This window comes from Glycine max, chromosome 18 (assembly GCF_000004515.6).
Source record: "Glycine max cultivar Williams 82 chromosome 18, Glycine_max_v4.0, whole genome shotgun sequence".
In the NCBI taxonomy this organism is placed as follows: domain Eukaryota; kingdom Viridiplantae; phylum Streptophyta; class Magnoliopsida; order Fabales; family Fabaceae; genus Glycine; species Glycine max.
Window position 1 is genome coordinate 13,206,961 of NC_038254.2, and position 72,089 is coordinate 13,279,049.

Genomic DNA, 72,089 nt, shown 5'->3' on the forward strand with positions numbered 1-72,089 from the left:
CAGTTTTTTTTTTTAATTATACAGAGATTTAATTTTTAATTAAAATATAATTTTGTAATTATAAATTCAGGTAAAGGTCTAGAAAGTTAATAATATACTATCAAATAATAGGCTTCTTGGTGTGGTACGCATGTTAATTAGGCACTACAACAATTTAATAAATTATAAAATTTCATTATATTACAGACTCTAAAATTTAGTTATTTCTTAATTAAAATATAAATTCTCTTGGGGTGATTTAAATTTTTAAGTATATGCGAATATTAGATTAATTTTACATTGCATATTTTAGTCACGTCATATCTTATCGTTTTTAATGGATTTAAAAAATATTTTCTACACCGGTGATATCTTTATTTATATATTGTATTGTATCAGTATCTTGAAATATATTCATATTTTTTAAGTTGAAATTTATCTACTTTCGATACTTCTCTGGCACATATTTCAGATCTATCTATATATTATGGAGGGTGTGAAGAATTTTTATATGAATTGAGTCTACTAGCATAATTAGCTTTCTAGTATTTAATTCGGTATTTCCACAGACATATATAACTTATTCTTTTTCTTTAGAGATTTCAGGTGTTTCTCACGGGAAGGAATTTTGTTTAAGTATGCTGATTATAAGTGATAAAATTTTCACTCTCAATATTTAATACTATTATACAGTAGTAACCAAGATTTTAAAGTTAAGATGTTTTTATTTCGACCGTACAATCTTTATATAAAAATCGATCTCTATATAAAAAATATCTCACACACGGGGGAATCTTATGCACAATGATTGAGAAAGTACCCCATAAAGTATGGGAAACAATTACAAATTAAGTTTAGGAGGATATGTTCGCCACTCCTACATCTATATAATGTTTATTCTTTCCATTAAATGAAAAAAAAATGGACTAGATGAACCAACATTGACTCCAATTAAAAATATAAGACCTATAGAACTAATAAAAAAACATTGGCTCCAATTAAAGACACCTGTACCATCCCACTAAGCTTATAAATACATAAGACCTATAGAACTAGTACTGCGAGGCCAATCAATTAACTTGGAAATTAATCAAACACTCTTAATCACATCTTACCCCTAAAATATTCTTATCCAAAATGGGTGTTGAGAATGGAGATTTCTCCGTGAATGTGACCAATGAAGAAGTGGTGGCAGCAGTGGTACCAATGCAAGAACATTGGCTCCCACTCTCTAACCTTGACCTACTCCTACCTCCAGTTGATGTAGGAGTCTTCTTTTGCTACAAAAACCCCATATCCACAACCTTAGGGGATAATGGCAACAAAATGACCTTTGGATCCATGGTGGGGACTCTAAAAAAAGCCTTAGCACGAGCTCTAATCTCTTATTATGTATTTGCAGGAGAAGTTGTGCCTAACAATATGGGTGAACCCGAAGTGCTTTGTAATAATCGTGGGGTTGATTTTGTTGAAGCTGTGGCAGATGTTGAGCTAAAGTGCCTCAACTTTTACAACCCGGATGACACCATTGAGGGCAGGTTTGTTCCAAAGAAGAAGAATGGTGTGCTTGCTGTCCAGGTACTATATATATAGATAGTACTATATGTTAACAATAATTACTAACAGGGCATAATGCCATTATTCATTAAAAACATCAAAATATGCATGGGATCTATATATGGTCATAAGAAGTAGGGTCATCCTCCTGATGTATATTTTATGGGTCCATGATGAAATAATATATAAAGATTTTTTATTTATTTATAAGAATCGAAGATGCCTATCTTAGACAGAGACTCTTTTGTGTACAAGTATGATAAATATATATTTCATAAAAATTAGACACAAAATTTCATTAAAAATAATAAATTTTATTAAATACAAAATGTTAATTTTCTTTACTCGAATCCATAAAGATATAAGATATCGCATGCAATAAACATTTCTTTTTTAGAATTTCAAATTTTCTTAGCTTTAATACACAAAAAAGTTAAAATTTAGGAATTAAAAGAGTTTTAGACAAGCTAACAAAATGAAGTTGTTATTTAAAGAAATTGAATTTTTTCCCCTCCTCATACTATAGCTGTTTGAAATTTTTTGGACCTCCTTTGATCATGAGTCCTGGGTAGTCGCATCGCAAAACAACCCCTCAAGCCCTGATAAGAAGGAAAATCCTAATTAGCATGAAAACCATTTTTTTTTTTTTATCAAGAGTCATAATATTTGAACTCCTATAATAACACTTAATTGATATTCCTCATTCTTTTTTTTTTTTCTCTATTTTCCTGCCACATCACGTTCTCAATCATATCAATTATTTATTTATTTTTAGGTATACTCTTGGATATTCAAATATCTTTTACACTTTGTCAAAATCATATGAAACGTGTTTATTGTCAAAACTTATTTTATGTTATATTTTTTACATAAATATGTTTCAAGTCTTTGTGATATATTTGTTTTATGTTCTTAGTTCTCATAATTTTTTTATGGTTTTAATTCTTGTAACATTTATTTTATGATTTTCGTCATTGACACTATTCATTGATGATGTGTCAACAATCCATTTGAGAATAGACTTGACATTTCTTAAATAATAGAGACTCAAATAAATATATTCTAATATAAGAGGAACCAATATCAGAAGTTTCCAATTTTATAAGGATTAAAAAAATATATAATAAAAGCATACAAAAAGTATAAAAATTAAAAACAAAAAAAAATTAAATATAATATTATGACTAAAATATATTTAAGTCTATATTTTTTAAGTTTATGTTTGCCTTTAAAATAACATTGGTCCGAGTTGCATTTCATTTAAGAGAAATGTTTTGTGGACACTTCAATCTTATTTTCACCTAGAGAAAGATGTAGAAATAGAAGAAATAGGAAGTGTTTCCTTAACACAGACTTCACAAATGGAAATATTATCTATATTCTTTTTTAAAAAATCAATAATTTCTTATAAAAAGAAGCTGATGGATACTAAGAGATGGAAAAGGTTTGGATTTTTGTTTTCCAACAACCATAACAAACTAGAATTGAATCTTAATCTTCATGTATCTGTTCCAATCCTTCACTACTTCACCGTTAGGTCGATCTTAGAGTGTTGTATTTGGAACATGTTTGGAACACGATTTGTATTTGAAGTAGTTTGGAACACGATTAGTGTTTGATGAATCATATGAAGCTCCTCATTAGTATACTTAATGAAGAGTTTATCTGTTGGTGCCAGTTGTCGCATTAATCCCCGCAGGTAACGGAAACTATATACGTACGTAATATTTCACAATTTTTTTTTAACACGTAACTCGTCCTAAAAAAATTCCATCCGTTTCTCCCCCACTTTATTCGGGTGTGAAATTAAAACATTATTAGGATATTGAATCTTTGTCTGTGACCGTATTGTCAAATCTATCCACAACCAGAAACCTAACTAACTAGCGAACTAATTGAATGAGTAACAGTAGCACTGAATATCACATGATGCTTATCTTATATTCGATAATAGACTTTACATTTCTTAAATTATAAATTTTATATTGAAATATATGTTACAATGTGTGAAATTGATATTCTAGGTGTAAATTAAACAAGCTCTATTGGATCATGAATATAGTTTAATTAAAGAGTATTTATATTAAGTTTTTCAAAAAATTAATATTATGTTAAAATGACATTTTTGAATCAGGAAACAAAATATATATATATATATATATATACACACACTAAATTTCAATATTCAATTTTTTAATAAAGCCCCATTTGAAAGCTTATAAACAACTCACTCAAACTTATTTTGTATGATAAGTTAAGTATCAATGCTGATATTTTGAAATACTCATGATTGTGTATGTGACTTTAAAAGGTCATGTGTGTGTCAGTCACTTTAAAAGGTTATATTTTTTTTTTTATTTTAATGTTGATCATTCAAATAATAGACACATGCACCAAGCATGAACGAAACTAGAAAAATATGTTAAGGGGGCAAAATTTTAACACATAATAAACAAGATTAAAAATAACTAAATTTTAATTATTTATTATCTAAAATTTAGTTTAATAAATATGAAATATTAAATAACATATAAAAGTAACTATAATTACCTTTAATGCAAGATTATAGTGAAATTGTTGAAATTTGTGGTATAGGCACATGGTGGAATAGATCAAAACCATTGTTTTTTTCTAAAATGTGTGTTTGGTTTTACGATGGAGAATTTATTTCCAATTTATATTTAATTTTAGATATATTTTACATGTTTGATTTCATATTAACAAAAAGTTTAATTGGATTCAAAATTTTATATTAAATTTTATTCCTAATTTGATTTTATAGTAAAAATATCCAAACATAAATCAAATCATTTCAAAATCAATTCTATTCAAAATTAATTTCATCAATACTTATTCAAACACACTCGAGTTTTTTTGAGTTGTGATGCTTCAACTTCATATTTGTTATCAATAAAATTATTCATAAGTTATTAAATCTTAAAATAAAAAATAGTTTAAAAGAAAAAAAATTAATACTTGATATACATGCAATACTTATTTATTCCAACAAACATCTAAATATATAGATAAAGGTATAGTATAATCTTAAAGCCTAAACTATATATCAGTAAAAGGGGGAGCGGGAGGTAAGAAATTTAGAAGGAGTCATGAGAAAAAGTAGGGGCAGGGGGAGGGGGCAAAGTATATAACATTTGATGCATGTATTAAGCACACCTTATGCATAGGGCCCCTTATCCTGAACGTGGTTCCGCCCCCTGATACCAAGATATGAGAAGTGTTTCAGTGAGTGAGAACAATTCTCATTTTGAAAATGTGAAAATCTTAAATTTGCATCATACAATTAAACATCAGTATACAGAAAACATAATCACTTTAGAAAGTCACATGCATTTTCCTTTTAAATTTAACCATTCAAATCACACATATACAGGAGTATCAAGTATCAACTAAGAACAGTTTTCAAATTTTTTTGGCAGCAATAACTGAAGTATCCACTAATGATTAAATTTTACTTGGAGTATCTGTTTGATAATTTTTATTGTGATTTTTTCTTTAAATCATATTTTTTTCATTTATAAAACTCAATCTTACTTAAAAATTAAGTTTAATATTACTCCAATTAATAACTTATTGATAAATAATTCTCAATTTAAGAATGTAAGAAACATTAAAAATCTAGGTTATATACACACACACATATATATATATAGACACACACACACGTGAATAATCAAAATTAAAATTTGTTTTACATGACTATTTTAAAAAAATCATATGCATTTTACTTTTAATCTTGAACATTCCTCTTGCGTTTGGATATGCATGTTAATAAGTGTTTATACAATTTTAAAGCATTTGAATGTATTATTATATAAACACTTTATAAAATATTGTCTCATTTAAAAATTAAAAAATTATGAATCAATTAAAAATTTAAAAGTAACTACATAATAATAAAATATTTCTGACAATTATATTTTTATGAATATAATTAGAAGGTACTAATACTGCAAATATTTTTTATGTTGTTAAATTATAAATTAACATGTATGTTAATTATTTTTTACAGTAACTATTTCAAAACTATACATACGATGACTTTTAATTGATCAATGAAAATGAGTTAAACTTATTTTTTATTCTTCTCAAGTATATATTGCTACATCAAGTTCAAATTCAAATTCTAGATTTTTACGTATTTTATCAAACAAATAAATTTAAAAATGATGTACTTTAATTCAAATGATTTATTTTTATAATTTTTTTCTGAAGTTTAAAAGTCCTAATTTCTTTGATCCATTATTATTTAATAAAATATAATTCACGTTATTACATAATTAATTAACTCCTATTTTTCTTTCTTAATTACGATACATTGTTTAAGAATAATTGTATTTTTTTATTATCACTTATATGTTTTTTAACTTAATATTTAAATTTTACTTAAATTTAAAATACACGAAGTAAAAAGTATATAAAAATAAACTTGCTAAGATATTATATTATTATTCAAATATTCTCAAGGAGATAATTGGGAGATGGAATGACTTAATTTGCAGCCACATTTGAAGTTAGAATAATTGAATCTTCCCTCTGTAGGCAACTTCACTCAAGTGTGGCGGAATAATTGTGGCATGCACATTTGACCATCGTGTAGCAGATGCCTATTCAACAAACATGTTCCTTGTTTCATGGGCCGAGATGGCCCAGCCCACCAAGCCCAACAATGCCGTCACCGCCGCCGCCGCAACCGCTTATCGCCACCCATGTTTCCGCCGTTCCCTCCTCAGCCCACGCCGCCCGGGTTCTATCCACCCTTCTCTACACCACATGTACACCCCCATTTCCGAGTTCCCTCCTCCTCCGGCCAGCGCCGCCACCGCTCTCCTCAGCCGCATATACTACGTCAAGGCGGAGCAGCTCCACCGCATGCAGTTTCTCGCCGCCACGCGCACAAAGCTCGAGTGTTTCTCCGCATTCTTATGGAAGATGGTTGCACTTGCGGCTTCAAAAGAGGAAAATGGTAAGAGGGTTGTGGCCAAAATGGGCATTGTGGTTGATGGAAGGAAAAGGCTTGGCAACGGTGACAAAGAGAGTGAAGCAATGATGGAGTGTTATTTTGGGAACGTGCTTTCCATACCCTTTGACGGGAAACCGGTGCAGGAGTTGGTGGAGAAGCCACTAGGCTTTGTGGCGGAGGCGGTTCACGAGTTTTTGATGGCGGCGGCCACCGAGGAGCACTTCTTAGGGCTAATTGATTGGGTGGAGGATCACCGACCGGTCCCTGGAGTTGCTAAAATTTATTATAGCAACACCAAAGAGGGACCAGCCTTTGTGGTGTCTTCCGGACAGAGATTTCCGGAGGACAAAGTGGATTTTGGGTGGGGGAAAGTTGTGTTTGCATCATATCATTTTCCTTGGGCTGGTGAAGCTGGCTATGTTATGCCAATGCCAAGTCCTTTGGAGAATGGTGATTGGGTTGTGTACATGCATCTTGCAAAGAAGCAGTTGGAGATCATAGAATCTGAGGCTGCTCATGTCTTCAAGCCCTTAACGTGGGACTACCTTAACCAGTAATAGTTGATATGGTGTTGAGCGTGTTGTTAATGTACTAGTTATTATGTGTTTGTTTAAACGTTCATTTAGTTGTTGTAACAAAATTATATGTTAGTGGTTGGTCAAGTTTGTAAAGTGTGAATTAAATACGGTATTTGGAAGGGTTTGCGTTTAGTTAATGATGTGATTGTTGGGAATTTAGTTTAATTAATCTAGTGTCTTGGTGAATGTGTTAGAAATTAAAGTGAAAGCAGGCAACATGATAATTAATTTCCTTAATTGGATATGCTGAAAACGTAGAAGCTACATATAATTGAGATGGTGTATGTTGACTTGAAAGTTGAACTAATCCTCTAAATTAACAACGACTTCTAGTTTTTGGAAGAAATAGGTCAATTATACATTTTCACTGTAATTAATTACGTCAAATTCTTATTAGTAAGATTTAAGAGATCGAGTTAATTTTATAATTTTTCTTTTTTACTTTGGGTCAAAATCTGCCAATTTCCTGAACAATGACATAACAGTACTGATATATAGAGTTTCTTTCGGACACTCTTCCTCCATCAGCTTGACAGCGATCTTTAGTACATCTCTATGCGCGCGCTATGTTTTGTAATAAATTTCAATTGATGTCACATGAAGCGAATGAGAAGGCCAAATAATTCAGGCATTAAAGATGGCATACGTCTTCTTAAAGAAACCACATCTTATGAGAGGAAGATTTAAATGATGCTAAAAATAAGCTATATATACAGTACAGTAGACACTGAAAAGTTTGATGCTATACTACTGCCAGCCATATGAGAGGTGAAATTAAATCTCAACTACACCTTTGTTTTCAAATATTTCATACGTCTCAACTTTAATCAAAATTGACTATTAATTGAAATTAAATCCATCTAAAGTCTACTGGATACAAGAGCTAGACTAGGGTCATAATTTACCTAGCAAGATAACAATCACTATTTCAAAAAACAGTTTTAATATCGGTTTTAGACAAAATCGATGTTGTACTTATAATTTAAAATTTGAGAATGCGAGCCCTAGCTACTTTCCTCGCGCTCTATTTTTCTTCTTCTTTCTCGCTTCTTCTTCTTCGTGACCTCATAGTACATGCTTTTGTAATTGCACGTTACCCAAGTACAGCCTCACGATACAGGGTTTTCTTCTTCTTCTTGTTCCTTTTGTTATTTGTTTGTTTGTTTGTTTCTTCTCCTTTTCTTCTTCTTTGTAACTGCACGTTACCCAGGTGGTCACTGCAAGGAGGTTCATGCTTGCAAGGTGCATAAGGTGGCGACTTTCAGTCCGTTGGTGTTCTCAAGGTGCTTCGTGCTCCCAAGGTGCTTTTTTTTTATTTATTTTATAATTTTGGTTATATCTGGTTTATGAGTATGATTATGTAAATATTGTTATTTTGCTAGATGCGTATGAGTATGATTAGAACTTTTTTGGTTTATGAGTATGATTAGAACTTTTTTGTTTGTTTGTTTGTTATCTTGTCTGAATGAGAATTGTGATTTTTGGAGGGGTAGATTGCTATTGGGCTTTGTTTGAGGGGTAGACTTATTAGGTTGCTTTTGTGTTAGAAAATAATAATCACCCCCACTAGAGAATGGCTTGATTGGTACTGGTCTTTGTTTGAGGGGTAGGCACAGACATTGGCTTTGCATGATGAACAAAATTTTAGTTAGGCTTGTTTGTGGTTGGACTTTGGTATTGTTGAGGGTTGAAGTCAGATAAGTTGATGTTTGGTGGTAGTAAGTTCTGGGGTCTGGATTTAGCTTCCAACCAACACACATAAATGGGTTATGTGTAGGCTAAGGTTTTTTTATACTATTTTGAAATTGAAATTGGGTTTGAGATATTGGGAGTAAAAAGGGTGTTTTGGATACTATTTTGAAGGTTTTGTTCTTTGAGTGCAGGCCAAGGTTGATTTTGGTTAACTTATGAAGCAAAGCAATTGCAATTGGGAGATTACCTATAAGAAGAGATTGTGTATGCAATTGGGGTTCCAAATAGTAATTATTTAGGATTTTAGTTTCAGAATCTGAAATGGGGAAAGATGGGAACAATATTCTTTAAAACGTTTGACCCTATAGTAGCCACATGTATAGGCTAGCACTGCTTTCAATTATTTTCAGCTAGCTGGCATAGACTGTTAGTGTAGTGGATGACATTACATTTAAAGGCAACTAAGCTAAAACTCGTTTAAGTTAGTTTCTAAACACTAGCTTCTTTAAAGACAATACATTGGTATGGGAATGGGATATTGGTGAAGCAATGAAGCTATAAATATATATATATATATATATATATATATATATATATATATATATATATATATATATATAAATGCTACCTCTATAGCTCTGAATCTGATAGTCTGAACCAATGTTGAAAACTTCATTCATACAAAGGTAACTACTAGAGTACTTTGTTTTCTTATTTGGATACAGTGAAACTAAAGCAAAACTAAATGGCTAAGTTGGATTTTGATTATAGATGTTAAAAGGCAAATACTTAGAAACATGTTAAATTGTTTGGTTATTATTTGTTCTTTTTTTTTTTTTTCTGGCGTGCCATTACATTGCAATGGCTATATCTTTTTTACAAAGTATAAGCAACTCACCCATATAAGTGTTTGTCTTTGTTAAACCCCAATGGGACAGAAAGGATTAGGCCTAATCCCTAATTTTCCATCCTCTCATTTGTTTGACTTTCCTATCTTCCAAAGGAGATATCTCATTCTCTCAGGGCCTTTCCAAACAAATAAGCATAAGAGATAAGATAATAAGAAAGAAACAGTGGAATTGAATCAATGACTTGGAAGAGAATCAAGTAAAAAAAATCAGAAGAAAGGTTATATATAGAAAGAGACAATGAGGAGAGATTAATCAAAAGAAACAATAGAAAACATTGTAAAGGTGTGAATTAGCTAATACACCAAATCAGACTGTGAAGTAACTAGCTAAACTGACATATTGAATATTATTGGCAACCTAATATAAAGGTACAGTGGTTATCTCTGTTGGAGAACCTGATACACCAAATAAGATTGTCAAGCAACCAGGTAATTGGGTTAAGTCAAAGCAAAATAAGCATAAACTGTATGTAGTCTATTAAGAATCTATATATATAGATGCTCTGAAAAAGCCCTACACCCACAACCAATATCAATCAAGCTATTCCCTCTTAACTCCCTCCAAATTCAACAAGAACCATTCAAGTTTGCTGACACTAACCATTCTAGAGGCCAATCTCTAGATCTTGGGAGAGAAAATACTGCTTCAAGATCTGCCAGAAACTCAGACATTGATCATGCCTTAAGTCAAGTCTCTAGTTGCAAAAGCTTTATTTAAGATACTGAATCTTGGATATATGATCAAAATTCTAGCAAGGATGTGCAACTAGCAACTACACTTCCATCACCTAATAGGCAGGTAATTGAAATTCCTTTCTTATGGTTTGATGAAATGATACTTATTTCATCAGGTGGTGGTACCCTCTTAGAAAAAACAGTCATATATATACCTATGATATGAGTTAACATTGGGGGTAGAGAATTCATATCTTTTTTGGTTTTCATTGTATCATAAATTTGACAAGTCTCCGACAACACAATAAAATTTTCATCTTGACTAGAATCATTGTGTCACTCCTGTTTTATGCAAATGCAAAATTACAACTATGTTTGTCCAAGTATGTTGTGCACAAGCCCTACTTTTGATTAATATGCAATCATTCATAGAAAACTATGTGTAGTTTGTCAGACAACTATTGCTTCAGCAAATTCCGGTTAGATACAACTCCCATTTGCAAGTAAAGTTTCTTTGTGGTTATTTATTTGATCAGGCAAAATATAACCTTGAGTTGGAAAAGTTGAGAATTGAACTAAGACATGCCCATGGACTGCATACAGTAGCTCAAAGTGAGAAAATTGAAGCATCCCGAAAGGAATATCTATTTTCTTTTGGCCAGAAACACTTTCTGCTACCTAATAAGTACAATAATTTTAAGGAACCCCTGCACCCTTATTCCTTGTTAGGTTCTCTTTCCTTTATCTCCAATAAAGATACATTACCTTATGATAGCAATTGGAGGATGAATTCACCTTTCATATGCCTGCATTGTGAAATGGAGTAACATCCTATATTGCTTTGAACAGTTGAATGACCTAAGCATGATTAAAGGAAGAATTATAATTTGGGGTAACATCCTATATTACTCAACAGCTGAATGCCCAACCAATGAGTAAAATAGTATACTATTGTAGAAGCAAAGACTTTGACTTTGATGTTTTGATGATGCCATATGATCATGAAAATGCGTTTCTCAAGTTTAATTCAAGACAAAAATCCAAGAATACAAGATACAACATCAAGAAGATCTCTAGTGATTTAGGAAGGGAATTCCAAATTGAAACAACAAAAGGTTTGGCCAAGAAATTTAAGCTAAAATGTATTTTTCAAGAGATTTACTCTTTGGTAATCGATTACCAGAGGATGTAATCGATTACCAGTGGCCAACATGATTTATAACAGCCATTAGAAAATTTGAATTTAAATTTTGCACTGTGTAATCGATTACACATGGACGATAATCGATTACCAGCAGTTATTGAACGTTTTAATTCAAATTTTAAAGCCTGTAATCGATTACACCAAGTCTTGTAATCGATTACCAGAGGAGATTTTTAGAAAATTATTTCCAAGGGTCACATTTGTTTAAATGATTTTTACATGGCCATCAAAGGTCTATTTATATGTGACTTGGAACACGAATTTGCTCAGAGTTTTTCAGAACAAAAAGGTCTTATCCTCTCAAAAAGCAAAATCATCTTATCCTCTTAAAAATTCCTTGGCCAATATACTTGTAATTCAATACGGAATTATTTGAGTGCTCAAATTGTTCAATCTATCTCTTTCAAGAGAGATTTCTTCTTCTCTTCATCTTATTTCTGAAAAGGGATTAAGAGACCGAGGGTCTCTTGTTGGAAATAAATCTGAACACAAAGGAAGGGTTATCCTTGTGTGGTTCAGAACTGGTAAAAGACTTTTGCAAGATAGTGGAACTCTCAAGCGGGTTGCTTGGGGACTGGACATAGACACAAGGGTGTGACCGAACCAGTATAAATCTGAGTTTGCAATCTTTCTTCCCTTAAACTTTATTATTATTATTATTATTATTATTATTATTATTATTATTATTATTATTATTATTTATGGATAATCATTGTTTGAATTAATAATACGATAAACCAATACTATAAATAAATTAAATTCATTTGGATGTTACTAATCGCGCGAATTTAATTTATGAATTCATGAACATCTCAGTAATTATATGAGTTAAATTAAAAACATTTTTAAAAATGTTAAGAAATTAATTTGAATTTAATTAAAATTAAATTAAATTATGAACGAAAGTTTGAAGTATATAAAATACATATTTACTTTTTTCTTTTATATAGGATTAGAGTGATCAATTAAAACTTGTCTAAGAAATTTAAAATAATTAATTGAGTTTCTATTTAAGAAAAAATATATTTTAAATTAAAATTAATATTTTTAATATAATTACATTATTTGGTTGTTATGAAGATGAAAAAATGCTTATATTTTCTATTATTATTATGGATAATCATTGTATGAATTAATAATAGTAATAAACCAATACTATAAATAATTAAGTTCATTTGGAAGTTACTAATCAAAATCGATTTATGAATTCATGAACATCTCACTAGTTATGTGAATTAAATTAAAAAAAATTAAAATTGCTAGGATATTTATTTGAATTTAATTCACATTCCATTATCAAAAAATTAAATTATGTACGGAAGTTTGAATTATATAAAATACAAAATTATTTTACAAAAATCATTTAATTTATATTAAATGATTTTTTAGATTTGTTTTTCAACATTCATATTTATGTCTTGTATAAAAAAGAGAGGGACCTAATAGAATACATTTGTGTTTATAACAATGTTTTTTTTTTTCTGTTTCAAAACTAATATATTATTATTATTTAAATTAATATTAATATAATTAACAAAGTAAATAATTTATATAACATGATGAAAAGGACTAAGGAAATATAAATAAATATATGCATTTATATGTGATTTTTAAACCCATCATAGATTTATTTCGAAAAAAACAATTCTTCCACCCCACCCATTTCCTTTTATTACTATTTTTTTTTCTTCCAAGACTATCCTCTCACCCGTCTCCTTTTATATATATATATATATATATATATATATATATATAAAGATAAAGATAAAAAAATAATTAATGTTATACTGAAAAATTAAAATAATAATTATTTTAAAAATCTTTTTATACGAAAATTAAAATGAGACGGAACAGAGGAAGTAATGTTTAATATCTCTTGATATCACACGTTGAATATTTTTAAACAAATCAAAACACCATTTAATCAATGTTTTAATTAGGTACGCATGGATAAAATCCGTTATGGCCTAGTTGAAAATTGATAATTAAATGAATACTCTTTCATTAATAGTGCGGAAGCGATTAGTAAGATACTCATACTGCAAGTACCCAAACTATAAAACTATTTAAATAATTTTAATTATGTATAAACTAAATTGTGCCAATTTATTTTTAGTATAATATATATTTTAAAGTTATTCATTTTTAGTATAAATATATGTCATAAAATTGTTTTTTTTTAGTATAAATATATGTTTTAAAATATTTATTTTTAGTTTTAGTTTTTTAATTTTATATTTTAACAAATATCCATAAATAATAACAGATGAATATATATAATTTATAGATAGCCGCTTAACGAATATCCACTAAGTATGAGTGGTTGCGAAGAAACTACTATTATTTGTGCTCACTTCCACCCATTATCATCCCTAATTTTAATAAAGTAATAAAGATTAACACTTAAAAATTAAAACCTTAAATAGTATTGTATCTGATAACTCTAAAGTTGTTTTTTCATAATTAGGTAATAACTAATAAGGTCTAGATGCATCCATTAATTTATTGAATGTTATCGATTTGATGCTTTGTTGTAATTTCTAAATTTATATCTTCTTTTATGGAATCTAAATTTATCTGATAACTCTAAAGTTATTTTTTTGCATAGGGTAGGAGATCCAGTGCATCATCCGTTAATTATTGAAAGTTATTGATTTGTAATTTTTAATTTTATATCATATAATTATAGATGAAGACCATTTGTTTTAATTCTTAAATAAAAAATTTTCTTAAAATAAGAAAATAAATCCTAATATATGTAATGATTATCAGTCATGACAATAAGATAGGACGGGGATTATCAACTGTAATTTTATACGTAGAAATTATACAAGATATGCATGTATTACAATTTTACATGGGTGATAAATGATAATATCCACCCTATTCCACAATCACGTTTAAGCAAAGAGCAAAATATTTTTATTGAAGCGTGGATTCTTATGTAAAACTGAGGATACAGAATATAGAAAAGAAATCCTACCACGTATTGGTGGTCTTATGTAAATAGTACAAATAAAAACACACACAAACAGTTGATTTAACCTCCCAAAATATTATATAAAAATGCCAACTCACATTTGTTTGATTGCTACAGAAACCGTTGGCTCAAAATGGCTAGTGTGGCCATTCCTTGATCCCAACTAGTCTACAAACATATTCACCACAAATTTGGGGAAGAAAAGAGAAAATATTTTAGGATTCGAAAAGTGCACGAAAGCATGTTATTGGACAAGAGGAAGAATTAATAAAACTTGTGACACATACACACATTCAAGTCATGGTCACCTGCATGACACGCCAGTTAAAAAACCTGGCCAACTAGTCTAAATTCCATGCCTCAAATGCTTGGAAGAAGCACGAAAACGTAGAGGAAAACATGCCCTGGAATTCAAATGCACCTGAAGAGTGCTTTGAAAACCTTTATTTAGTCAATAAAATCATTTTAAGAAAACAAATATTTTGTTGATAAATTTTATGTCCTATATCATCGCTTAATGTTTCAACTGTTGTATTATATATTGTTTTAAAAACAAATTGTTGTGACAAAAAAAAATATTGTATACTACAATGCAATAGTCTAAAAGGGGCTCTAAATAGATATAAATAGATAAGATATTTCATGGATATATAATTCAAATCGAATCAATTGGATGTCTAATTTGAAACTTAAATGATATGATCAATTAATAAAAATATTTTAATATTATATCTTTGTCATATATTCCATATATCACATTGGATAGATATATGTATAATACAATTCACTTTCAAGATGCTTTGATGGTGAAATGGTAGACGCAAGACTCAAAATCTCATGCTAAAGAGTGTGACAATTTGAGTCATCTTCAAAACATAATATTGAGATCTCGAAATTATTCGTCCTGGTAGTGAAATGATAGAGACACAGAAACTCAAAATGGATAATTTGTTTTGAAATTGTGTGTCATGCACCCTCCATAAGGAGTCATTTTTGCTTCAAAAAATTAGTTGGTTCGATCAACCGACTTGATTAGGTAATGTCCTTCGTTACAATAGCAACTCATAATAAAAATATACTTTAAAATGCCCGTAAAATAAGAATTTAGAAATTTCAATGGTTCAAAATACTTCAAATATTATAAATAAATGAGTATTTACATAAATAAACAATTTTATTCACAAATATAGGCATCTACAAGGTTGAACTAATAATAAACTAAGTTTTCAATTGTCCCCCGTCTCAAAAGCTTCTTCCCCGAACTTTAAAAACAACACTTTCAATGAGATAGTAATCTCGATGAAGAAAATAAATTTTAAAAGAGTTCGTAAATAGTGTTATTCTCACCCAACGCGATAACCGGAAAATACAACCATAGTATCCGCATAATTAAATTAAATACCTATGTGTGTGTACTTATAAAACAATTATAAATTTACTCACACAACAAAAGAATAACATTCCACTAAATAAATATCAATACTTCACTGCATTCAATTCTTGAATAAACAATTATCACAAACATAACTTAGTGATTCGAATCACTAGGCACAACTCTTTGGTTTCCAAAACCAATGTGGATCTCATATTCTTCAAAGGGTCTATGAGTTCATATTCCATGCAATGACATCTCATTGTCTTTCTCATCATAGATAGAGGTATTCATAATCTCTTCTTCATCCTAAATGAAAGTATCTATAATAATTTCATCATCATCCTAGTAAGAGGTATATGCCATATAATTTAAAAATATCAATTTATGATATGAACAATACAACATTCACGATTATACTTAAACAAACACACAAATATACATATATCAATGTAATCATTCACATGCAAAGCTACAAAAACACGCTCTCAACTAATTCACATATTTGTACATGCAATTAATATATGAATTTCTCCTCTCAATTATGTAGATTACCGTTCAAATATCAGCTTCCTAAAGGTGCACGATTAAAGGAATGTTAATAACTTAATCATTCAAATGTAAGACACGGGAAAAAAAATATTGTAAGGTAATTTCAATTTGAATTAACTTCACATGTATAATTACTCGTACTCGAATTTTTCCTCACTAGTATTATGCACTTTCACTTATAATTATATTATAACATTAGACCAAATGCAACCAAATTTATATTCTTATATGAACAACACACGATTTTAAGGAAAAAGTTATAATACACTTAAGTTTCCAATTGGGGTCCCTTTAGTAATTTAAAATAATTATACCGTGAAATTTTAGAAGAAAGTTTTTTACTCACCTCTTGAAACACAGAATAATTCATGCATCCTTTGCTTATTATTCCTCGTCTTCATTTAGTGGGTCAATAAGATTCTCTTTGTTTCTTCTTTTTTCTCAAACTTATATGATTTACTAATTTTTTATTTCTGAGAGTGACCGCTTATAAAGTTTTAGGAAAAGAGAATTGTCTATTCTTATATAATACAAAAACATATGATTTAAGATTGGGTTACATGAGATATATTCTCAATAGATTTCGATAATCAAATCTTTCTTTATCTTTTATACTCTATTATCTTGATTTATCTAATTATTAACATTATCTAATATTTTATTTTCTTTCAAGATATATTAAGATAAAATATGATAAGATTTAAATCGTTTTCAATGATCCCAAATTCAAATATAATAAATATTTTATCCAAACTAGATATACAATGTTATATTATTACTATAATAATTATATTTATAATAATAATCTTTTAATATATTTAATTAGGATATGAAGTTGTCAGCTTTCTTTTTATAATTATAAAATAATTTCAACAATCTTATATCAATCACCTAATTTTTTTATTGATAAAATAATTATTTAACCTGATCAATTTTAAATAAAGTAATTAAAAGATGCATAATTTTTATTCAATTATTTCAATGATATTTAATATATCATAATTAATACAAGCATTCAAAATATATATATATATATATATATATATATATATATTCATAATCATTTTAATTTAAATAAATTTTTATACTAATCATTTTTATATTAAAGCTAATAACAATTATTATATTAAAATTTTAGGATGTTACTTGTAACATTTGTTCTTTCTTTTACTTGCATAACTGATTCAACACATGGCTTGGACCGGCCGAACCACTAGTTCTTTGTCCCACAAATTGGTTCAAACAGGATTTTAAAACTATGGTGTGACCTAACATGACCAGATCACACCTATTTATTTGGTAAGTCCTCCATAAACCATTATATTGGGCTCAGGGATGAAAGATTCACACATTCTCAATTGGACCATCCTTGACCCAAGAGTTTGAATGACACAAATGCTTACTTGATTAATTGATCTACAATACGGACATTCAGATGATCCACAATCGATGATCTAAGATCAATAGAAACAAAAGATAAAATACTTATGAAAAGTTTCAAAAAAGAATTGAAATATTATTTTTTCTAAAAAAGTTTTGCACTGTTCAATTTACCCTTTTTTTAGCACATAATATCAGGGGTAGAACCAGACCTTAATAGTAGAGGGAGCCAAACATAAAAAACTAAATTTTAAAATGTTACTTACATTAGTAATATTTCAAAAGCTTAATAGAAAATATATCTGCACAAAAAACAAACTTTTTAAGAATACAAATTACAAATATCAATCATTTGTTTCATGATTTTATATAAAAAATGGTATGTATGCATTAATCATATTTTGTTTTTGAAAAAGTGATATTAATTATATTCTAAAAATATACTTAATCAAAATAGATTATTTTGCTCACCATATTATCATATGCAACAGCAGTGAGTATTATGTCATGTTAATTATGTTTTCCCAAAGTCTACAAGACGACTTATTTGAATCCATGTCGAGGCCAGAAATACACTCAAACCTCATAAGCAATGCTCAAAGGAACAAACATGAGATAGAAAAATAAAGAGATTAAAAAATAAATTTTAGAAGAGGGAATATTAGTTGGTGTATCTCAAAACTTAAGTTTTCAATATCATATGCAGTGTTCATAAAGAAATTAGATAACAATTATAATAAAATTAATATAAAGAAAATTTTAATTGCAAATGTTAATAATTTATAATCTTTAAAATAGTAATAACGAGTTATAAAAATAAAAATTATTATGGGAAAAAATGATACTCAAATATTCTGTCTGGAAAATGGAACAATGTAATTATGTTTACAATAAAGATTATAAAAAAGATTTATCCAAAAATAGGAAATAATATATTATTATAATAAAAAAATACAATAAAAGAGAAATAAAATATTTTTTTTTTAAAAATGTCACTTAAGTATTATTATAGTCACAATTAGACTCTAAAATAAAAATAAAAATAAAAACTTTATAAAAATATTATATATTATACATATTATAATTTTTTTTATAAAAAAAGTTAGGGAGACCAAGGCCCCCAAGATCGACCACAAATAGGTGGTCCATCCATGTTCATTACCCATTTTCTCCCACATGGTAGGGATTAAATCTCACATGATTACTTAAAAAAGTCACTAGGGGCGTGTCCAGAGAATTTTAGGACTAAAGAAAAAAAATTTAAATAGACTTATAATAATATCAGTTCTAAATTTTTATATTATTTTTCTAACATTTTGAGCTGAAACATAATTCAACAATTAATATTTTATAATTAATTAATTCTAGCATTTCACTCGATAAGATTTCTAATTTATTTAATCTATCTCATAATATTGTTAATTTTATATAGAATTTAAAAAAATTTAATCTTAAAGATTTTCTTTCAACAATTACAACGGTTACATGTATAATATTAAATAAGTTCACTTAATCTTAAATAATTCAAGATTAATACAATATTTTTCAATTCATCTTCACCTAAAATTTTAATTTATAGATGCAAAATAAAAGGTAAAATAATTCCATATTGTATTTTAAAAAAAATATTATTAGTCTTAATTAAATTATCTTAAAAATCATTATATTCAACTATTAGTTTTAATTACTGGTATTATTCCATAACTTTCATCCAGAGAACAATTGAATAATGAAATTATCAATATTTATTGTAGTCAAATAATCAATAGATACAAACTGCACAAAATTAATGAGTGGTATTCCTAATATTCTAATAAACATGATGTCTCAATTAAAGTAGTAAAAAATTTGAAATACAAGTTTTTATGTTAAATAAAAATATTATAAAATAAACATTTAAATAACTAGAGGCCTATTCACAAAAATAAAATAAAATCAGGGGCCTAAGTCACTTGTCTTAATCGTCTAACGTGTTACATGGCCCTGAAAGTCACATAACTTGTGCATTTTAGTCTTAATCATTTATGATAAAAACTATTGGTCAATATTTATTTATGTCGTTCTCACGTAAAAAGTTTTCCTATTAGATACCCAAAATTAAGAAATGAGATACTTGTCTAGCATAGCCATTCCGATCTAATTTTGTGGGCAATTTACATGTATACCTTTACTTATTAAGCGAATCATTACCGTATGGCCGGTATGGGTGATTAACATGGATAAATTCATACCAAAATGAAGGAAAATTTTGGGTTAGTTTGGACTGGCAGTTTGGCTTGTATTTTAATGTTACAATCACAATGACACTGATTCAAGTATTGGGTTTGAGCACATGGAACTCTATCTGACTCAAATTAACTTGAATCTACCATTTTAAATAACTTTTAATTTTTTATGTTATATGATTCTGCAAGACTATTCAACAACTTTCTTTCATTCTATGATTTCTTTTATCACATTTTTCTCTTATTATTTTATTAATAAGCCTAATTAATCATCCAACCTGAATATTGTCAGCTTGGTTCATTTCAGGTTGTTATTTATTCATTTTGAAAAATCTAAACCGATTTAAATTGATTAATACTGATATATTTGAATTTAAATATCTTATAAACTCGGCCTAACTCAACCCGTTACATAAACATACTCAAAATTTCTAATAATGTTAATATATGCCTAGTCAAATAATTATTTTCACCTCATTTCGTTTCATGCATGGTGTTTAAGAAAATATATAATTGATATATTTTAAGCTTACACGAGCCCCCATTTAAACAAAGTTGGAGTATGAAAATGGATGAACCAACGTGTATTAGTACGAGGCACATGTCCCTACTTTCTAAGGGATATTGTAAGGAAATTTTAATCTCAATATCTAATTTTCCTAAGATCCTATATTAGAATATAATATTGGATCTTTCATGTGGAGATTTAATTTTTGGAGAAGAAGGTCAAGATTTACATCCATTTCGTAAGAATAATTTTTTATTCTCTCTTCATAAAATTAATTTGCATTCATTTCTTATAGGACTTAAAAAAATATTTAAAATCTCAAAATAAGATATATTATTAAAATAAAAAATAAAAGAGATTTTGAGAGTGATATAACACCGCGAGATCTACCAAAAATATAACTAAGATTTTAAAATGAGATCTTTTATTGGAGATATAGTTTTAGGTTTTTATTTAAGTTTCATTATCTTGAATTTTGCCTCTATTAATTTTTATCATATTATATTTTATTTGGAGTAAGAGAAATTCTTTTATCAATAAATATTAATTTATTAATTTTGTTAGAAATATTAGTAAAAAAATTCAACCAACTACTCCTTCTTTCTTCTCCTTTCACTCTTAAGTCTTTCCTTCGTAATCACACTACCAACCTAATTTGGAGTAATTAAGAATTTATTTTCTCTCATTAGCCAAAATCCGAGTCATCACAGTACACCAAAGTGTGGTATAGGTGGGTGGGACATGACTGTGGTTTCATATGGTTAGTTTCAGTTATTGCAATTGCAGAGAGGACAAATTAATTATTAATCCTAATCATATGCACTTGCTCATTGCTGTCTCTCTTTTTTCAAAATAATCTTTATAGATCTAAGATAATAAAAAATCTGCTTAGTATTGATTGCATCTATGTCTTTTCCTTCCAAGTAATAAAAAATTCATGCACATTGGACTGAAGCTTCTCTTATATTATTACAAAATCCACTGTTGTTTCCTAAAAGATTACCAAAATAACAAGGAAATAAGATTAGGCTAGTGGTTAAGAAGGCATGCTTTGATTGTTTTCTATACTCTTCACAACATTTATGGGTCAGTACTTCAAGTTCAAGCTAACGTCAATAATGATTTAGGGATATTTGGAAGAGCTTTTCTAAATTTTAAGTGTTTAATTTGTCTTATCATACAAGTATTTAAAATGAAAACTAAAACTATTTATAAATTTTTAATACATAAACTCTTTTTAAATGATAAATTATGTTTTTAGTTATCGAATTTTTTACATTTTTTATTATGGTCTCTACACTTTAAGTTGAACTTAACTCGTCTTTTAACTTTTTTTCGACTTAATATTTATATTTTTCTGTTTATTTTTAATCTTTAAACGATAACATGACACATAAGTTTATTATTATTTTATTATAATTTGATTTCTAACAACTCAAAACCACCAAAAATTATTTCGTTATGAAAAAATAAACTTAATTTTCCAACATCAAATCCATAAACAACAAATAAAACACCCAAATCCAAATTAGACGCGAATGTAAAATCAAAATCAGTAGACTCAAGTCCATATATCAAAATCAAACACAAATTTAGGAAATAAAATAGTACAGACAAGTCCAGATCAAATGCAAACACAAATTTAAAAAAAATAATAAAAAATTGACATAAAATCATTAATTACCCCAACTCTAACCCTAATTGAATTGAAGCTCCATGCAAATCCAGGACTTCGATTCAAACTCGTTGCATTCTCAATTACCGTCAATTAAAACTTCCACAGTTTTTAATCGATTGAAATCAAATCATAATAAAATAACCATAAATTTATGTGTAACGTCATTATTTAACACAGATATAAGAACTAAAATATTAGATGAAACAAAAGTTAGAGAATTAGTCAAGGTTAACCAAAAAGTGTAGGAATCAAAATAAAAAAATCCAATAACTAAAAACATAATTTATCCCTTTTTAAATATTTTTATGAGAGTAATTTATGACTTTTTTTATAAAATATTTTAACTTAGTTTCATAAGTTCTACGCTAAAGTTTGTCAACTTAAGCTACGTTTGTGTTGCCGTTGAAATCTTGATAGTGTGAATTCTCATGCACTTTAACGCAAAAGTAACAAAGAGAGGCATGCATGTAACATCCCTTTTTAAAAAATAAATTAAAAAGAGTTTTATTTAAAATAAATAGAATTTTAAAAAAATAATGAAATTTTTGTAATTAAATAAATAAGGAGAAATAATTTTATTAATTAAAATAATGATTTAAGGTAAATAAAATAAACATGTGTTTTTAGAAAATAAAAAAAAGATGTTTTATTTATTTATTTAATAAGGAGTTAAATAGAACTCTCTTTTTATGAAAAAATAAAATAAAGAAAAATAAAGTAAATAATAGATTCAGAATATCTTAACTATAAATAGAAACATATTATGTTAGTTTTTACATTTACAATACATTTCTACACTCTCTTCTTCCTTAATTTGTTCTCTCTTCTTCCTCTTGGAAATCACCTTTTATGCTAGGCATTTTAGTATGCAGTTTAGTTAGATGAGAATGACTCTTAGAGTATGCTACATCTAGGTGAGAGATAATTATAGATCCTTCTTGGGTAGAAGTTGCTTTAGGATGAGAGGAGACCTAAGATTAAGATTAGACGCCCCTAAGTAGTAACTGAACCAGGAAGTTGTTCTAGGATTCCCTAAGTTAACCTTAACTTGTGTTAGAGATGACTCAAGAGAGTTGAAACTTTTGTGAGGTCTTTACAGGGAGTAAACTCTGAGTTTCATAGAGAAGTTAGTCACCGTAACCAGTTGAGTGATACCTTAGCCGAGGAAGTCCTTGTTGGAGTAGTAAAATATTCAAAGTAAATTTTAAGTTTAGAGGAGTGCTTGTAGGAGGCCAAGTAGCGGCCTATGTTTTCTCAACAGCTCAAGACTCATGAAAGGATTTATCCTACGTATGATCTAGAGTTGGTAGCCATGGTGTTCGCCTTCACATTTTGAAGGCATTACCGTTAGTCTGTTGCGTTGTGAGAATCTTAGTAGTTGAATTCGAGGTAGAAGATATGGGTAGAATTCTTAAGAATCTTGTTGTGTGTTAACTCATTGGCAAGTATACCAAATATCCAAGTAATAAAGACTTAGAAGTCTGAGTGTCAATTTCCATAGAAACTTTATTTTGTACTTGTGTTGGACAATTTCCAATTTATAAGAGAAAAGATGAGATAAGGTAAAAGAAAAGATGAGTTTAAAAGAAACAATAACTGAAATAATAGATAAAAAGAGACAAAAGATATAAAAGGGAATTCAATGGGATGAGAATGTTAGAACCTAGCATGCCTTATTTGCCTAAGATGTGTTATTTGTGATTTTTCTCTATCAATCATGTGAATTTATTCTACCCACATCTATTAGAATACTTGCCCCTGATGTCTCACAATGACAAGCTCATTTTACCTATCTATCTCCCAAATGTCTTTGCAAAGAGTCAATAGATAAAATGCATGAAATTCTAATTCTAGATGTTTGCTTTGATGCATGGGTATAATGCAATCACTCTATGTCTAGCAATGATTTTATTAAGATACCCCTTCCTTTTAGTTCTATTAGAAATTATCCTCTGTCGTGCGACTAATTCCTAAAACAGATGCTTGCAAAACCTTCATTGTTTTTCTATTAAAGATTGCCCTCTGTCGAGCACCTAACCCCCAAAGATGATGTAATGATGAATGATGCATGAAATTAAAAGTAAGAAAGTATAATAAGAAAGAAAACACCTATTTACATTGATAAATATTAAGTGTACAATACATCTTTTGGCTTTTTAGGCCTGCCAGGCCCTAACTAAGGGTTTAGCCTATCATAGCCATAAGGGGTCTTACACTAGAAAAGGGGTACAATAACTAATGGAGGAGAACGGATGGAAAAAGGGAATAAAAAATGATGAAAGAGAAGAAAGAATTCCCTAAGGGAAAGTTTTCAGGCTTTAAGTGTGTATTAGAGTAGTGCTCTGAGACTCGGTGTGTCTTTTCTCCTTGGCTTGACTCCCTTTTTTATAGTTGTTGGAGTAGACTTGGACTTGACTCCCTTTCTATAGTTGCTGGAGTGGACTTGGACCTGATGCAAAAAAATCTTCCTTATTTATATTTATGATATTTTCTGAATTTTTTTACTTTTAATCCCTCCTTTTCATATTTGTAAGCCATAAATAAGAAAAATATCAATTCTTAATATTTAAGTAAAAAATAATTGCTAAATAAATATTTTTAAAGATATTTTCAATATATTTTTATTATAAAAAATAACTCATATTTAGCAGTTATCATTGTGAGTTTAGTTACAACCGCTAGAGCTAGCTTAATAGTTGGAACTTGAGTAGGAAACCCTTGATTTGACCAGTGTCCTAGTTAGAGAGTTAGACATCGAAAACAACAGTCAAACCCTCAACCTTAAGTGCGAAGTTATATAGTGGCGTGAGTATAGGTGTGTCAAGATTACCTTAAGCTTGAACAAGTTTAGGGAAGTGAGGAGTTGTCTGCTTTGCTTATCCAATTAACACCTAGTTAGTATCAGGTAGGAAACCTTAGATTGAAACCGTTAGAATCCCTTGAACCTAAGTAAGAGTTATGAGTCAAGTATACAAAAGTGAAGAAGATCGTGTTGAGGAAAGAGACCTAGATTCGAAGGTAGGTAAATCATGTATTCTCTAGAGTCGCGTGTGGACTAGGATTGGAAGAGCGTTGAAGTCTCGAAACTTATACCTCTTTTCTTGAATCATCCTATGTTCGAAAAAGAGTCGACCATGTGGTTAATCGTGTTTCCTTGTGTCTGTATGTTCGTTTTAGATTCTCATCAGTGTTTCCTATGATATTACCCAACTTTAAATAGTATGTCATTCACATTCTATTATCATTGAGATATCACTCTCGTGAGAAAACTTGACTTATGAAATACTATTATTGATGAAGCGAGATTCGTTGGGCTTAGTCACTAAGTGAAAAAGAGTCTTGTGGTCGAAGTTGCTGAAAAGCGCTTTGAGCACACCGCCTGGTATTGGGAACCAGATGTGTAATATTTTTATTCTCGATCTTTCAAGGAAGTTTCGGGGACGAAACCTCTTTTAAGGGTGATGGAGTTGTAACACCTTGTTTTTCGTAAAATAAATTAAAAAATATTTTATTAAAAATAAATAGAGTTTTGGAAAAATAATGGGGGTTTTGTAATTAAATAAATAAGGAGAAATAGTTTTATTAATTAAAATAATAGTTTTAAGGTAAATAAAATAAATATGTGTTTTTAGAAAATAAAAAGAATGTTTTATTTATTTATTTAATAAGGAGAAAAATAAAGCTTTCTTTTTATGAAATAATAGACTCAGAATACCTTAGCTATAAATAGAGACATATTAGGTCAATTTTTATATTTACGATACGTTTCTATGTTCTATCTTTCTCCCAAATTTGTTCTCTCTTCTTCCTATCCCAAAACTCTGTCTTTTTTCTCGCATACACCCAAACTTGTTTTAATAAAACTATGATATTGAACTCATTAACCGTTGGATCGTCCTGAAAATTTGGTACTACCTTTGGAACTCATGTTCTCACATTCTCATTGTTGGGATTTGTAAAATAATATCTGTAGAGAGAGAGAGAGAGAGAGAGAGAGATGTCCCTCGAATAGAGACGGTGAATTTGAAGCTCCAATCCCTTCTCCTTTTCTCTAACACTTAAAAACTCTAGCAGAGCGACCGGGGGAGAAGCTTGAAGAATCATAGAAAACTGCTAAAGATGTCATTATCACTATCAGACTACACACGTGAGCCCGCTTAGAGGTAATTGATGAGTTATTCACAATTGAGGAGTAGTGAGAACACGTGTAGGGATCCTTAGACGATCAATAGGGAAGGGTTTTGGGGTACTTCTGCAATTTTGATTCTATCTTTACAATTATAATTGCGAATTATATATGTTTGACGGGCTAATTGATGTACTAATGCAAAATTATTGTGAAATTTATGTGTTCTTGTGTTAAGTGTAAACCCTAGAAATTGGATTTTTTTTCTAATTAGCGTGAATTGATGAAACTGAATGATTAGTATGATGTCTTTACTAGTTAATTTGCATTATGATTTTATATTTGAATCTAGCATACTGTGATAAAGAATAAATAATCAAAAGAAAAAAAAATCTCTCTGTGTTTGTTTTGCATATTGTGGTATATTGAAAAAGGTATCGTAATGTTATATTAAAATAAACTTTCAAATAAACCGAAATCGTATGCAAATTTTTATGTCTTGTACCACTGCACTTTTGATATTTGACACCACACACATCAATTGCACTTTATTAAAGAACGTGAATTATACTCTAAATAATATTCTCTTTAGTTGCTTATTTTATACAAATTATTGCCTTTGTCTTGTATCTTCCCACGATAATGATCAACATGTTATATATACATTGCAATAATAAAAGTAATAAAATAATAAATTAAAGAAATTTGTAAAGTTAATGCTTATTAGTAATTTCTTTTGATACAATTTTAATTTAATTGTTGTAGAAACTCTTTTTAATTGAAAATAATATAATTCGATTTAATATATATATATATATATATATATATATATATATATATATATATATATATATATATATATATATATATATATATTGTGTCATGCAAATATTACTAATGTGTGATGTGTATATGATTCATGAGGCATGATAAAATTGTTATATTGAGATTATGGAATTGTGATTGAGAGTATGTGTAAGTGATAAATTGAGTATGTGTTGAATTATAAGATACATGTGTATTAAGATATTGATGCATTGAGTTGTGAGCTATGAATTGTACAATCACACAACTATAAGACTCTTTAAGGGAGATGAGTTAATGCGCAACGAGTTTTATGATGAGATCCACTGTGAGAACCCGACGAATCTAATCACTTTGAGACACGACGAGTTAAAATGATTTTGAAAACAATTGAGTAGTTGTGTGTATTGCATAGTTCATAGGTAAAATCTGTATTTGTGTCATGTATATATTAATATTGTGTGATGTGTATATGATTCACGAGGATTGATAACATGTTGTTTTGGGATTACAACATTGCGATTGAAATTGTGTGTGTGATAAATTGAGTATGTGTTGAATTGTAAGATACATGTGTATTGAGATATTGTATGCATGGAGGGTGACGAGTTAATGCGCGATGAGTATTGTAATGAAATCCACTATGAGAACCCGACGAGTTTAATCACTTTGAAGTGCGACGAGTTTAAATTATTTTGAGAATAATTGAGGAGTCGTGTGTTTTGTATAGTTCATAGATAGAGCCTATGAGTTAAAATGTTTTCTAAGTTGAACTTGAATCAGGAGGAAGAAACACTAGAGTCTAGGCCTTGGGGGTAAATACACTTGATTTTAGTGTTCCTCTAAGCCTATGTTGATCCCATCTGATTGGAGCATTCTTGCAAAATGAAGTGACCCTAACTGGTCTCCCTATGATTTTACCTAGTGAGAGTGACCTAACTTACCAGTATATAGCTTGTTTTGTCATGTACTCCTAAGCGCTCGACGAGGTTTTTCACTGACATGATACCATATTGCATATAGGATTGAGTCTTAGTATATCTGTTGCATAACGTCGGTGTAATGATCATTATGACTTGTTATGTGATGGTGTGTAATGAATTGTGTAAGTGTGAGATACAAAATTGTATTTGAAATGTGTTGTCTTGAATATGTGATTAATCGTGAAGGCATGAAATGTGATTTGTGATGAAATTCTAGGACAAGTGATGTTACGTGATGAGTGTTGAAATGATGTGAATTGTGCCAAAGTTAAGCCTTGTTATACCTATATTGTTGTTATAATTATATTATTATTATATTTTTATCATACCTATATGCTTTCGTTTATCTCTATTCATGGAGGAATGTGATGACTCATTCCATGTGTTGTTTGGGTTTAGATTTTGTGATGATCTCGAACCTTATGTTTATGAGAGTAGATGACTAAGTGGATTGCTTTAAGGAATCTCGTATTGGAGGATGTTGGGATACAATGCTCTAATAGGATGTAACATTGGGGGCATAAGCTTTTGTTTTAATTGCATAATGTTCCGAACATGTTATTTTACTTTATTTTATTTTGCTGCTTAACTTGAGTTCTTTTGTAAACTTGAACGATCTTGTTGTGAGTCAAACATATTTCTGATAAGTTTTATTTAATAACAATGAAGTGAATGTGGACCTTTTACTCACGTAAATTTATTTATGATTTTATTAAATAAAATTGAATTTTAATTAGATTCCGTATTTTATATTTTTTTTTTCAATTTATATTCATGTTGGAGTAAAAGGTGTAACAATGCACAAACTTACACTTAAACATATTAAATTAAACCCTTGGATTATAAATTCTCATGTAATAACCTTTTTGTCAAATAACAACTTAACTAATTATTTATCGAAACACATGATAATCCTTGATAGATTTAAAAACTATATTAAAAGTATACTTACCGCACGCCATAATAGTTCAGAGAAATAATATTAATGAAAAATTGGCTGTCCAAGTACTGTTACGTATTTAGTAGCCTTTTAGAATTCTAACACATCATTATATGCGTGAAGATGACAATTACATATAGAAAAAAAAAATTACATTGACTATGGTTCTGTAAAAAAAATTACATATAGAAAAAAAAGTGAAAAAAAGAAAAGTTTACAATTCCACATTGACTATGGTTGATTTTCTTTTTAAATCTAGGATATTTATTTATCGGAAGACAAGCATTACTCTTTCGAGATATTGTGATCTAATCAAGGGACTAATATTTTTCTATATACACATACTTATGATCAAACTTTTGATTAAACACTTTTAGAAAACAAAATTATGTGCCAATCATGTGTAGTTGATGCCACACCATGTTAGTACTACTTGAATCATGTTGATGCTAAACAAGTCATTCTCAACCACATTTAACCCACATGCTACTAAAAAAACAAAACCAAAAACATTGGATCACAAATTCACAACCGTTAAAAAGGGGGTAGACAGTGGGGAGGAGTGAGAAGAAACAATCTTGCATTAAAGACAAACAACCTGTTCAAGTTCAAGATTACTACACCACCGTCCATACATTTAACATGTGTCAGCTAAGGTTACAACTGAGCATATTCCTCACAAGAGATTGCCTTTGCATTTAGCCTTCCAATCATATTTCTCTCTATATCCTCACTCAGCATAATAATAAGCAGGTCCTAAAACTTGTACTAGCCTCACAAAAACCAACCATTTTTCCCATCAAAGTTACTTACAACTTCTCAAATTTTTCTAATTTTCTTGCTCCCTTTCTTTTCTGGTGTGTGCACTTCGTCACTTTTTGTGCCATTCAAAGGTGCAGCATAAGAAGTAAGAGGAAGTTGCCTAGTGTTTGAGATGTCTGGTGTTCTTCTTTGGGTGAGTTGTGGACCCAAGGAGAACCCCATCTCCATTGTTGGTCTTGCTGGAAGAGGTGGCAGAAGCCAGAGGAGGTTTGGACTGTGCAATGGGATCAGTTTTGCAAGCTTTTCACCAGCAGTGGCAGACCCTTCAAGATCCTCAGAGGAGAGGGTATATGAGGTGGTGTTGAAGCAAGCAGCACTGGTCAAGGAGAAGAATAAGGGCACCAAGAGAGCACTGAATTTAGACAAACCAACAGTTGAAGGTGATTTAACCCATGGGGATCTGTTGAGTGCTGCTTATGATAGGTGTGGTGAAGTCTGTGCTGAATATGCCAAGACATTTTATCTTGGTACTCTCTCTCTGTCCTGTTTTGGTCCTTTTTGTTTTTCTTAATCATTTTCCCTTGTTCCAATGAGTTTTTGTGCATTTTTTTAAAGTTCATTATAATATCAGTTTCATATTAAGAAAATTCAGTCATTGACTAACTGTTGTGAAGAAGTAACCCCCTTCATGGTTCAAATTTTAAGCTTCTCTCATCCTTCTTGGTTGATTCTAGAGGAATATTCACTTAAGAGAGGGATCTCTATAATTCACTTTTGCCAATTGTACTATGCCTTCACTTTGTTGCAAAATGTTTACTATAATTGAAATGGTTTATTTATTCCCAAGGCAGCGTGGATCAACAGTCCATTCAATGATTTCAAATTTTGGTCACTATTCTTTGTTGGTCTATTTAATGTTTCTTAGTATATGTTGTTGTTGTCAATTTGATTGGTTAATTGTGAACTGCAAATCTCAGGCACACAATTGATGACCCAAGAGCGCAGAAAAGCCATCTGGGCCATATACGGTATGTGTGCTTATCCTAATTGGCATTCTACAAAAGCTTATCCAATGAGGCTTGGGTCCATTTTTATTTATTTTGAAATTGACTACACTTTGTGCATGCAGTGTGGTGCAGAAGAACCGATGAACTAGTGGATGGACCTAATGCTTCTCACATCACACCAAAGGCCTTGGACAGGTGGGAGCAAAGACTATACGATGTTTTTGAAGGCCGGCCTTATGATATGTATGATGCTGCCCTCTCAGATACAGTTTCAAAGTACCCAGTTGATATACAGGTAGACCAAAAGCCCAAAAACTTCACTCTGAAATTGAACCTTTTAGTTACCTTTCCTAGTTTGTGGGGAAAATAAATCTTCATTTACATCAGAATTCAAACTAGTCAACAAGTATTCATATCCCACATCAATTTTAGATATGGCCAAAATAGAGCTTATAAAGGCTTGGATAATCCTTACTGATGAGCTAGCTTTGAGCTAAACTCGGCTCATCTTCAAGATGGTATCAAAGAATCGGGTAGATTAATATTGAGTCACCCTCAACTGTTTAAACATCTACCTGCCCTTGCAACTTTCCCAAAGACGTGCTATTCTAAGTTTGAAGAGGTTGTGTTGGAGTTGGACAATCTTTTCAGGTTGAGTTAGCCTAGTTCAAATTCAAGAACAAGGAAAATGGTGGTGCTCGATTAAAGCCGCAAAACATGTGAGGATAATGTACTTGCTTGGTTCAGCTTATTTTGAGAAAAATGATTCCTTTTTTTTCCTCTTTAAAACTTTCCGAGAAAGCTTAAAACCAGAAACAATTATTTTTCCTGGAATGGGCATTACCAAACATGCCAATTGTCTTAAGATACAAGCCCCTAAAAAAACATGATGGAATCTGGTCGTTAGCTGATGGCTGAATTGTTGTGACTTGTAGTTGGTAATGAGTAAGGAACTTGTGTTCTACAAGATAAGTGTTGAATTGTATAATTTAGAGTATCTAGTGTTCAGTTATGTATAAATTACTTAGCATTTAACAACAATAGGGGGTACTACTTATTTTTATGTGCTAAAAACTAATCCAAGTTCCAATGAATTGTCTGTTTGAATAGCCATTTAAGGACATGATTGAAGGGATGAGGCTGGATCTGAGAAAGTCAAGATACAATAACTTTGATGAACTCTACCTTTACTGCTACTATGTAGCTGGGACAGTGGGACTCATGAGTGTTCCAGTAATGGGGATAGCACCAGAATCAAAGGCTTCGACAGAGAGTGTCTATAATGCTGCATTGGCACTTGGCATTGCTAATCAACTTACCAACATTCTCAGAGACGTTGGAGAAGAGTAAGGATCTTTAAATACAACAATATCTTGTAGTTTTAGTATGACTGACATTCATACATAAAAACCTCAATTCCAAGAAAGTATATCTCAACAATAAAGAAGTGAAATTCTGCAATTCAACTTAATTTAGAATAGCATTTAATTTCAATTATCAATATAATTTGAGGTAGAATAAGGAGGGAAGGAAATCTTCAAATCAAAATGATATTTTTTCTATTAAACCAAAGAAGTGATGTACTTTTCCTTTCCCAATGAGATTGCTATAGTAGCCGTGTAAAACTATGATTTATGTTAAAAAAAAAATCAGTGTAATAAAAATGATTTGTTAGACTTTTCATTAAAAAAAAAAAGGAGCTGTTATTTCTTAGCCGTTCTGACCCTTAAGCAGCCAACAAAATTATGTATCTAATTATTACTTGTTTTCTTGATCATTATAGTGCAAGAAGAGGAAGAGTATATCTTCCACAAGATGAATTGGCACAAGCTGGCCTATCAGATGATGACATTTTTAGAGGGAAAGTTACCGACAAGTGGCGCAATTTCATGAAGGGCCAAATACAGAGAGCAAGGATGTTTTTTGATGAGGCAGAGAAGGGAGTTTCAGAGCTCAACTCTGCAAGCAGGTGGCCAGTATGGGCATCTTTGTTGTTGTATAGGCAAATCTTAGATTCTATTGAAGCCAATGACTACAATAACTTCACTAAAAGAGCTTATGTAGGTAAAGTTAAGAAGCTGCTATCACTACCTGCTGCATATGGAAGAGCACTTCTAGGTCCCCAAAAGTTGACCAAAATGGTTACGAGAAGTATGTAAAAGTTGTTCCAATGAGCATCAAATTGTTTGAGCTTGTAAATTCTGTTCACTAGAAATCAGAAAGCTATAAAGTGTATATTTTTTTTCAAGTTTTAATAGTATACATCTCAAGTAAAAAATATTCAACAGAAATCCATTTAATATTCAGTTTGGAAGTAAATATTTTGTTCTTGGCCAAGCAACATTTAGCAATTGACTGTTATTTGGTTCACTTGTAAAAAAAAAGGGTTCTAATTTATTTAACATTCCAAAACTTCCATATCATATTTGGCGATTGACTGATTCTACTATAACAAGATATACTTGTTATTTGTTAACAATGACAAAGTTATGGGTTAACAAAAGTATTAGTTAGTTTCGGACACAGGAATGATAACTAATCTATACTAGAAGTTAATAAATAATTTACACATTAACAAGTTTATGAGATGGGTAGAATCTTAAAGTGTTGGAATATTTGAACTGCAAGTGGATGAGAGACTCGGTGGTAACTAATCAACTTTAGGGAGAGAAGAAGAAAAAGGTATGCATGAGACAAAGTTATCTGTTTTTTTTTTTAAGGGATTCAAAGTTAGTTCACAGCAAATAATTCACAATTTATGTATACTATTGACCTAATGAAATTAAACCCTCTTGATAAAGAAAGTCATCTTTTTGTTTATAAAATTGTTACTACTTGGTTTGACATATCCCTAATAGTTCCAAACATAATGATATACACGATTTTCATTATTTAAATAAGAAAGAAAAAGAATATTATGCATCACAGTATAAAATAAGTCTTATAATTAATTATTTTTAATTGAATGTCAACATAAAAATATTTTATATTATTAGTGTGTGACACAAATATTTTTCATTTTTCATTTTAAAAAGATGTGAAACAAATATGATATAAAATCTCTATATTTACGTGCTTCTCGTTTCCATAATGAAAGTTGTGGATGCTACATTTCTATTCTCTACAACTACCTCTTCCCTCATCATGATTTCACATTTCTTCTTTCACTTTTTCTCAATGTCTTATTTAAATTATTTTTCTAAAATTATTAAATATCAACTAAACATATTCATCATAATAATATTCTTAAATATAATATTCCTAAAATGTTTACATTCTCAAGAATAATTCGTGATTATAATCATGAGAAACAAACACATCGTAAAATTTCCATATTCATGTTGTTTCTTATTTTCATTATAAAAGTTACTTGCATTTGTATTTGTACTATCCAAGACCTATAAAATACACATGACATTTCAAGACACGTGTCAGCCTTGTAATAGGATCATGGACACTCGACCCTTAGCGGTGAGGCTCCCTAACTGACAAGTTATCTCTAACATATTAATATCAATGTTGTTAATGGCGAATGGCGGTTCATGGCGGAAAGTCAAAAATCCGCCATAAAAATATGGCGGATGGCGTAGCGGAAAATGGCGGATGTCATAGCGGACACAAAAAAAAAAAAAAAACATATATATAAACTCATTGAAATTGAAAAAAACAAAGGATTGCATTCAAATAAACTAAAAAAGTTTCATAAGTTCATACAATAATCAAGTACCAACACCAAATAAACTCATTAAAGAGTTCAAAATAAGAAAATGATAAAAACATAATGCAAAGTGCAAAGTGAAGGTTGAGGCTCTAATCATCTTCTCCAATCCCAACATAATCATCTTCGTTGTTATCATATGGTAATGGAGCATCTCCCTCTCCCTCTTCCCCATCAGACGCCTCAAAATTGACCATGATTTCTTCTTCTTCAGATTCAACATCAATATTCTCCTCAACATCTAGATCCTCATCATTTTCTTGGACTGCTTTTTGCTTCCTTGATGAAGATCCAACAACCATTGCCTGTTTTTAGAAGTTTGGGCAGCAGCAACACTTGTTTTTTGCTTTTTCCGCCTAGTATACATCCTACACTCTCCAACCCCCGAAGCCTGATACACAGTTGCCCAATTTAGAGCATCATCATCTTCAAATACCAAATCATTTCCAGCATCATTATCATCATCTTGATCCATCTCTCCCACGAGCCATTCATTGCATACATCAATATCATTAAGAGAAATTGGATCAATTTCATCTCTTGCATTATATCTTTGCTTCAATTGTTGGTTGTATTTGACAAACACCAAATCATGCAACCTCTTGTGCTCAAGCCTATTTCTTTTTTTGGAATGAATCTACAACATAACAAATAAATGTTGATTTCAATCTCAAATATACTCCAAATATAACTTGATCATCAAAATTAAATAAAATTAAAAAGTATAGTTAGAGTTTTGTCACAATTACTTGCTCAAACACACTCCAATTTCTTTCACATCCTGAAGCACTGCAAGTCAAACTCAAAATCTTAATAGCCAGCTTCTGCAAATTTGGAGTTTGTGACCCAAACATTCGCCACCAATATGCTGCAATACCAATTACCAACCAAGAGCATAACTTAGAATTCTGAATTCTAACACTAATACATAAAAAAAATAGTATGATAAAAGTTTCTTACTAGGAGAATGGGTTTTCCTTTGAGCCATTGCAAAGTCGGAACCAAAGTGGTCAGCACCAATCTTGTAAAGATGCAACTCGGTTAGAATTTTCTGTTGCACATCAAATTGTGGAATCAACTTCTTAATGCACTCAAACAAACCATTGGTGACCTCAAAATCAAACTCCAAGTCAGTGTTGTCATAAAAGAACTCTGGATTTAAAAAGTGGGCAGCTGCATGCAATGGCCTATGAAGCTGACAATTCCATCTTTTATCAATGATTTCAAACACATCTTTGTACTTGCTTTCATTGTTGTTGAAAGACTTCATAATTGTTTCTTTTGCCTTGTCCATTGCTTCATAAATATAGCCCATGGCTGGTTTCCTTTCACCATCCACAAGACGAAGCACTTTCACAAGTGGAGCCATGACTTTAAGAGTGTAAACCACACTATTCCAAAAAGAAGGCATGAGCACTACCTTTGCAGCTTCTTTTCCCTTAGGCTCCTTAGATAGCTTGTTCAAGGTCCATTCATCAGAAGTAAACATCTTTCTAATATTGGCTTTCTCTTTGTGAAGCCTTTCCAAGGTTAGATAAGAAGTGGCAAATCTAGTAATAGCATGTCTCACCAATTCCCTCTTGTTTGTAAAATTTCTCAACAAACTTAAGGTACTAGAATGGGCATAGATAAACCCAACTAGATTAATTGCCCTTCTAATGGTCTTCCTTATCAAGGGAAGCTTCCCAATATCTTCAAGCATCAAATCAATACAATGAGCTGCACAAGGAGTCCAATAAATATGTTTCCTTTTCTCCTCCAACAACTTACCCACTAAAACATAGTTGCTCCATTATCGGTTACAACTTGAACAACATTCTCTTCTCCAACTTCCTCCACAATGGCATCAAGCAACTCAAAAAGCTTTTCACCTGTCTTCACAAAATCAGAGCCATCAACAGACTTCAAAAACATGGTACCAGCTTGAGAGTTAATCAAAAAATTAATGATGCATCTTTGTTTCCGATCAGTCCATGCATCGACATAATAGTACAACCATACTTGACCATTGCTCCCTATGGCCTTTCATCAAATTTTCAGTATATTCAACTTCCTTCTTCAAGAGTGGAACTCTGATGTCATGATAGCTAGGAATGGGCAAATGTGGCCCATATTGACCAATGGCTGCAACCATGTTCTCAAAGCTTTTCAATTTAATGAGGTTGAATGACAAACCTGCTTGGTACCAAAAGCGAGCAATATGTTGATGCACCTTCAATACTTCATTCTTATCCATTGACTCTCTTATGTTCATTTGCCTCAGCATCTCCATTTTTCTCCGATTGATTGCATTTTCTGGATTCTTACAGAATTTGTCCATTGGTCCTTTTTTAGTCCCACACTTTGTCTTTGCACTTGCAGCAGCATTACAAGAATCCGCAAACTCATCTTCTTCACTTCCATCACATCCAATCGGTTCACCAAATTCAAAATCTCTTATATTTGCCATATTACCACTGCCAGAAGTACTGTAAGTGGTCCCACTTTTTTTTGTAGCCATATATTCCTTCAACTCTTCGATTACATTTGGGGGAGTTTTCTTGCAAGCTGCAACGTTGCCCGACTTCCCAATCAGGTGTTGTTTGGCTCGGGTTATTCCTCCCTTAGTGATTTTTCCACAAAAATTACAAACAATGGTGTTTGTATCTCCTTCCACTAGTGAATGGCAATATTTCCAGCCTGGGTCTGCCTTATTTTTCCTCGTTGCACTTGCAGTAGCAGCATCGGATGATGGTTCAGCCATTTAAAAGAGGTCTGAACAGAAAAAAAAAAATTGTGGTGTCAAATACGAAAAAAAAAAAACAGACTGTTGACAGTAAAAAGGGGTGTCAAATAGCAAAAGGAAAAAAAAAAGCTGTAGACAGAAAAATGGGGTGTCAAACAGCAAAAAGCCCAAAAAAAATTAAAAAAAAAAAGAAGCAGACCGCGTCTTCTTCCTGTCTTCTTCTTCTTCGTGCGTTCACTGCGTTGCCGGGGTCTTCTTCTTCGCTCGTCGCCGCCGTTCGTGCGTGCTGCAGGGGGTGGTGTCGCGGCGGCGGCTGGGTGGTGTCGCGGCTGCAGGTAGGCTGTTGGGTGGTGTCGTCGCGGCTGCAGGTAGGCTCGTCACGGCGGTTCTCGTGCGTGCGGCTGGGTAAGCTGTAGAAGTCGCGTGCGGTTCGTTCGTGGGTAGGCTGAAGGCAGGTAAGGATGAAGCTTTTTATTTAAAGAATAGCCGGGTAGGGTTGGGTCGGGTCGGCCCAACTCCTACCGCGGACAAAAACCCACGAAATCCGCCATTTCCGCCATTTCCGCCACCCCACCACGACCGCCATGGCTATGGCGGCCGCCATGGCGCCGCCATCCCAAACCCGCAACGCCACCGCTATTCGGTGGCGTTTTTTCGAAATTCCGCCACGGAAAACCGCCATGGCGCCGCCATGGCCGCCATTTAACAACACTGATTAATATTTGAATATATTTGAATGCCATAAGTCAAGAATTATCTGCAAAGGCTATAATAGCCTCTACAAACAAGGATCCGCAGCTACGCTTCACTCCTATAAATATCAAGTTCCATCAAACCCTTAACACATACATCCATACACTTTAGCACACGAACAACAAGTCTATGCACATCTCTCTTGCTCACTTGAGCCTTATTTAAGCATATACTTGTTTTATCTCCTAACTCATGTACTTACTTGAACGTTGGAGTCATTTGTTTTGTAGGTCTCCCCTCCTATTCTCTCAACAAAGGTGTCTCTCCAAGTCGATGAGTGAAGTCCGGGAGCCCACTTTGACCACGTTGTCTGTGACATCCTCTATCCCACACATATATGTATTAATAATAAAAAAGGAATAAGAAATCAAAATTAATTAAAAGTTTTTAAAATATATTTAAATAAAAACATTTCAAATGGATAAAAGACTCACATTCACTTTACTATTACCAAATAAAACTTGTCAGAAACATTTTTTGCTCAAAACATCATGTAATTAAACAAAACTCATGTCCTAATATCACATCCTATCAGAGCATTGTGTCTCGACGTTTTTCAGCACAAGGTTCCTTAAAGTAATTCACCTAGTCATCCGCTCCCACGAACACAAAGTTCAAGATCATCACAGGATCCAAACACAAACAACACACTGAGAGTGAGTTATCACATTCCTAACTAATAGAGAGAAACAAGACAACATGTAGATATACATATCATATAAATGAAATATAACTTACTTAAACATAGTTCACGTCATTCCACCACTTTGTCGTGTAACATTACATCACAACACAACACGCCTCATTCATTTTCACATCATTCACGTACTCAAGGATCAAAACACAATATCACTAAATCAATCAATACACAAGCGCTATGCAAGAGATACACTAAGACTCAATCTTATATGCAATGTGGTACCATGTGAGTGAAAAACCTCATCGGACGCCTAGGAGTACATGACTAGACAAACCACACATTATTAAGTCAGACCACTCTCACTAGGTAAAATCATAGGGAGACCAGTCAGGGTCACGCTATTTTGCGAGAATACTCCAATCATGTGGGATCGACACAGGCTTAAAGGAGCACTCAAACCGGGTGTATTTACCCCTAAGGCCTAGACTTCGAAGAGTCTGTTAGGGCCTCTTCCTCCTGATTCAGGTCCAACCCATAAAACATTTTAACACAGACTCTATCTATGAACTGTACAAAACACACAACTTCTCAATTGTTCTCAAAATAATTTTATCTCGTTGCGCTTGTGATTAAACTCGTCGGGTCCCCACAATGGTTCCTATCATAATACTTTTCGCACATTAACTTGTCACCCTTAAAAGGTCTTATAGTCGTGTGATTATACGATTCATAGCTCACAACTCAGTACACACAACATCTTAATGCACATATATATTACAAGTCAATACATACTCAATTTCTCACATACACTCGATCTCAATCACAATGGTATAATCTTAATTTAACATGTTATCACACCTCATAAACCATATATACTTTACCTATGAACTATGCAATACTCACAACTACTCAATTATTTTCAAAATCATTTTAACCCGTCGCACCTCAAAGTGATTCAACTCGTCGGGTTCCCACAGTGGATTCCATTACAATACTCATCGCCTTTAAAGGGTCTTATAATTGTGTGATTGCACAGTTTATAACTAACAACTCAATACATACAACGTCTCAATACACATGTATCTCACCATTCATCACATGTTCAATTTGTCACTTACTCATAATTTGAATTACTATTTCATAATCTCAATATAACAATTTATACAAAATGCTTCTCACAACATGGGGGAGTAAAACCCCTCAAATAATTCCACCCAATCATATTAAAATCAATGAACCAAAATTATAGGTCAAAAACACGAAAACATCAAGAGCACTCAAGTTTATCAACTAATTCAAATTAGAACATCAATTGGTCCGTCAAACACAACGATATTGTATTTATAATTGTAAAGGAAAATTATAATTCAATAAACATCCCAAAATAAACTCCAATTTAATTTTCTAAGAATCCCTACACATGTTAATTCTAACCATAATTGCGATAAATTCATCTCTTACCTCTAAGCGGGCTCACGTGTGTAGTCTGATAATGATAGTGACGTCTCTAGCAGTTCCCTAAGATTCCTCAAGTTTTTCCTCTATTTTCTTTGTTGGGATTTCCAAGCGTTAGAGATAAGGAGAAGAGATTGTAGTCTCCAATTCACTGTCAAAATGGGTTTCAAAGGTGGTGTCCAAATTTCACGACGATCCAACGGTTGATGAGTCCGGGATCATAGTTTTACTGGGATAGGTTTTGGGTGTATGTGGGAATAGAGAAAGCTCAGTGCGAGGGACATTGCTTCCATCATGAACATTATCTTGAAAATCCCAACTGCGGGTGTGTGTAGAAATAAGTTCCTAACCTCATGTTCAAATTTCATGACGATCTAATGATTAACTAGTCCATGATCATCATTTTACTGAGACATGTTTAAGTATATGCGGAAAAAGAGAGAGTTTTGAAAAAGGGTAAAGGGAGAACATATTTAGGGAGAGAGAACAAATATGTGTTGTAAATGTAAAAAGTGACCTATTACATCTCTATTTAGGGTATTCTTGGTCTTTTATTTATTCAATTTTTCTTTATTTATTTATTTTATAAAAATGAACTCTATTTTATTTTCTATCAAATGAATAAATAAAATATTTTTTTTATTTTCCTTCAAACCATTATTTTAATTAATAAAGTTATTTCTCCTTATTTATTTAATTATAAAAATCTCATAATTTTTCTAAAACTCTATTTATTTCTAAATAATTTTTTTTAATTTATTTATGAAAAATGACGTGTCCTATCTGCGTAGATTTTGGTAAGTACAATATTATTTCTCTATTTCATAATTTCACAATTCTTCTTCCAGAATTTTAAAAAAAAATTTAATTAAACAAAACATATTTATTTTTGTCTGAAATTATTAACTATCAACCAAACATATTCATATTCACAAGAATAAAATTCCTAAATATTATATTCAAAAGTAAGGTATTATAACTTGAAAGTCAAAATAATAATATTTTCTTCGTCTCCAATTATAAGACTCTTTCAACTAAATTACATTTTTTAAGAAAATCAGTTAATATAGTTAAATTACAAATTTATCATTATAGGTTTAAATATATTTTCAATCCTTGTAATTTAACATTTTTTGTTTTTTGTCCTTATAAAATTATATTTAGTTTTTAATTTTTGTAAGTTAATTTTGTTTCATTTTCATCCTTATAACACTTTAGGTAGCACTTTGAATAGTGAAAAAAGTGTTATATAAAACAATACAAGAATAAAAAATAAGACAAACATAATTTGCAAGAACTAAAAACAAAAACTAATTTTACAATGACAAAAAATAAAAAAACACTAAATTAAAAAGACTAAAAAAATATTTAAGTCTTATCTGTATTATCATTCTATAATTATTCTTTTCTTATCTCTTTATTTGTTTTTTATTAATATTTGAAGAAAAAATAATTAAGAGAATGTGAAAAAATTAATCAAGTTTAAAAATTTATGAAATGGATCATATAAGGAGGGAAAGATGGAGGATAGGGGTGACAAAACACATTCGACCCCTCAGACCAATCCGTTTTGACCTATTTTTTTGGCGAGACGAGTTTGGGTTTTTAATCCGTCAATTTCCTTCGACTTGTCCCATTTTGATCCGCTAAAAAATGAGTTGAGGAAAAAATAGGTGAGTCAATTCGTTTATCTATTATTTTGTTAAAATAAATAATTTAGTATTTATTTTGATATTTTATCTATATATTTGTTGATTTTTGATTAGTTTATTTTTTATTTAAATAACTTATTATTCAAAATTTAAGATAATATATTTTTTCTTAATATTTTAATTTTAACGGGTCAAATAACCAGCCCACCATCTCGATAAAAATGAGACGAAATAATACTTTAAACTCATATATGAAATACGCGATGAAATGGGTTTACCTGACCAACTCGATTGCCATCCGTAGTGGAGGTAAATAGTAGTAGGGAATACGCATGCCCTTGGTTCCTCTACAAAATCAAAAGGGTTTATCTGAGAAACCTAGACAGTAGACACGGCAGATGTTGTCCTTGGTCTTCTCCACAACCACGGATATTCCAAAACCCAGTTACCTGTCTTTGTGGCAATAGGTTAACTTCAGTGTTGTTATGCCAAATCTGACAACGTTCACTGAAATCTGTGAGTGAATAAATGGTTCCTAATTTTCTCATTGCAAGGTTAACTGCATCATTATCATCGTTCACACACCACAGGAGTACCCAAACCCAATTGGGTTCTCTGCTTCAACACAAACACAATGCTTTCCTTTTTTTCTTCAATTCATTCTCTTCTGGCACCTCTTCTGATTCTGAATCAGATGGAAACTACCACAAAGGTGACACTTTTACTGTGTCTTATCTCATCAACTCATGTGGGGTGTCCCCAAGAAAAGCCAAGGAACTCTCCAATAGGATCAATTTGAAAACCCCAGATGGCCCAAATGCTGTTATTGATCTTCTCAACAACTATGGCTTCACCAAAACCCATCTTGCAAAACTTGTGGAGAAACACCCTTTGGTGCTTGTTGCGGATGCAGAGAATACCCTTTTGCCTAAACTCAAGTTCTTCCGTTCTATTGGGCTTTCCAACACTGATATGCGTAAGATTTTAATTGCTAACCATACCTTGAACAGGAGCTTGAAAAAATTCTTCATCCCACGTTATGAGATCCTCAGACGTGTACTTGGTGATGATCAGGAAGTTGTTAGAGCTATAACAAATTCCCGATTTGGTTTTACATATGGTGACACAATGAACTTGGTTCCAAACATTGAGGTTTTGAGGCAGTCTGGTGTGCCGCAAGCTTCTATCACTTTCCTGATGATCAATTCTGCGACTGTAGCCTACTGGAAGCATTCCAGATTTGTGGAAGCTGTCAACACTGCTAAGGAAATTGGGCTTAATCCCTTGAGAACAAATTTTATTGTGGCCGTTGAAATGCTTCTAATTAGGAGCAAAGCCGTATGGGAATCAAGGTTTGAGGTTTATGAGAGGTGGGGTTGGAATCGCGAAATGGCTCTTCAAGTATTTCGAAAGTTTCCCTGTGTTATGAAGTTGTCAGAGGAGACGTTTGCCAAAAAAATGAGTTTCCTAGTTAAAGATATGGGTTGGTTATCAGAAGATATTGCTGAATATCCTCAGGTGATAGCGTACAACTTGGAGAAGAGGATTATCCCTAGATTCTCGGTAATCAAAATCTTGAAATCAAAAGGTCTGATTGAGAACAAATTGCACTTAAGTGCCATTATTTGCATAACTGAGAAAAAATTTCTAGAGAATTTTGTGGTCAGTTTTCAGAAAGATTTGCCTCTCTTACCAGATGTCTATGGTGGAAAGGTCAAGCCTTCAAATGTAATGTAATCTTTGACGGTTTTTTCTTGCAATTATCCTAACAGCCAATTTGTCTATTTCAATGCAAAATTGGACTTTGATTTGGGTCGCTTTCACTTTTTGTGCCTGCATTTTGAGTTTTATTTTCTTGGGTGGAGAGATTTTTTTGTCAGATTTATAGCATATTGACTTTATTATCATCGAGTATATAACATCCTTCTAGTGGTGATTTTCAATTCAATATCTTTTTTTTTTGGAAGGCAAAATTAGAATATTATTAATAAACTAAACAGTACCAGGGGTACTGAAGATAACAATTACAAGGCACTAGGTGCCACCTTCCAAAAACAGAAAACCAAACCCCAACAAAGCCCCACACAAAGGACACCAATACAGATATCATTTAACCAAAGGCCTCCACAAGATTGGTAGACCAGTGGTTATAAGATGTATTGAAACCTTTGTCTCCAACTTTTAGCCAAGACCAAACTAAAAATAATGCCTCCTCCAAGACTTTCTGCGGTTCAAAAAGAGTGCCTTGAAACAGGAGAGAGTTCCTATGCTGCCATATTGTAATAGATAGAGCAATCCACCACATGCCCCGCCTACTGTGGTTACTCGAAGCAGCAAACCCATCACAGAATTGAATAAAATGGCTAGCCGGATCAGTTGGAAGAGCTCCTATACCCCGGATCCATCTCATGGATTCCCACCACAGCCCCTTAGTCATATTGCAGTGGAAGAAAAGATGCCCAGCCTCCTCATGTTGACAGCCACAAAGAGGGCACATAATATCCTGAAGAGTGCTATCTTGGTTTATTTATTTCTGTTGATAAAGCACAACAGATTAAAAGAAGAGTGCTATCTTTTGTAGGATAATTCTGATATGAATTTTATCTTGATTGTTGCCCTCTTGTTTCAAATATCTTTTTTTTATCCATTATGGTAATCTTTACAATTATGACAGGACGAGAGTTTAGTTACTTAGAATAGTTATAGCTAGAGATTTAGAATACCTGGTTACATTACAAGTATGAATTAACTTACATTCTGTTTTGCTTTTATTTGAGAACTGAGGCGTTAGGATCTGGATTAGTACTCATTCTCTATTAATAAAACCAGAATGACATCAACAGTGATGTGTCGGCCTTATATTTCAGTATTTCCTGTTGGCAATGTCTGTGCATTGAGCTTTTCTGCTCATTCTTTTTCCATTGTTGTTCAACTCCTCAGTGAACATATGCAATACACAGGCCGAAATGACTGAAAATAATGTTATCATTATATTCATGAAGGAAACAAAATAAGTTCAAATATTATTTAAGTTAAGAAACCAATAACGTCCAAGAAAATGGAAAAACAAAGCTTTGTCAAGACTCAAACATGATTGCCAGAATTAAAACACTACCAGACATGCAACACTAACAAAACTACTTCCAAGTGCCATTTTATATTCAGCTGTTTCTTCAAAATTTCAAATGAAAAACAATTGAATAATAATGTAAAAACCATAATGTATCATGATGATAGAATACAGTGTTGTTCTGTCAACATTCTACTGTTAGATACAGCAATGGAAGTGTCTTTTTCCCTCACCATTGTTCTCTTATACATGATAGAGTCCCGGCTCTTATTTTTGCATGTTGTTGCTCTGAAGTTAAATTCAGAGAATCATTGCAGCTCCGCTGTGCAAATGGTGTATGCAAAGGTCGTCAACCTCGTTTCTAATATTGTGATCTTTCCTTAATGCCTCTCAATCAGTTTCTCTATCTTCAAAAGTGACAATTCAAAAGTTTGCCACATCCTGGGATTCCTTCTTGCCTAGTCTTTTGCTGAAGCTAAATTCTAAGCTGACACAAGGTATTTGTGAACTACTTTGGTTGATAATTATTTTAGAAGAGTGAAGATTAAATGGAATGAACCTATGAAACTCTACTTTAATAAGTCAGCAATAAACATAACCCATGATCCTATACAACATTGTTGACAAAACACATTGAAGTGGATAAACATTTTGATAAAATGCTAAACTGTGGTTAGACATGTACTCCATATGTACCTTCAAAAGTTTAACTTTCGAATATTCCTTTCAAAGGATTGTGAAAGGATTTTATACAAGCTGGGAATGGAAAATATCTATTCTCTAGCACGAAGGGGAGTGTTAGAAATAAGAACATTTTCAATGTTGACCTTCTTTCCAAGTTGTCTAGATACTTTATATAATTAGGTTCAATACATCTTAGGAAGTAGTAATAACTTAATTGCTCTCTTCTAAATAGTAGTTGGCAACGATTTTCTTTGTAATCCTTGTTAATATAAGTAGTTCATTGGATTGAGTGGTAAAACTAATTCAATCACATTTGGAAAACCCGTGTTTTTTCACAGTATGATTTAGCCTCTCTTGAAATTTCATGAACTGTGAAATTCAATGACTTGAAGATTATAATGTGAACTTTTAAAACATAATAAAATTAAGTATTCTTCTATTGAGTTATCCTTAATTTTCTTTTTCTAATGTTTCAATACACAGGTTGTGTAAACTGATATTGTAGAAAATATTTGTTGAACTGTGGAAGAAACCTTTTGGGTTCTAAAGAATTAGAATGAAACAAAATAAAAATCGTGACTGAATTGCAGCATTGGTTGCAAAACATAAAAATAAAATAAAATAAAATAAAAAAGCAAGGGAGATACATTATAAGTTTTGTTATGTTGAGAATTAAATAATTTTAGCATGGCTAAAACATAAAGCCTATGATTACCTTGTTATATTGAGAATTTTGGGAATGAGAAACAAAATAATAAGAATCTAGTGCTAAGAAAAGCTTTCCCTATAATATTTCGAAGAGTTTAAAAAACTCTTGGTCTATAAATTTTTATATTACAAACTAATTAGAAATTGCGATAGACATGATCTTTTAAATTATAAAATCAATCATTTATCATATATGACGATTTATAATTGAATAACATTATTGTAAAAATTCTTTAAACTATCAAAGAATGATACATTCTAAAGTAACAATTACTGGGATATCTTTACCTGATCATGTAAAGAAATCTACATGAGACAAAATCTAAATTTGAAAAAACAAAAGATAAAGAATTTGAGAACACAAAAGATAGTAAGAGACCGAGGAACATACAATAAACAAAAAGACAAGGAGTTTTCCTTTCCATGATGTCTCCACAAAGAAACCGCAAAGGGTATTTCGGTAGCCATAGGTGGCGGCGCTTTCCCACTCCTCTTTTATTCTTTTGTTCCTCTCTTTTCCTTGATTCTTCTGTATCCTTCTTAGTCATTCGCTTCCGTGCTTTTCTTTCTCTCTATTTCACGATCTGTTGATGATGATAACATCTTCACAACACCTATATATAGAAAAACTTGAAGCATCCCACACATTGAATTAGCGGGATAAAGTAACAATTCAAATTAAAAACTCGATTATAATTATTTGATTTCCTGTATAGTGGGGATGAGATTTAGACGGAATAAACACGGGTAGCAAACTCACTACATAACAAAAATATACAAAGTTATAAAATATATTTTATGCCTAAATTCATATATAAGTAGCAAGTACAAAAAGCAAACTTATAAAGTGTACAATAGAGCTTCCATAAATTCGAGTGAAGGAACCGTGGGAGGCCTTTTTTACCAATCAGGGATAAAAAGTTTTCCAATTTTCTAATCGATAGTATATTTTAAAAGATTATCCAAAACGGGATAAGTGATAACAGGTGTTACAACTTCTAACTCAAAAGTCATAACATCTGTTACGACTTGTTATCTTTTTTATTTTTTAACTGAAGTTGTAAAATTATTTATAATTTCAGTTTAAATGTTATTTTTTTACAACTTTAAAATCATAAATATTTTAATTTTTTTTAAATCGAAGTCGTAAAATTATTTATGACTTTTTTTTGTTTTACGTAAAACCTTTTTTTTTCAATTTTTTAAAGGTTTACTACTTTCAAGTCGTAAACTTGTTTTTCATTTTAAAAAATTACTTTTTTTCTATTTGTACCCTATTTTTTTTGTTAACCTTTTTATTTTTCTATTTGTAAATCTATTTTTTCTTTAATTTATAATCATTTATGGTTTTATTTTTATTTTAAATAAAAAATTTTAAAAATATATAATAAATAATATTAAGTTGACTTACTTATTAGTATATTTTTTTATGATTTTATTTGATATGTTATTATTTTATTTTAATGTGTTTTTATTTAAAACATGTTATATATACTTTTAATATAGTTTACTTTAAATTTTTTTATTTAAAATAAAAATAAAACCTTAAATAATTATATATTAAAAGAAAAAATAGATTTACAAACAGAAAAAAGGTTAACAAAACAAAAATAGGGGTATGAATAGAAAAAAAACAGTTTTTTAAAATAAAAAAGTGTTTATGACTTCAAAGTGATAAATATTTAAAAAAAATTAAAAAAAAAAATTTTACGACTTTAAAGTTGTAAAACAAAAAATTATAAATAATTTTACGACTTCGATTTAAAAAATAAATAAAAATATTTACAACTAGAAAGTCGTAAAAAAATAACATTTGAACAGAAATCATAAATAATTTTACGACTTAAGTAGTAATCGGTGTTACGACTCAGAAATTGTAACACCTGTTACGACTTATCCCGTTTTTGAATAATTTTTTAAATATATCCTTTGAAAAATTGGAAATTTTTTTATCCCTAATTAATAAAAAAAAACCCGTGGAAGAGCTGCCCTCGTTAGTGAAGCCAGAAACAAACAATTCTTTACAACAAATAGTAGGTGGTATTTAAAAATAACACATTATTGCATAATAGCATGAAATTCAACTTCTCTTTCCTCACATGCTAAATCAAACAAAATAGCAAAACATTTCACCAATGTCAATAATTCAACTACCATAACCACTGTCTGGTTGGAAGGGTAATTCCGGAATGTCACTGTTCTAGGAACAGTACAAAATTGCCTGGGAAAGTAGGCAAAATCACCAAATTGGGTCCCTTTTACAAATTAATTACCAAAATGGGTCTGTTTTATTTTTATTTACCAAGGGGGTCTGTTATTTTACTACAAAGCGCCTACCTGAGGAGCGCGTTCCACCAGAACGCGACACGTGGCTTGTCTGGACAGGACGATGTGACAAGGGTGGTCGTGCCTGCCTGCCAGGCGCTACCAGTCGTGCCTACCTGCCAGGCGCGACCACTAGTGGTAGCCTGGCAGGCACTTCCACTAGTGGTGGGCCCCCTGGCACGTCCCTGTTCCCTATAAAACCATCTGCTCTCCGTTTCATTTTCACACAAAAATCAAGCTCATTTGGAAACCTTGAAGCTGAGTTGAAACGTACCGGTTAGAAATTTTGTTCAAAACTAGTAAATATTTTTTATCTTCAATACATTATAGCATTAATTAATATTTATTTTGGTGATGATAATAATGATTATATTTTGTAGGTGCATAAACAAATTGACATGAACTATAAAATGAAATAGTAATTTTGTTTATATTTTTTGTGTGATAATTAGTAATTTTTGGTAACTTAATAATTTATTTTTTGGTTATAATTATGATATATTTGTTTGTTGATGACAATAATTATTTATTGTAGTAGTTTTTATGTCTAGCACATTATTATTATTATTAGTTAAGCTCATAATTATTGATGTTGTTGGTATATTTTTTTAATAGCCAAAATTTATACATACACATTAAAAATAAATGCTGATTGTTTTGCGTCATTCGTGTGCGAAGTAGGAAATTGTTGTGACAGTAATTTCATTTATTTAGAGTAATTTGTTGTTGTTAATTTATTTTAGGTTAATAATTTATGTTATGTTAATATATTTTTTATATTATTGTTTGTTGACGACATTAATTATTTATTGTAGGTATATTTTTGAAAAATGAATTCAATTATTACACTCGTCTATTTAAATGGTAAGATGTATGAAACTGATGATGGTATCACATTTGAAGGCCCTAAAAAAGCTATTCAAATAAAGCGTGGTATTAGTTTTGAGAGTTTAAAAAAAAGGATACACGACAAGGTAAAATTACAAAAACATGAAAGTATATCTACTATCACTTGTAGATTTTTAGTTGCAGGTAAATATATTGCACTGCAAATTTGTGACGATGAAGATGTTGAAACAATGATTCAAAGTTTTGAACAACAACAAGAAATGTCTGTCATAGAATTATGTGTTGAAGTTGATGTTGCGGGTGCTTCTGCAATTAATTTGACAAATTCATTGTTATCATGCGGAAATAATATGTCTCACAATGAATCGGGTAGTGCAACATTGGAACAAATTCAGAAGAAGATTTTGATGATGATGATTATTTAATATCTAATTCATACGCTGAGGACTCACTAGATGAGGATGAGGATATTAATGAAATGTCTGACACAGATGATGAAGCTGCCCGTTTGATCGAACCACTTACAGTTGTGCAATCGGGAGAAGGTATATTTATTGTTATATATAAATAAATATTATAATATTTAAATAATTCTCTACCCTTGAATTATAAATTTTTGGTATATTGTTTTTGTAGGTGGAAGTCAGACTCCATTTGGGATTCTGCTTCTCACTATAGTAATATTAATTGAGTTATCCTGACCAAGAAGAAATTTGCGGTTTAGATATGGAATCAAATTTTAATATGGGTCAAGAATTATATGTTGGTATGGAATTTGATACCAAAAGCGCAGTAAAAAATGCATTACAACAATATGTAATGAAAGTGCATCAAAGTTTCAAAGTTGTTGAATCTAAATCGTAGAAATATGTCGTCTGTTGTGGAAATAGAAGCGATGACATCCCATGCCCTTTTTATATGAGGGCAATTTTATAAAAAAAACTGATACATGGAAAGTTACGCAATGGGGAGGACCAATAGTCCTCTTCTTGCATGTTTTGGGTCGACATAAACTTTTGTCTTACGCCTGTACCACCTCATATATTCAGAGTTCAGACTAAGGGTCCCTGTTTGTGGCGGCGTTTGTTCTACTCTCCTTTCATAGCGACTATTCCATTCATTAAGCGCGGGTTGCATTAGTCGCATCCAATTTCTTCCTTCTTTTCCCTTTAAGGTCAAGTCATGTATGTTTCGGGTTGCATTACTAGGCCCGGAATAGGTTGTTGCATTCCAAACTGTCGCATGACTCTATCCGGCTGGTGCCATTCCACTTTTTGAAAACAAATAAGTGGTACGATACATGTCCATAATACAGACCCAATAAAACAAACTTGACTCAAATTCATTTCCACATGTCCAGCATAAGGGACCCAAACAAACTGCATATAAAAGTTAAATTTAATAAATTAAGTAACAATTAGAACATCATTTAATAAACAAATGTCAAAATTATTACCTCGTCGCGTTTCATGACATCTAATTTACGACGAAACTCAAGTAAATTGTCATTGCCTATGTGATGCAATTCACCTCCTAACCATCTTCACAAAAAAACAAATAACAAAATAAGATGTTACGTATAATAATGATTAACATCAAGCAACCATATTTATTAATTATCAATTCAAAATATTAAAGGAAAGTATACCTGTAAGCAAGTGGCGCGTTTTGTTGTTGTGGAGGAATAACTGACGGGGCTAACGTTGGGCATCGTTCCCATGCCCATAACTGAATCAAGAGAGTGAAATCGCCTATTGATTTAGCATGATAGTCTGTTGCGATGCACATCTCTCTATAAAGGTTACCCAGAAGAGCAGCTCCCCATGCATAAGTGCTGCACTCTCTAAGGTCTCTCAAAAATTGCAAATATCTCATTGGCACCCTTTTGCTGCTTTTATCAACAAACATCACGCCTCCTATGAATCTTAAGATCCAAGCTCGAGCAAATCTTTCAAGCCCTTGTTGGTTGCCTATGAAATCATTAATATTTGCAAATTGAGAAGTCAGCCAACTCAATAAAAGTGAGTTCCCGTCAACTGCATCATCGTCAGGCATGACACCCAATAATTCATGCACAACTCAAACCAATCAATATTTGTATTGCCGGTTAAAGGTCTTCCATCAACAGAAATACCAAGTAGCACAGAAACATCTTGAAGTGTAATAGTTGCCTCGCCACACTTCAAATGAAATGTATGTGTTTCTGGCCTCCACCTTTCAATAAAAGCATTAACTAATGCTCCATTTATCTTCAATTGCGCCAATTTCATTATCGGGTACAAACCCGAAACTTGTAATAAAGGAATAATTTCCTCGGGCGGTGCTTCTCTATGATTATACAGTGGTGTAGCTCGTCGAATTTTTAACGTCCTTTGATTAGCACCATTCCAAATATGTTGTGATATATGGTTTTTTTGCATCCACAGTAAATCATCCTCTAATGGTCCAGATGCCACGTCATAATGATTAGATGATGACGAACTTGCCATATTAAAACTCCTGTATAACAAGAAAAAAAATTAATAATCACACATATCATAAATAATTAATAATAAATTACAATATATTTAAATACATTTTAAATACGTACGCAAACAATATTCTAAAAAAATACATAATTTAAATTTTAGAAATGAACACATAATTTAAATTTTAGAAATGAACACATAATTTAAGTAAATGAATTATAATGACATACACACATATATATATAGCAGCAATTTCAGCAATTTTTTTTCTTAATTTTAACTTTTTATTTTAAAAGTTATTAATTATAATTTAGAGTTTATTTTTAATTTTAAACTATTGATATATTGTATCAAACTCAATATGCCTTTCTTTTTTAAATACACTCAATAGCAATATTCTAGTAATATTTATTATTAATTTTAATTAAAATTATATTCTACAAACTAAAATTATCAACCCAACAACAACAAAGTCTTACAATTGCAAATAACATCAATTATAACTAATATAATTAAATATTAACAAAAATAATAATATAATATTTAAATAACAATATTATTATCTATAATTATCTTCAACAATAATTAACAATTTTATATTATTATAAAATCAAAAAACAAAACACTAAAAATATATATCAATTTAAACTTCCTATTTATCAAAAAAAATATATAACAAAGCATTAAAAATATAACACATTATCAAACTAATAATAATTACTTCTACAAATAAATCCACTAAAAAATATAAACTGCCTATATGCAATATATATATATATATATATATATATATATATATATATATATATATATATATTAAAATATAACAATTTATATAGTATTTAAATAACAATATTATTATCTATAATTATCTTCAACAATAATTAACAATTTTATATTATTATAAAATAAAAAACAAAGCACTAAAAATATAACACACTATCAAACTAATAATAATTACCTCTACAAATAAATCCACTAAAAAATATAAACTGCCTATCTGCAAAAAAAAATATACATATATATATATATATATATATAAATATAACAATTTATATACATTAAATAAAAAATAAAAAAAACTAACCAAACAAGGGAAGGGGAACCTGCAAACAGGGGAGAAGCTGGCTGCAAAAAAAATTATATATATATAAAAAGATTAAAATATAATCATTTATATAAATAAAATAAATTAAAAAAACAAAAAACAAAAAAAAGAAAAACCTGCTGCTGGGGAGGGGGGAATGGGAAGGGGACTGCTGGGGGGGGGGGAACACGAAGGGGGAGTTTGGGGGAGGGGGGGACAGCTTTCGTGGGGGGTTTGGGGGAGGGGGGACCCCATTTAAGGGCGCTTGGACGCGCCTGGGGCCAGGGCGCGAACCAAGGCGCCTCGGGAACGGCACGACGGAACGCGCCTGCGTGCAGGGCGCGACCAGTAGCGCCTGCATGCAGGGCGCGACCTTCGGCGCTTTGTTGCAGGGCGCTTCCAGCACCGTCTGCACCACCTGTAGCACTGCCTGCAGCAGCGGCCACGTGTCGCCTTCCTCCGGTAAGCGCCCCTCAGGTAAGCACTTTCCCTGCCAAAACAGCACCCCTTAGTAAATAAAAAGCAAAGAGACCCATTCTGGTAAATAATTTCTAAAAGTAACCCAGAATGGTGATTTTGCCTGGGAAAGTATCCTCCTAAATGGATTTTTCAGATCGTTGGAAAACTTGGAAGAGGCATAGGAAAGAGAGGAAAATCAATGAGAGAAGCAAAAGAGGTTGAACATGGCCTTAAAGTTCCACGACGTCGTTGATGGTTCTTGTGATCGTCGTCGATCGCTACTAGAAGCTTCAGCGTTGGACACTGACTCTTGAATGTCGTGTGTGGCGGCATCGATAAAGATTCCACTCTTGTCGTGTTCGATAGAGTTTAGGCCATTGATTGTTACAACTTTCGCTGGTTGAGCCACTGTGATGCAAGAGCTTCTTTTGTCATTCTTGAATTTTGCTTCAAGGATGAGAGAGATGAAGAAGAGAGAGAGAGAAAAAAAAGGTAAATGCGAAAAGAGAAAGAGAAAAAGAAAAAGAAAAATAAAAATCCAGCCTTTGGTTTAGAAATGTATAAATCTGAAGGTTGAAAATACATCTACCACCATGGGAGATCATCCCACTTTCTCGTGCTAGAATTTGTCTTTAAACAAAAGCTGGCAAAGAGGAACGAAATATAGGGCTAGGCTTCTAGCAAACAAACAGCTTAGAATCCATAAGTAAAAAAAATTGGAATTTAAAAGCTTAATTATCAATTTAGTTTTTAAATTATTTTTAAAAATTTAATTTAATTTTGATATATTTTTCGAAAAAATTAATTTAATTGTCAATTTTTTTAAAAATGCTTTAGTTTAGTTCTTTCCGATAAATTTGATTATAATCTTAAAGACCAAAATTGAATGTATTTTAAAAAAATTGAAAATTAAATTGAATCTTTTAAATGAAAAGAAACATAGGGCCGGGCTTCTAGCAAATATATAACTTAGAACCCATGGGTAAAAAAAAAATGGAATTTACTACTGGACAAGGGAAATCCTAATAACACGCTAATTCTACTTGAGGCTAAAATAACTAAACAATACTTCTAAACTTTTCCAATGAGATCACTATAAGATCATAAAAAATCATAATAACTGATCCATTCTTTGTCCCACATCATTAGCATTTTCGAACGGTTGACCTAATTATTTTCAAACTATTTCATAAGTTTTTAATGTGTATATACGTGGGCTTGGTTTGAAGATTTTACTTCTAAATGTCCAATTTGATTTGGTGCTATCAAATATTGGCAATGGCAATGGCAATGTCAAATTTGATTTGGTGCGATTTTCAGTAGAAATGCAATTGCTGTGTTGTGTTACGGAGTCCGCAAAATGGCCATCACAACTTATGTATAAGTACTAGAATTCATGTGATTTCTCACGTGAATTTAGTAATAAGCTCTATTTTGATTATTATTTTATATTATTGATACATGGTATTTATCCATCAAAAGCTAATTTATATTTTATCTTTATTCTAGTGAATAGAACATGAGAATATAAATTAATACCCTTTATATTATTTATTCATGATAAAGATATCTGATGTGAATTTATTTGTTTAATTTTTTATGGGTGCGTAAAGAGGTGAATAATTCATAATGTCTTTTTATGAAGTAAAGAAAAAAACTATCTTGGATCCATGCCTCAAAAGATTGATAATAAGTAAAAAAAAATCAATGAATTCATGATAAAATCCTTTTTCTTATTTATTACAAAATTTTTGTCAAAGGAATCAAGGGGTTGGGGGATCAAATGATAAAGTTCATTTGATGGTAAATTAAAGATTTTATAGATAATTAATTTCTGAAGAAAAAAACTTATTACTTTTAATAAAGTCTCTCATTTATATAAGTAAAATTAAGACAATAAGTATCAAACTCATTATATGACTCGGATTAAAGACTTATTGTGTTGACAAAAGGTTATTTTACATTTACTACATGCACTTTTAATAAACTACTAATGTAATTAGTAAAATATTATTCGCTTTTTCTAAATAGTATTTGAAGTAATGAAATTATATATGTAATTCTTAAAGTAACACAAGTGACATCCTTCGTCTGGTAAGTGGTAACCAATTTCGTATTTTCTCCGAAACCCTGTTACCTGTCTCGCTGTGTCATTAGGTTAACTTTAATGTTATTAGGCCTAACACGACAGCGCCCTACAGTACTTGCTTATGCTTTCACTTTGGCCTGTATTGCATTGCCCCTTCATCACATCATCGACAACGTTCACTCAAATCTGCGAGGGAATAAATGGTTACTAATTTTCTCATTGTAAGGTTGACTGCATCTTTCACACACCACAGAAGCACCCCTATCCAATTGGGTTCTCTGCTGCAACACAAACACAATGCTTTCCTTCTTTTCTTCAGTTCATTCACTTCAGGAACCTCTTCTGATTCTGAATTAGATGGAAACCAACACAAAGGTGACAACTTTACCGTGCCATACCTCATCAACTCATGTGGGGTGTCCCCAAAACTTGCTAGGAAACTCTCCAAAAAGGTCAATTTGAAAACCCCAAATGGCCCAAATTCTGTTCTGGATCTTCTCAACAACTACGGGTTTGACAAAACCCATCTTGCAAAGCTTGTAGAGAAACATCCCATGGTGCTTGTTGCTAACGCAGAGAACACCCTTTTGCCTAAACTCAAGTTTTTCCGTTCTATTGGGGTTTCCAACACTGACATGCCTAAGATCCTACTTTGTAACCATGTATTATTGGTGAGTAGCTTGGAAAATTACCTCATCCCACGTTACGAGATCCTAAGGAGTGTACTTCGTGACGATCAGGAAGTTGTTAGAGCTTTGAAAAACGCCCCATTTGGTTTTACGTATGGTAGCTTTATAAACAGCTTGGTTCCAAACATCAAGGTTTTGAGGCAATCTGGTGTGCCCCAAGCTTCCGTGTCTTACCTGATGATCCACTCTGGGGCTGTAGTCTACTCCAAACATTCAAGATTTGTGGAGGCTGTCAACACTGCTAAGGAAATTGGGTTTAATCCTTTGAGAATAAGTTTTATTAATGCTATTGAAATGCATCTAAGTAGGAGCAAAGCAGTGCGAGAATCAAGGTTTGAGGTTTATGAGAAGTGGGGTTGGAATGGCGAAATGGCTCTTCAAGTATTTCGAAAGTTTCCCTATGTTATGAAGTTGCCCGAGGAGACATTTACCAAAAAAATGAGTTTCCTAGTGAAAGATATGGGTTGGTTATCAGAAGATATTGCTGAATATCCTCAGGTGTTAGCGTACAACTTGGAGAAGAGGATTATCCCTAGATTCTCGGTAATCAAAATATTGAAATCAAAAGGTCTGCTTGAGAAAAATGTGCATTTCAGTAAAATTATTTGCGTAACTGAGAAATTATTTTTGGAGAAATTTGTCATCAATTATCAGAAAGATTTGCCTTTCTTGCCAGATTTCTACAACAGTTTGACTAATCAACAGAATGTAGTATAGGCTTTGAAGGCTTTTGCTGGTGACTGCCCTAACTTCCAGCTTTTCTCTTTCATTGCTAAATTGAACTTTGATTTTTGCCGAGCTTTCACTTTTTGTGTCAGTAGTTGATTTTTATTTTCCTTAGTTGTAGAGACTTTTGGTCAGATTGATAGCATGTTGATTTTATAATAAAGTATATGAATCCATTTAGTGGTGATTTTCAATTCAATATACTGGTTTATTTATTTCTGTTGATAAAGCGCTACACATAAAAGAAGTGTGGTATATTTTGTAATTTGTAGGCCAGAGGTAATTCTGATGAATGTTATCTTGATTGTTGTCATCTTGTTTTTAAATATGTTTATCTATTATGGGAACATTTGTTTCAGCTCAGTAGTCTGTACTGTTATCACATGACCATCCTATGCTTTTTGTCATCTATTTTAATCAAAATTGACAACTGATAGACATGTCTAAATCTGCCATGAACTATGTTTGAATGTCTTGGATGAGGCCCATGGCTATTTATGTGAAATGGGTCAATGACCAAAGTTTAGTTTATGGTATATCCCCTTTAACTTAAAATTGTCAGTATATATTGTTAGTGCATAGTGCTATTTGGAGTCATGGATATATATATATATATATATATATATATATATATATATATATATATATATAGATTTAAATGTTTTTTTATTACTGGTAATCTTTATGTTTTGACAGGGCGAGAGAGTAGTTAGTTGGAATAGTTTTAGTTAGAATAACTAGGTGATTACAGTGGTGGAAGTAGGAATTAGCTTAAATAAGAGGATGCGAGAACAGTAGGCATTCTGTTTTGTTTTTGTTTGAGAACTGAACATTAGAATATGTGTTAGTACTAATTATATATTAATAAAACCAGAATAACAACTTATACAGTGAATTCTTGTGTCAGACCCATATTCCTTCATTTTTTTTTATCAGCAAAAATAATATATGTATAGATAACTGAGTACCGAAGTACAAAAGTTTTGTTGCCTAAGCTAATGGTTCCAGATTAGACTAAATGGAGTCTATTTAGGAACCACAGCCAAGCCACACCATATTAGTGAAAGAATCTGCTAATCAAAAGTTCTATTCTTAACTAGTACACTATCCCTTTTCTAAGGTTATTAGACCATTGGTTAAAATGCAAAGAGAAATCCTTCTCCAAATGCCTCAGCCATGTCCACAACAAAAAAGCTGCCTCATCGATCAATTTGTTGCTGTCAAATGTTTCATTGGAGAATATCATCTTATTCCTTTGCTGCCATATAGACCAAGTCACTGTCACCCACCAACATTTCCACCTAGTAGCCCTACTCCCATCATTCAATATATCTCCATGGTGTAGAAAATGCTGTCTTGGGTCTTTTGGGAAAGCTCCAAACTTGTTCACCCAGGATAATGATTCCCACCAAATGGGAATGACTCTACTGCAATGGAAGAACAAATGTCCTGCTTCCTTCATTTCCTGCCCAGTGACTATCTTATTGAGCTTTTCTGTCTTTTCTTTTTCTTCCTTTGTCATTCAACTAGTCTGTCAACCTGTGCAATGCGTGGGGCTGAATAAATAACTATGAAAATCATGTTGAACATTATGTTCATAAAGGAAAAAAAATAATTTAGAACACAAAAGTTAAATTTTGTGCTGTCATTTATAACTACAGTTGATATAAGTTTTGGTAACTAAGCCTAGATCTACAACATTTTCTACAATGTATGTCAAGAAACTGATAACATCCAAGAAAATTGGAAAACAAAGCTTTATGAAACTCAGTCATGATTGCTAAAGTAAAACTGAACGAAACATGTAATATTAACAAAATTACTTCAGGTGTCATTTTTCTCTTCAGCTGTCTACAAAATTTGAAAGGAAAAGCTCCCAAATAATAATTTAAAAAATAACTAAAACAAAATGTAATATCAAAGCTTTTTGATCCTGATCATGTGGTTTCGAAGGGTATTTCGTGACATAGATGAAAGAGACAATTATTATCATGCAGAAAGCCTGACAAAGGTAATACACCTTTTATTCTTCTTCACTCTAGACATACATGACAAATTTTTCTAAATACTTTGTTGGATTTTGGAGTATGCTTGTTATGGATTAACTTGAGAGGGTTACTTCATCGTCTGATGGATTTACAATTGCATGGAATTTTCTTTTCGTGATATTTTCAAACCATTATGCACCTGGTGTCCTCATAATTCTGGTTGGTACAAAGCTTCGTATGTTCATACTGTCTAGTGCCTAATATCATATTATCATGTTCTTCTGAGCAATAAAGTGAAAGTAAAATATGATATATTTCAGTTATTTATAATTATTTATTTTTTTATTATCTATGAGTATGTCTATAGTTGTATTTTTTATCTATCATCCTATCCTATCTATATATAGACTTTACTATATGGTGAGCGTGGTTTTTTACCATAAAGAAGAGGACATGCAGGGAAGGCTGAACCGAAAACAATATTGTGTTATGTTTGATGATGTGGATTCAGCTAGAATTTCGTATACTTGCTTTGCTCAGGTGTCCTTTGATGAGGATCATGTTAATGTAGTAACATACTCTCATTAGCATCTTTGGAATTCTAGTGGGTATGTGTAAATTGAATTGATGCAAAATCATGTATTATGTTTCAATTTTGCAGATGAAAAATTAGAACTGGAAATAAAATGTATATGACACGAGGCATTACAATAAGGCAATGAAAATACTTAATTTAAAAATCATTTACAACACATTACAAAACATGTTCCTTAACAACCTAAAGAAGGGTGTTGCTAGGTGCACAAGAGTGTAAGAGCTTTTTTTTTTAATTTTTTTTTTGAAAAATATTTGTGACAAATTAATGGTCTAAGTAAGACTTGAATATGTGACTTTCAAATTGTTAGCACACCATTCTAACTAACTGAATTAGCGAATTAATTATATTATAAAATAAATAATGTTGTTATACATAACACTAAAATTTTTAATGTATATTTAATACACATGTAAATTTAAATAATAAATTTAATGCGTATGATTTATATCAAAATTAATTGTCAAAAAAAATTTATTTAAATTTACATGTGCATTAAATATGCATTAGAAATTTTAATATTATGTATACCAACATTATTTATTTTATAACGTAATTGACTCATTAGCTCAATTGGTTAGAGCGTTGTGCTAATAACTTGAAAGTCACAAGCCATTAATTTTAAATTACTTCATTACAAATATTTTTCAAAAATCTTTTTTAAAAAAACTCTTACACTCTTACGGAAGAGGTTTTTCCGTAAACTCTTACGAAAGAAGTTCTTCCTTAATATTCTTAGGGAAGAACTTCTTCCGTAAGAGTTACGGGCAAAATTGGAAATATGGGAAATTGTTGGGTGCACCAACAATACTGCTGGGTGCACCTAGCAACACCCCCTAAAGAAAGGTGATAATGTGCCTATCTTGGGCTCTAGGCTTAAATGTGTTTTAGTTATTTAAATTTGGAGTGTGTTTTTTTTAGTCCCCAAAATTAATATATTTTTTTAGTTCTTTAAATTTGAAAAATGTTTTAGTCTCTCTATCAAGACAAAGTCATTTGAGCACATGACAAGGCAAACATTGTACAAAGTCATTTGAGCACATGACAAGGCAAACATTGTTTTGATTTGTTGTGGTTTTTTATTGCCAAAATTTTATTTTCTAATTTATTTAATCTTTAAAAATAATTTCTAGTGATTAAAAATCATCAGAATATATAGAAAAAAATGTGAGTATCTCTAAACATTGAACTAGCTCTGTTCTTTCTTCCTTTAATGCAAGTGCATTTTGATGAAAACAAAACAATAAATGTAACAATATCCATAATTAGTAATAGAATTAGCTTGAGAGCAATAACACACATCCAATTACTTAATTATGACATATAAAGCATGTTTGAATTTTCAACGAAAAAACAACCCTAAATTAAATATAAAAAATGATTACCCTTTAATCTTGAAATTAAGTCAACCTTGATTATGATCGAGAACTCAGGCGAGCTTCAGAGGTTGTGAGAGCGATCATCATTCAGTGTTGAGAGGGTTTAGTATCACACAATATCTTGGTCTGATGTAGGCATGGTAACGGGGCCCGAACCCGTGGGGCCCGCCCTGGACCCGTCCCAATTTTGACAAGGAAAATCTGAGTTGACCGAGGTCGGGGTCGGGGTCGGATTTTTCCCGATAGCCAAATTCAGGTTAGGGGTTGGGGATGAGATTCTCAATACCCACCCCGAACCTGTTCCCGAACCCGTCCCACTAATAATTAATATATATAACACATTGAAATATGAAACTATTAGATTGAATTTTATATTAGTGTTGGATTGAAATTTATGTTTTATTTAAAATTATATTTTTTATTTTATGAAAAATTATATTTTTTTAATAAAATTTTATAAAAATGTCAAGGGCGGGACAGGGCGGGGAAAACCCGATCCCCGTCGGGGACGGGGATGGGGTGTAAATATACACCTCCGTCGATTTCGGGGGCGGGGGTGGGGTAAACAAAACCCGGCCCCGACCCGCCCCGTTGCCATGCCTAGTCTGATGTATGTTTAACTTCAAAACTTTTCATAAGATATGTACTATTCAAGCAAAGCACATTGCATTATAGACTAAGATTCTTTGTTTGTTAAATCAAACCAATTAAGGGTGTCGAATTCATCCTTTGTCCTAACATACTGCAAACAAAACCAACATTCAAATGCTTTTAAACATTATAATTGTTGAATCCACGTCTTTGGTTTTAATTCTAACAAACCATTAGAATGTAAATTGTAAGGATGATGGGTTTTGTGTGATGATTAACATTCTACTCAAGTTTTTTCAATGTTCAACTTATTAAGAAGCAGATATGTTCATGCATTCTAAGGTGCTCAGAAAAGTTGTCTCAGAACATCTATAAAAAATAAAGAACTTAGAAGATTCCTTGAAGCCTATATGCATGATGAAGAATGCTTCCCTTTGAGTACTAAGTTTTTGGCAAAGCACAACACAACAAACTCTTGCACAGAAGACACATCAAAGGCTACAATGAGAGAGTATCCAACATCAGAATAAAGTTGTATCATAGTCTACATTAGAATGATGTAGAACTTGACTTTGAAGACTGAACTTCATAATGGGGTTTAGAATGGTTCAAAATACATCTCAAAGACAACATCAATTCTTCCATACGCTGCCACATATACAAAGGGCACATCAGAAGACTGAAGTTGACTGCATCTCACTTTCCATATGATACCACACACATTAAGGGCACATAAGAAATTGAATACTAACTACAATGAACAATGCAACCAAGTTGAAAGTTGAATTTGTTCATGAAAAAATCTGATGAGGAACATCAGAATGGATGATTGAAGATATTATGTAATCTAACCTTGGACAAAACATTAACACACCAACAATTGTAACTTCACTTGGTCATCATGAAGTAATCTACCTCATAAAACTTTGAGCTGTGAAGATGTGTTAAGAGTGATGAAGCTAACTTCACTTGGTCTTCATGAAGTAATCTACCTCATAAAACTTTGAGCTGTGAAGATGTGTTAAGAGTGATGAAGCTGTGCAACTTTAGAAATACATATTAGTTGAAGTTCATCAAAAGGATTTGTTACCAGTATGGATCCTTTCTTAGCTATCATCATAATCTCCATTCTGATGTAACTTTGGAATACTCATCAAAATGGGAACCTTCAAATGACTTTGCAAGCTGTCATGAGTTGATAGTGTCACTTTTTTTTTCTTCTTCCAGAAGTCTATTAGATAATTGGGCTCCACTTCAAAGGTCCTCTTTGGAGCATTAAGAGGTCACCAAGGAGCATCATGAAGTCAAGTTAAGGTTTTCCAAGAGAGAAAAACTCGAGCTAAGATCTTTGTGTTAGTAATCTGTCATTGTTGTTTCAACCTACTCATTAAAGAGTGACCCACTTTTGTAAAAGTTTGTAAGTTATGATAGATCTAAGATAAAAGTGAGATATTATAATTTCCTAAGTGGAAACTCTCTTCGGAGGTGAAATCTATATATGTGCATTTAAAACATATAGACTTTTTGTTGTTAAAAGTCTAGCAAGTGGCGGACAAAGGTTGTAACTAGTGATGTAGCCGGTCTAACAATGACTAGGTATGAAATCTAGTGGAGTTGTTGACAAGTTGATTTTTTTTATTTATTTTAAAATACGATTTTCTAATAGTTTGAAACAGTCAAAGTCAAGTCAATAAAAAGTTTAAACAGTTTTTAAAGCAATTAATGAATTTTTAATTTTTTTATTGACTTGATTATGATAGTTTTTAATCATCAGAAGTGAACTTTAAAATATAAAATTAAATTTTGATGATAAAAAATTGTCACAAATTACAAATTTCTTATTTTATGTGTGACTTGTACTGTACAAAAGGATTTAAGAGAGCATTTTATAAATTTCAAGGACTAAAAAAAATAACTTCAACATTGAAAGACTAAAAAAAAAATACTCAACTTTAATGACTAAAAACATAAGCCTATAATAGATTTAATTGTTATACACTGTTACTTTGAAATTTCTTTACACGGTCATCAATCATAATTCATGACATATGTGACTTTAAAGATTGTTAGGATATGATTCAAACTTTTAAATATGTGAAATTTTTAGATTAATTGACCGTGCAAAAAATCTTCACATTATTAGCAAATACCAATTAAATTTATAAATAAATTTGTACAATAAATTTATTATTTTGATGTAATTTTTTCTTGACTAATCTATTCTTATATTGTAGATTTAAATATTTATTTTGATAGTAAAACTACCACTTTCTCAACTAATTTACTTTTTATATTATCTTTCTCCTCTGATTATTTGGTGATCCCCAAACACAACTTATCAGAATATAATTGATTTTTGAAAAATTTATAATTATTTTAAATTTAAATCATTATTATATGAGTATGTTACTATCTTTAAATTTAAATTAGTTTATACATCAAATGTTGTCTTTAATCTTCTAAAAGCTAAGGATTCTCCGAAACCCAGTTGTCTGTCTTGTCAAGAGGTTACTCTCATCTCATTGCTCATAATCAAATCTCACTACATTAAAATCCTAGAGTGAATAAATGATGTCTAATTTTCTCCTCATTGCAAGATTAACTGCGTCATCATCATTCACACGCTACAAGAGCACCCATATCCCATTGGGTTCTCTGTTGCAACACAAACACACAGCTTCACTTTTTTTCTTCAATTCATTCACTTCAGCTACCTCTTCTGATTCTGAATCAGATGGAAACCACCATAAAGGTGACACCTTTACTGTGTCGTACCTCATCAACTCATGTGGGGTGTCCCCAACACTGGCTAGGGAACTCTCCAACAGGGTCAATTTAAAAAACCCTAATGGCCCAAATGCTGTTCTTGATCTTCTCAACAACTATGGGTTCTCCAAAACACAGCTTGCAAAACTTGTGGTGAGACATCCTTTAGTGCTTGTTGCAAAAGCAAAGAAAACCCTTTTGCCTAAACTCAAGTTCTTTCGTTCTATTGGGGTCTCCGACACTGACATGCCAAAAATCCTGATTGCTAATCATTGTATCTTGGAGAGGAGCTTGGAAAAATGCCTCATCCCACGTTATGAGTTCCTAAAGAGTGTACTTTGTGATGATCGGGAAGTTGTTAGAGCTTTGAAAAGTTCCCCTCTTGGTTTTGTATATGGTGACTTAGTGAATGCCTTGGTTCCAAACATTAAAATTTTGAGGCAATCTGGTGTGTCTCAGGCATCCATCTCTTTCCTACTGACCATTGCTCTGCCTGCAGCATATGTGGAGCATTCCAGATTTGTGGAAGCTGTGAAGACAGTTAAGGAAATTGGGTTTAGTCCTTTGAAAACAAATTTTGTCGTGGCTATTTCCGTGCTTACAACTATGAGGAAAACAGTCTGGAATTCAAGGTTTGAGGTTTATGAGAGTTGGGGCTGGAACCGTGAAATGGCTCTTCGAGCATTTAGAAAGTTTCCTGGTTTTATGAAGTTTTCAGGGGAGACGTTTACCAAAAAAATGAGTTTCCTGGTGAAGGATATGGGTTGGCCATCTGAAGCTATTGCTGAATATCCTCAAGTTGTAGCATACAGCTTGGAGAAGAGAATTATCCCTAGATTCTCTGTTATCAAAATCTTGAAATCAAAAGGTCTGCTTGAGAAAAACATGCACTTTAGTTCCATTATTTGCACAGCTGAGGAAAAGTTTTTGGAGAAATTTGTCGTCAATTTTCAGAAAATTTTGCCTTTCTTACCAGATGTTTACAGAGGTTTGATCAATCCTTCAAATGTATTGTAGTCTTTGAATGTTTTTACTGATATGGTTCTAAGTTCCAACTTTTTTTATTTCAATACTAAATTGAACTTGAGTTTAGCCTGCTTTCACATTTTGTGCCAACATTTTGAGTTGTATTGTTTTTAGGTAGAGGGACTTTTGGTCAGATTTATAGGATGATCCGATGCTGATTATTTAAACTAGTATATAAATCGCTTTACTGGTGATTTACAAGTTCAATAGCTTGGTTTATTTATTTTTGTTGAAATAACAAAGCACATTAAAAGAAAGATGCTTTGTGTTGTAGGCCGGCCATAATTCTGATGAATTATATCTTTTTAGCAACAATTTCTACTTTATCTTGTTTTCTTCCACACGTGATAGGCATGTGCAATGCTAATACTTCAAACTACCATAAACTATATAGAATGTCTGGGAGGAAGCCTCCTGTTGTCTGTTAGAGCATGCAGAGGGGATCAATAGCTAAAATCAAATCAAATTACAAATTAGTTGTGCTGCTATGACCATTCTTTATAAATAAATACTGTAAAGATGTCGTACAATTTAATAATCTTCCTTTACTTAAACTTGTTACTATAGTGATACTGTTATGTCGTGGATACATTCAGCTTTGAACTTTTTGTCAACTACTGGTACTGTTGATGCTTTATATATTAATATATTATCTTATGAGAGTAACCAGAAAGCAGGGGAAGGCTACCTTCATAATGTTTGTAATTGAAGTCAATTTAATGCTTCTATGTTTCTTCAATGAAGATATCTAAGCACAATGTGCTGAGAGATTTAGTAGCATTAACTGTTATTGATGAAGATTGGGATTTTTGTTATTTTTCTCTTGTAGAATCATGCCATTAAGCTGATGGACAGGGTGCAAATTTATTTCCCTAAAATATTTGAAACTGCATTTAACTTAAGGGGCTGCTTCCATTATAAGCATTATGGACTTCGATACTCTCCTTTATTTGGATCTGATACTAATAATTGTATAATGTGATGAATTGTTTGGCCTTGGTATTTTGAAAGAAGAAAGAAATAAAAGGGAAAAAGATTGAGGGATTGATTGGTGATCAACTGATCATATTATACAAGAGGAACATTCCATGTTTTTACTCAGATATGCTGACTATGTCATATTCTTATTCGATCTGGTGCTTTTTATACAATTTTGTCGGTTTGTTAGGTATGATGATCATAATTTTGTTGCTTTTATGGATGATTTTCATAAGATTTATAAGAGCAGGTAGGTTAATCTGATATGATTTTTATTTTTGGGGGCTTAAATTCATGCATTGGAACTGAACTTTAAGCATAGTCAAATCGAAATGATAAGTTTATTTTGAGGCTTCCATTCAAGAAGAAACCTTTTATCTTTGGATAGAATTGGCTCTTTTCTATCTTCTGAGTTGTGTTAAGCAGAGAAGTTATCTTCACCAATATCATTTTGTTCGCAATCTTATTAGTATTTTTTTCCTAATTTCCAGTGAGACAAGACTGTTGTTGCTGTTGTTGTTGTTGTATCCTCTTACAAATTTTCCTTTACACCTTTAAATTTAAAAACGCTTGTTACTTTCCCTCATTCTAATCAAATGCAACATATATAATATAAAATCATCAAAATTACAATATAAAATTATATGTATTATCTCATTTAATTTAAAAATATTTTAAATGGGAAGCTAAATTATTTGAAATAAATTAGATATAAAGTGAGAATTATTTGAAAATATGTCATTTTACACAATCAATTACTTCTGCAATTTCTACTAAACACTTTTAATTTAGTCAAGTAGTTTGAGTTGTCAATTTTTTAACTTTAAGTTAATTTATCCATTAATTTTTCTACACATATTCTCTGATTCTAATAAAATATAATTTATTTACAATATAAAATCATAAAACTATAATATAAAATCCAATCATATTAAAATAAAAAATCTTAAAAAATGAGAATAAAATAAAAAATATGATGCTAATTTTTAAGATAATAAATTCAAAACTAATAATAGATTAAAAAATATACAACAACCAATTTCGAGTTATGATCAAATAATTAAATACGTTAATTTAGTTAATTTTACACTTCAACCTATTAAACAATTAATTTTATTAAATACTTTTATTCAATCTGAATTTTCAATTAATCAACTTTTTATATTAATAGATGTATCAAGCATCGTTAGAAATGAAAATAATAAATCTTATACATTTATTTTAAGATTTAATTATTATTTTAATCTCTCAATTTGGAGCCATCTTTTTTTAGTCTTTTAAATTTAAATTTATCTTTTTTAGTTGCTGTTGCTCTATTTTGATCCCTTATAACAGAAAAACATCACAATAACATCACCTAAAGACCAATTGAAACAGTCAAGTGAGTGTGATGGATCGATGGAGTCGAGGCCCGAGTCGGTGAAAGGAAGGATCGGAGAGTGGGATCATAGCAATTGTTGTTGAGTTGGGAGACCTACTTGGCGACAAGTTGAAGCAAGTCCGTGAAGTCGGCTATGATGAGGCTTAAGAGAAACGACTCGTAAACAACTCAAAAACACAATGAACAGAGGAAGGAGAGACATCTGGAGAGATGAGCAGAGACATGATTGGAGAAGGGTGGGGGAGAGTATCTATCTTCTTCTTCACAAGATTATTGGAGGAACTTGTGGTCTATCTTTTGCAGGTGGGGGAAAGTGTGTGATTTATTTATCACAAACAAAAGAAATTGGGTTTGTAATGTTAGAAAAAAATAATATTAAATAACATGATAATGTGACTCATGTAAATTAAGGGCCTAAACTTGATTTAATAAAATAAAGGGACCTATTGACAAATATGAGAAGTTAATAAACTTCTGATAACTAACTTGATGGAAGTTTATTAATAAAAGGCAAAGGGTTTTATCTCTGCCATAAGAGTTTTTTCCTCTAATTACCCATTAAGAATGTGAGAGGAAAATAAAAGAAGGAAAGAGATAGATTGGGACAAAGAAGATTAAAAAACTTATGTCTTTCATGGATCAAGATAAGTTCTACTTACTTTTAAATTGTATGAGGGAATCATAAATTCTAAGATCCTTACAATATGTAATAGATTCATTGAATATAAATGTATGAAATCTATAACTAACATGTGCTATCAGAGCATTATGTTATTGAATTTATGATTCTCCATGAATGATGTTTCTTCCACACATTGTATGAATTGATTCCAATTGGAAAATTATTCAAACCATTTTTGTTTTTCACTGTGCATGTTATAATTGTTTTCGAGTTTGGAATGCCCTAAATCCAAGTTTTGAATGCCTTGAATTGAAATTCAATATCTCTCTCTTACGTCAATTTCAATTTAAAAATTGATCTTAAATTTACTGCAATTTGAAATGGAAATATGTTGAATGCCTTCATATGGTGAATGTAATATATTATTACCCCATATTAGGAATGCCTTCAAAATTCGATTTTGTAAATAAAAAAAAATTGTTATTCAAAATTGGATCAAGTAATTTGGATTAAATGTATGATAGAGTTGTAATCACCAAAGTGGTCAAATCTTTATATTTTGTTTAATTCCAAATTAGTGACAATTTTATTTCAATTACCCATAGAATGGATGCTAAATTATAGATTATTGGTTTATGGGTTAATTGAAGTTCATTATTATAAGACATTTATGGATAACCTGAAGGTTGATTAGTTGTTCTTATAATTTATGTATCAGTATGTTTTTTGTGTATTAATGTATCACCCAAAGGAGAACATTAGTATACATAGAATGTTTGTTTGTTGTTTGAATCTGTATTGCATGTTTAATTTATGACTCAAAGTTTTAATGTTAAGCATGTGTTAATTGCAGTAACCCTTCCTGTATCTTTGCATTCTCTTGGTATGGTTGTTCCGGTTTTTAATGGGTTAAATTTCTTTGATTGGAGCAAACAAGTCCAATTTCACTTAGGTGTGTTGGATCTTGATTTGACTCTTCAAGTTGAAAAACCTGCTACTATGACTGATGCTAGTGGCAATGAAGAGAAAACCCATTATAAGGTCTGGGAAAAGTCAAACAGAATTTGTTTGATGCTTATGCACCTGAGCATAGCAAATAACATTAAGTCTGCTCTTCCCAAAACTGAAAGTGCAAAAGAATTTATGAAATCTGTGGAATAGCGCCCCCAAACTGTTGATAAGTCTCTTGCTAGGACATTAATAAGTACTTTAACCACCATGGAGTTTGATGGTTCTCGTACTATGCATGAACATGTCATTGAGATGACAAATATTACAACAAAACTTAAGTCTCTTGGAATGGTGGTGGATGAAAATTTCCTTGTGCAGTTCATTTTGAACTCATTATCGTCTGAGTATGGTCATTTCCAAATGAACTATAGTACCATGAAAGTCAAATGGAATGTGCATGAATTGCATAGTATGTTAGTTGAGGAGGAAACCAAACTTAAGAATCAAGGAAACCACTCCGTTCATTATGTGAATAATCAGGGAGTTGGAAAGAAAGTCAATAAGAAACATGGAAAGGACAAAGGACCATTAAAGATTGTCAAGTCCTCCACTAAGATCCAGAAGAAAAATGAAAAATGTCATTTCTGTGGGAAATCCAGACATTTCCAGTAAAGCTTGGTTCGAAAAGAAAGGTGAGCATAATGCTTATGTATGTTTTGAATCAAATTTAACTGAAGTTTTCCATAATACTTGGTGGATTGATTCTGGATGTACAACTCATGTTTCTAATATGATGCAGGGATTCCTTACAACCCGAACCATAAACCCAAATGAGAAGTTTGTCTTCATGGGGAATAGAGTGAAAGTTCCAGTGGAAGCTGTTGAAACTTATCATTTAATCCTTGACACTGGTTTTTATTTAGACTTATTTGATACATTTTATGTACCTAGTATTTCTAGGAATTTAGTTTCTTTGTCTAAACTTGATGTTGCTATATACTCTTTTAGGTTTGGGAATGGTTGTTTCAGTTTGTATAAATGTACTTGTATGATTGGATCTGGTACACTTTATGATGGTTTATATAAATTAAATCTTGATAATTTATATGCTAAAAATCTTATGACCTTGCATCATAATGTTGGCACTAAACGTAGTTTAATGAATGAATGTTCTACTTACTTATGGCATAAACGTTTGGGAAACATTTCCAAAGAAAGGATGCAATGATTAGTAAAGAATGAAATCCTTCCAAATTTGGATTTTACTGATCTGAATGTATGTGTGGATTGTATTAAAGGCAAACAAACAAAACACACAAAGAAAGGAGCCACAAGAAGCACTCAACTTCTTGAAATTATACACACTGATATATGTTGACCTTTTGATGTAAATTCTTTCAATAAAGAAAAGTACTTTATCACTTTTATTGATGATTTTTCATGCTATGGGTATGTCTATTTACTGCATGAGAAATCTCAAGCAGTGAATGCCTTATAAATTTTTATAAATGAAGTGGAAGGGAAATTAGACAGAAAGGTGAAAATTGTCAAATCAAATAGAGGTGGTGAGTATTATGGAAGATATAGTGAAAGTGGACAACATCCTGGTCCATTTGCTAAGTTCCTTGAAAGATGTGGTATTTGTACTCAATACACAATGTCAGGTACACCATAACAAAATGGTGTGTCAGAAAGGCATAATCGAACCTTAATGGATATGGTTAGGAGCATGTTAAGTAATTCATCTTTACCTGTATCACTGTGGATGTATGCTTTAAAAATTGCCATGTATTTTTTGAATATGGTTCCTATTAAGACAGTTCAAAAGACACCTTTTGAATTGTGGACGGGTAGGAAATCCAGTTTGAGACACCTACATGTTTGGGGTTGTCAGGCAGAAATTAGAATATATAATCTGCAAGAAAAGAAATTGGATGCAAGAACAATCAATGGATATTTCATTGGTTATCTAGTAAAATCAAAAGGGTATATATTTGATTGTCCTACCAATAGTACAAGAATTGTTGAAACTGGAAATGCTAGGTTCATTGAGAATGGTGAAACCAGTGAGAGTGAAGCTTCACAAAATGTGGAGATTAAGGAAGTTAGAGTACAAGTTCCTTTAACTAGTGCTTTTACTTTAATAATTGTTGTTCCTTATACTGTTGAACCACACAACGATCAAGAAGAATAACAAATTGATGATCCCGAGGTTAACAATGAACCTATAGTAGAACAATCACAAGAAATAGTATTAAGAAGATCTCAAAGAGAAAGGAGATTTGTTATTTTGAATGACTATGTGATTTATCTACAAGAGTCAGAAAATGACTTAAGCATTGATAATGATCCAATTTCATTTTCAGAAGCCATTAATGGTGATGATTCTGGAAAATGGTTAGATGCTATGAAATATGAGCTTAAATCAATGGCACAAAATGGTGTATGGGACCTTGTGGAATTGCCTGAAGGATGCAAGAGAGTTGGGTGTAAGTGGGTCTTTAAGACTAAGTGTGACTCTCATGGCAATATTGAACGACACAAGGCTCGACTTGTTGCTAAAGGTTTTACTCTAAAAAGTGGCATTGATTATAAGGAAACTTTTTCTCAAGTTTCTAAGAAATATTCTTTCAGGATTATCATGGCACTAATAGCTCATTATGATCTTGAGTTGCATCATATGGATGTTAAAACTGCCTTTTTGAATGTGAATTTAGAGGAAGATATTTATATGGACCAACCAGTGGGGTTCATTGAAGAAGGAAAGGAACACATGGTGTGTAGACTTAAGAAATCAATATATGGACTTAAACAGGCTTCCT

The 72,089-nt window shown here is 31.4% G+C and overlaps 6 protein-coding genes across 7 annotated transcripts; 5 read left to right on the top strand and 1 right to left on the bottom strand.

Annotated features, from left to right (window-relative positions):
• The first annotated feature begins 1,039 nt into the window (after positions 1–1,039).
• LOC100785067 (coniferyl alcohol acyltransferase) lies at positions 1,040–7,260 on the top strand. The gene is made up of 2 exons (XM_003553100.5): positions 1,040–1,557; positions 6,097–7,260. The coding sequence occupies exons 1-2, from the start codon at positions 1,117–1,119 to the stop codon at positions 7,072–7,074; spliced, it is 1,419 nt and encodes a 472-aa protein (XP_003553148.1). The 5' UTR covers positions 1,040–1,116; the 3' UTR covers positions 7,075–7,260.
• A 22,564-nt stretch (positions 7,261–29,824) lies between these two features.
• Positions 29,825–33,209, top strand: LOC100776503 (phytoene synthase, chloroplastic-like). The gene is made up of 5 exons (NM_001252997.2): positions 29,825–30,413; positions 30,864–30,914; positions 31,016–31,188; positions 32,004–32,239; positions 32,677–33,209. Exons 1-5 carry the CDS (start codon positions 30,059–30,061, stop codon positions 33,050–33,052), a joined length of 1,191 nt encoding a protein of 396 aa, NP_001239926.1. The 5' UTR covers positions 29,825–30,058; the 3' UTR covers positions 33,053–33,209.
• A 1,246-nt stretch (positions 33,210–34,455) lies between these two features.
• Positions 34,456–36,388, bottom strand: LOC102666366 (uncharacterized). The gene is made up of 3 exons (XM_041011776.1): positions 35,572–36,388; positions 35,361–35,479; positions 34,456–35,248 (listed from the first exon to the last, which is right to left on the bottom strand). The coding sequence occupies exons 1-3, from the start codon at positions 36,311–36,313 to the stop codon at positions 34,853–34,855; spliced, it is 1,257 nt and encodes a 418-aa protein (XP_040867710.1). The 5' UTR covers positions 36,314–36,388; the 3' UTR covers positions 34,456–34,852.
• A 5,698-nt stretch (positions 36,389–42,086) lies between these two features.
• LOC100786128 (transcription termination factor MTERF15, mitochondrial) lies at positions 42,087–44,676 on the top strand. 2 transcript variants are annotated; one of them, XM_003553102.5, is made up of 2 exons: positions 42,087–42,352; positions 42,531–44,676. In XM_003553102.5, the coding sequence occupies exons 1-2, from the start codon at positions 42,322–42,324 to the stop codon at positions 43,571–43,573; spliced, it is 1,074 nt and encodes a 357-aa protein (XP_003553150.2). In that variant the 5' UTR covers positions 42,087–42,321; the 3' UTR covers positions 43,574–44,676. The 2 variants fall into 2 exon arrangements, with proteins under 2 accessions (XP_003553150.2, XP_014625735.1); XM_014770249.3 differs by having other exon boundaries at positions 42,087–44,676.
• A 10,952-nt stretch (positions 44,677–55,628) lies between these two features.
• LOC100777030 (mTERF domain-containing protein) lies at positions 55,629–57,316 on the top strand. Its single transcript, NM_001317497.2, has one exon. The coding sequence runs from the start codon at positions 55,776–55,778 to the stop codon at positions 56,979–56,981; it is 1,206 nt and encodes a 401-aa protein (NP_001304426.2). The 5' UTR covers positions 55,629–55,775; the 3' UTR covers positions 56,982–57,316.
• A 6,682-nt stretch (positions 57,317–63,998) lies between these two features.
• LOC100786641 (transcription termination factor MTERF2, chloroplastic) lies at positions 63,999–65,542 on the top strand. The gene has a single exon (XM_006602203.4). It carries the CDS (start codon positions 64,112–64,114, stop codon positions 65,324–65,326), a length of 1,215 nt encoding a protein of 404 aa, XP_006602266.1. The 5' UTR covers positions 63,999–64,111; the 3' UTR covers positions 65,327–65,542.
• Positions 65,543–72,089: the final 6,547 nt, after the last annotated feature.

Excerpts from the sequence above, each read along its gene's own strand:
- LOC100776503 (NM_001252997.2), top strand. The coding sequence starts at position 30,059 with ATGTCTGGTGTTCTTCTTTGGGTGAGTTGTGGACCCAAGGAGAACCCC. Across the intron at positions 30,414-30,863 it reads TGCCAAGACATTTTATCTTG|GCACACAATTGATGACCCAA; the intron begins GTACTCTCTCTC and ends TGCAAATCTCAG. Across the intron at positions 30,915-31,015 it reads AGCCATCTGGGCCATATACG|TGTGGTGCAGAAGAACCGAT; the intron begins GTATGTGTGCTT and ends TTGTGCATGCAG.
- LOC100777030 (NM_001317497.2), top strand. The coding sequence starts at position 55,776 with ATGGTTACTAATTTTCTCATTGTAAGGTTGACTGCATCTTTCACACAC.
- LOC102666366 (XM_041011776.1), bottom strand. The coding sequence starts at position 36,313 with ATGCTTGAAGATATTGGGAAGCTTCCCTTGATAAGGAAGACCATTAGA. Across the intron at positions 35,480-35,571 it reads AAGGAAAACCCATTCTCCTA|CATATTGGTGGCGAATGTTT; the intron begins GTAAGAAACTTT and ends TTGGTATTGCAG. Across the intron at positions 35,249-35,360 it reads ATTGGAGTGTGTTTGAGCAA|ATTCATTCCAAAAAAAGAAA; the intron begins GTAATTGTGACA and ends GTTATGTTGTAG.
- LOC100786641 (XM_006602203.4), top strand. The coding sequence starts at position 64,112 with ATGATGTCTAATTTTCTCCTCATTGCAAGATTAACTGCGTCATCATCA.
- LOC100786128 (XM_014770249.3), top strand. The coding sequence starts at position 42,365 with ATGGTTCCTAATTTTCTCATTGCAAGGTTAACTGCATCATTATCATCG.
- LOC100785067 (XM_003553100.5), top strand. The coding sequence starts at position 1,117 with ATGGGTGTTGAGAATGGAGATTTCTCCGTGAATGTGACCAATGAAGAA. Across the intron at positions 1,558-6,096 it reads ATGGTGTGCTTGCTGTCCAG|GCAACTTCACTCAAGTGTGG; the intron begins GTACTATATATA and ends TTCCCTCTGTAG.